The 65424-nt window shown below is 43.1% G+C and overlaps 1 protein-coding gene and 1 non-coding gene across 4 annotated transcripts; both read left to right on the top strand.

Moving 5' to 3' along the window:
• The first annotated feature begins 4816 nt into the window (after window positions 1-4816).
• Window positions 4817-37507, top strand: LOC117425172 (chromodomain-helicase-DNA-binding protein 4). 3 transcript variants are annotated; one of them, XM_058993540.1, is made up of 39 exons: window positions 4819-5361; window positions 8792-8907; window positions 9383-9661; window positions 10286-10404; window positions 10883-11160; window positions 11839-11963; window positions 12572-12707; window positions 13398-13567; window positions 13674-13904; window positions 14282-14485; window positions 15525-15736; window positions 16751-16882; window positions 17029-17128; window positions 18065-18256; window positions 18462-18662; window positions 18919-19056; window positions 19342-19463; window positions 20013-20186; window positions 21100-21241; window positions 21645-21776; window positions 22038-22155; window positions 23560-23684; window positions 24219-24453; window positions 25241-25413; window positions 26475-26661; window positions 27226-27312; window positions 27424-27512; window positions 28624-28757; window positions 28982-29126; window positions 29741-29909; window positions 30116-30213; window positions 30760-30943; window positions 33932-34006; window positions 34240-34416; window positions 34715-34823; window positions 35320-35452; window positions 35752-35947; window positions 36148-36311; window positions 36552-37507. In XM_058993540.1, the coding sequence occupies exons 1-39, from the start codon at window positions 5298-5300 to the stop codon at window positions 36564-36566; spliced, it is 5880 nt and encodes a 1959-aa protein (XP_058849523.1). In that variant the 5' UTR covers window positions 4819-5297; the 3' UTR covers window positions 36567-37507. The 3 variants fall into 3 exon arrangements, with proteins under 3 accessions (XP_058849524.1, XP_058849522.1, XP_058849523.1); XM_058993541.1 differs by lacking the exon at window positions 36552-37507 and having other exon boundaries at window positions 4817-5361; window positions 33935-34006; window positions 36148-36344; XM_058993539.1 differs by lacking the exon at window positions 36552-37507 and having other exon boundaries at window positions 4818-5361; window positions 36148-36344.
• On the top strand, window positions 30478-30612 carry LOC117425996 (small Cajal body-specific RNA 11). The gene has a single exon (XR_004548072.1). It is a non-coding gene; the product is annotated as a small Cajal body-specific RNA 11 (non-coding RNA).
• Window positions 37508-65424: the final 27917 nt, after the last annotated feature.

Genomic DNA, 65424 nt, shown 5'->3' with positions numbered 1-65424 from the left:
CACTGGAAGGCATCCCTCCCATGTCTGCAGCTAGGTAACCCAGCACCACAATGGTGAGGTCACGAACGGATGCCGGGTTGTGCTGTTGCTCCCAGTCCTCCCATCGTCTCCCATCTCGCATCTGCAGTGCGTGAATAACCATGGGGAGGTCACTGGCGAATTTCCCCTCGGGGTGCACCAGCCAGTCCCATATTTCCCGGGACGGTGGGGAACCCGGTGGCAGTGGGGGTAGAGGGGTGGCTACTGCCCCGTTGTGGCTGTCCTCCTCCCAGCCCGGCATGCAGGATGAGGGCTGCAGCTGTTGTTGTTGCTGCTGCTGCTTCTGCTGCTTCCTGCAGCTCTTTCTTCCCATCCTCGCTTTATTTTTTTTTTTATTTTTTTTTTTATTTTTTTTTTTTCACAAAACCCCCTCTCCTGGTCTGACGCTTGGAGGCGCTATTATCCCACGATGACACCACGTGTCACAAAGACGGCCAGAGTGGGTGGCGTCAGACCAGAGAGGAATACACAGACAGAGACGGTGGTAATGATGATGAGCTGAGTGCAATGGCTGCACTCAGCGTTTATTAACAAATAAAAAGGTTTTAAACGGTACACAAAACAGGACACGGCACTGGTAGCCAAAATAAACAGACATACAAAACGACTAACACTAAACAAACGGTGCACGGACAGACAGACAGACACGGTGAGTACAAACACTTTACGTTTACGATTAATGATTTTAACTCTCCTCTCTCTCTCACCCGTTCTCCTCTTCCGAACACCTAACCCCGAGTGCAAGAAATGTGCGTCTATATATACTATTGTGCTGGGATTCAATTACTAATTAATTATTCACTTGAATCCCAGCACGTGAATTAATTCTGTGCAACCCCGTGCTCACATATTATATTTAACCAGCACGTGAAGTGATTTGTGCTCTCCTCGTGCCTAAATACAAATCTACACTTTTTAAATACACGTGAAACACAGACCCGTTTATATCCCGTGTACCAATCTATACACCAACATTTACACACGCACGCATACACACAAATGCACACAGGGACGGGGCACATTGCCACAGGGATGCATCCTGGCAATTGAGTTGAAAACAAACAGTGGCACAGTGTGCAATTATTATTATTATTTATTTCTTAGCAGACGCCCTTATCTAGGGCGACTTACAATCGTAAGCAAATACATTTCAAGTGTTACAATACAAGTAATACAATAAGAGCAAGAAATACAATAACTTTTGTTCAAGCAAAGTACACGTGTGACAAACCACAATTCAATAATACAGCAGATAATAGTGGTAGTTACATCAGGATATGATTAAATAGTGATAGTTACATCAGGATATGATTAAATACAAAGTACTACAGGTTAAACACTTGGCAGATTACAGTATTCTGAAGTACAGGATTAAATGCAGTAAAATAGGGGGCAGATAAGAGCAAAATAAAGCACATTTACATGAAGGGTGATAGTGTCCCAGGATACAAACAGAGGAGTTCTACAGGTGCTGTTTGAAGAGGTGAGTCTTAAGGAGGCGCCGGAATGTGGTCAGGGACTGGGCAGTTCTGACATCTGTAGGAAGGTCATTCCACCACTGCGGAGCAAGGGTGGAGAAGGAGCGGGCTCTGGAGGCAGGGGAGCGTAGCGGAGGTAGAGCTAGTCTTCTAGTGCAGGCGGAGCGGAGAGGTCGAGTGGGGGTGTAGGGAGAGATGAGGGTCTGGAGGTAGCTGGGTGCAGTCTGGTCAAGGCCTCTGTAGGCTAGTACAAGAGTCTTGAACTGGATGTGAGCGGTGATCGGGAGCCAGTGGAGCGAGCGGAGTAGTGGAGTAGCGTGGGCGAAGCGAGGCAGAGAGAACACCAGGCGGGCAGCAGAGTTCTGGATGAGCTGGAGCTGACGGGTGGCGGACGCAGGGAGGCCAGCCAGGAGGGAGTTGCAGTAGTCTAGGCGGGAGAGTACCAGGGCCTGGACCAGGAGCTGGGTAGCATAGTTGGTGAGGAAGGGTCGGATTCTTCGGATGTTGCTCAGGAAGAATCGGCAAGTGCGTGCCAGAGTGGATATGTGCTGGGAATAAGAGAGGCAGGGGTCCAGGGTGACTCCAAGGTTCTTAGCTGAGGAAGAGGGAGAGAGTGTGGTAGATTCCAGAGGAACAGAGATAGAGAGATCAGAGGAGGGGGAGGAGGAGGGAATGAAAAGGAGGTCAGATTTAGAGAGGTTGAGTTTGAGGTGATGCAAGTGCATCCAGGAGGAAATAGCAGACAGACAGGTAGAGATACAGGAGGAGATGGTGGAGTCAGAGGTGGGGAAGGAGAGGAAAATCTGAGCATCATCAGCATAGAAATGGTATGAGAAACCATAGGATGCAATGAGGGGGCCCAGGGAGCGGGTGATGTACCTCTATTGCAATAAAATACAGCTAAATACACTAAGAGCCGGGAACACAACATACAGGAAACTGCACCATGGACACAGAACAACACCTTGAACCAGAGCAGTGTGGGGGAGCACACTGAGTAGTCATCTCCAAAACAAAAATCAGAAACTGCACCATGAACACAGAACAGCATCCTGAACCAGAGCAGTGTGGAGGAGCACACTGAGTAGTCATCTCCAAAACAGAAATCAGAAACTGCACCATGAACACAGAACAGCACCTTGAACCAGAGCAGTGTGGAGGAGCACACTGAGTAGTCATCTCCAAAACAGAAATCAGAAACTGCACCATGAACACAGAACAGCACCTTGAACCAGAGCAGTGTGGAGGAGCACACTGAGTAGTCATCTCCAAAACAGAAATCAGAAACTGCACCATGAACACAGAACAGCACCTTGAACCAGAGCAGTGTGGAGGAGCACACTGAGTAGTCATCTCCAAAACAGAAATCAGAAACTGCACCATGAACACAGAACAGCACCTTGAACCAGAGCAGTGTGGAGGAGCACACTGAGTAGTCGTAGTCATCTCCAAAACAAAAATCAGAAGCCCTGAATACTGAAGAAGGGAATGCCACAAGTGCATCTTTCAATGGTCCTCCGTAATACAGGACACATTGATTACATGTGTATAGAGGCACTGCACTGTACTGCAGTACTGTAGGCCAGTGGTGAAGTTCACAGCTTGCAAATGAGGGGTTTCTATGTGTGAAAATGCACAAAGTACTGTCATTAAAATGACATGCCTGACTATTATGGGATATGAACAGCGGCAGAGAGCGTATTATGGGATGTGCTATGTGTGATTAGTATGCCTATTATGGGATGTCACTGCAAGTGGGGGAGGGGGATGTGGGTGTAATATTATGGGATGTTGCTAAAGTTAGGCGGGGCTGGGCTTCATTAATATTATGGGATGTGAGAGGACTAAGGCCTGCGTCTTTTGTGTCTGTCTCTGCGTATCCCTGGCGACCCAGGAAGGGGGGTGGGGGGATATTATGGGATGTCACTTGATACTGGAGTGTCAGAGGTCAAGGTATTATGGGATAGGCTGGTTGCTTAGGTAACTCCTTTTGAGATCTGGGCTTTGCGAGTTTTAATATGGGGGAGGGGCAGTCATCGTGTTTCTAATGTATTGGGCATTTTATGAATATGTACCCCCATCTAATTAGATTCATTATAATACATTATGATTAAAATAAATAATAATAATTACCGAATAAAATATTTGTCAGTGATTGTCATGTGAAAGTGAAAGAAAGAAAAAAGAAAGAAAATGGTGATGAACCATGTTTAGTTTTAGTTTTTAGTTTTTTCTTCCAGAGCTATAACAAGACCTCCTATATAGTATAAGCAGGACATGCCTATGCTGTCCTATCCTATCCTATCCCATTCTATCCTGTTATAGTCCATTGTATGCTATAATATTCTGTTCTGTTCTGTTGTGTTCTATTGGGCACATAGAGTGACACATAAGTAGTGGCAAACAGCTTTTTTTTTGGGGGGGGGGGGATTACCTACCTAAAATATAAACAAACTGGACTATCATCATATAGGAGATTATGGTACAGCACAGGGGAGCAGGCAGAGGTAATGTACTACAGTATATGAAATATTCATTATACTAAGTGTTATTTTAAGATTCAATTGGTATTGGGTAGAGGAGCAGATAGCATTGGGATGTGCATTGTGTGTACCCAACAACAAACCTTTAGAGCTGCTCTTTATTGATTATTATGGAGTTATATAAATAATGCTGGTTATTATGGTCTGCCTGTGCATTTCCATGATAACCCACAATGGTGTTCACCTATACTATGGGTGCAGCCACACTGTAAAGGGATTGGCTACAGTGGTCTTCCTATCTCCATGGAAATGTCCTTATGGTTATTATGGTCTGGGTGTTATTGTAGCTTATGACTGTTATCATTTTAGGCTGCCAGACAGTTTCCTTGACAACCTATGGTAACAGTTGTCCACTGATTGGTCATTATGGGCTGCCCATAATCTCCATGGCAACTATAAAAAAAATGCAATCTTGGCAGCTGTAGATTATCTATATATTATGCTGCTAGCTCCCATGTCAACGGTACACCCCAAGAACACCTTATAGAAGTAATATTATGGGATATACACCAGTTACACATTACATACTGCACACCTTGTACACCACAGCTATATAACACAGGATCATTATGGTCTGTAGGTGTCTCGATGGTAACGTGCACATTTGACTCCACGTGACCACTGATATAGGTTAGTATTATGGGATGGGGAACCATGAATGTGAATTATTATGGTCTGTCGGGCCGACCTGTCTCCTTGGCAACGGCGGTTGCTAGGGCCGGAAGAGGAGGGGGGTATTATGGCCTGGCCGTTGTCAAGGCAACCCTGGGGATATTATGGGATGCTTGCTCCCTTTTTTTCATCCCCTTTTCTTTGTGTGTGGGTCTGGCGGGGGTGCTTGATCCTTCGGTGCTGAGAACGGAGAAGCCATTTTATAACGCTGTGAGGAGTTGTACTGTACAAATACAACGAGATTTGACCTGAATTTTGTACCGACCCAACGAAAATAAACACAGGACATAGACGGCGAACTGCGGCAACCGGCTGATAGGCCGCGGAACATACAAAACATTTGGATAATAGTATTTTTGTTAACAACAACTGTGGGATTTATTTTGTATTAGTTTGCTTAGAATAACATTTTTAGTAGGTATTCATGTGTATGTGTTGTTTTTTTTTTTTAAATTAAACAAGCCCTCTGTATAACCACGCTTCACTTGAACCTGCCTTCACGAACCGGCATATAGTGGAGTACGGACCGAGGCAGACAAAGGACACCCCTTGACAAAAATAGAAAATGTCGGGCAGCGAAGATGATATGCCAGAGTTTGGTGAAAACGAGGACCGCTCTGTGCTTCAAGGTAAAACACATTATTTTGTATATTAAGTGTAAAGTTACATTGCTAGGGGCAAAGTTAAATTTTTTACGCGGCATTTTGTCTTATCCGGCTTGCATGATCTGTCAACAATAATACATTTTCAAAGACGCCGGTCGCCTATTCTATGTATTATTTCTAAGTGGTTTGTTGAGAGTGTGTGCAGTTAAATATCCCTGCTGATGCGTGTCTACGTATGTATGATAGTCTTTTTAAAATTCTAAAACCCGCCATTGGATTTTGACTCGAAAGTTTGCAAAATACAACATTGTCGTCTATTTGTTGGACGAAAATTCACAAAATGTCTTGCAGGATTACTGCTCTAATGGTAAACTTCAGTATTTAATGTGTCTTTGGATTTTGGGTTATGGTCCAAAGCCGGTTGCGCGTGTGTGGCTAATTTAAACAAGGCCTAACACCGCTCCTACCGCCCGTCCACCTCTCGCTAAAATGAAAGTTTTGAAAATAAACTATTAACTGTGATTTTTAGCATGTTACGTGTTGGGTAAGTATGTTGAAATATTGTGGCTAGACTACAGTACTGTATACAGCAAATAAATAAGGCGTCTTATTGTAATTAAAATGAAACCAATGCCATATTGCCAATACCTGTAATTTTATTGTGTTTTAATATAAAAGCGATGTGAAGGGATTGTAAAGCGGTATGTCTACCCCGGCAGTATACTACAGTACTACATAGATCCAAGGTGTAGCCGGCACGATAAATAAATAATACAAACTGAAACACAGTCAAATGTAATGTTTTGATAAATATGAGGTAACTTACAACTCGATGTAGCCTTTTCCTAAATTTTTATTCGTGGTTAGGTTTTAAGGTTGGGCCTATCATCGGTGTACTGGAAATTGACACCGACATCCACCGCATACAATTAAGTGATCATGAATTGCTCCAGGTTAACAAACGCAGACTGTTGAGAATGTCTGTTTTTTTCTGTACAGTCGAATGCGGATTTTTACTCTCGTAGCGTAGCGGACTAAATAATACCGGAAGTGGTTCATTAAAAAAAAAAATAGAAAAGTTGTTATTGTTGGTCTCTTTGTAGTTTAGAGATTTATGGCCAGAGTTACATTTAAAACCCATTACATTTACAGTATCTAATGCATTCCTTTTTGTATTTCATCCTCGCTGCATTTTAACATTAAAATATGATGGCACGTTTAATATAATAATAGTATTTGCTGTAATCTACTTTTTATTATCGTCGATAAGTTTTACACGTATTTCAAAGCATCGAATGACATTCTGTCGTTATTCATAGGAAAACGCCCGGTAACAGATATATAACTTCTGCAAGTTCTGGTAATTTATTTATTTTTTGGGAGGGTGGGGGTGGGGGCGCGGGCGCGCCGCCATTACGATGTAATGTGATTCCAACATATATTGCATACATTTTAATGTAAAATGCGCACAATGTTTTGCATTTTAAAAACACACAATGACATTTTTATGATATTTTGTTTTAATTGACGTATGATTGGATATTTATTTGATTGAAGGGGAGGGAGGTTCACGTCATTGGCAGACAGATCGCAAGCGGCATTCTCTTTGTTATATAAAATGGCCTGCGGGTGACCACGTAAAAATGCTAACAAAGTTCAAACTGACTTTGACTCTTCCACACGAAAACAACTTCTGCTGCTGGAAGGGAGTTTTGTTTTGTTTTATTTTGTTTATTGAAATTATATATAATATTTATTTATTTTGAGAAACATTTTTTTCCCAAAATATGTAATCTTGTGCTTGATTGTGTCCCTGTGTGAACTGCCTCACCAGCCCTCCTAACCTTCCTTAAAGACCCCTAGCTTCCTACAGACAGATTGTGCAGTTCTATCCTGGTAACTCATGGATGACAGGTTCTGGTCCTAGGGAGGCTTCTCTGGTTGGTTGGTGTTTGTGCTGCACCAGCCGGTTATGCATAGAAACTGGGACCTGACAATGGTTAATTTACCATTCCAAGGGAAACAAGAAGAAACTACTGCTTGGGTTTGTGTGGATCGGTGTTCTCCACAGAGTCTGTGAAAAGCAGCGATCCTCGCAGTTATGTTTTCTAGGGGTGCACAATTTAAGATTTCCTTGGCTGAGAGCCGAAGATTACCCACCCAATAACGTCTGATGCTAATAAGGCATAGATACAGCAGTGCATGTATTGTAATTTACACTACTGAAACAAGGCATATATTTAAACCACTGTTAATTGCAGATGACAAATCTGCAGGTATTGTTAACTGCATTTATTTCTAAAAATGAATTCCAAGGATAATGGACTTGTAATTGGCTGCTTGCTTGATAGTGATTTTGTGCTGTATAAACTTACATTAAATAAAAATAGCATTGTGTATTGGTGCTGGGAAACACTCCTTATAGTAAAAAATAACATGATTTACAGTAACTCGCATTTAGAAGTTGTCAAACTGCATAATTTAATTCCAGTGTGAAGTTTAGTGTATAGCTAAGATTGTGCAATGTTAATTATATATACGTTGCTTAATTATGCTACTAAACTTAAATTCACGGCTTTAACAAAACAATGAGACGCAAATACCAAATTCCTGGTTTAAAATGCCGTGTACACTAATGCAGCTTTACAAAAATCACAATGTGATACAACTAAATCGTAACATAACTGCTCAGTTAGATTTAGTGCTACGTCTGTAATGAGTAGGTTTTTCATTAAAGCAACATTTCTACTTTGTCACAAAACCCTGTTTCTCTTCTCATCCACATGTGAAGCAGCACTAAGTAAACACTCGCTGTCAACACGGCTACACGGAACACAAAGAAACTGTCTTGCAGCTTCAGCCAAATTTGGGAAACGGCAACGTGTGTGTTGTATATAACTGCAAGGACAATTCCTGTCTCTGTATTCCTGCGTACGCGTGCCAAACCAAACATTGCGTTTGAAGCGGTGAGAAGTTAAAGCATACAGTAAATATCGGTGTGCATAATTGGCTAGAACAGCCAACGGCAGAGTTGTGTAATTTTACCTTTTATTATTTATTTATTTTATTTATTAGCAGATGCCCATATCCAGGGCGACTTGCAATTGTTACAAGATATCACATTATTTTTACATACAATTACCCATTTATACAGTTGGGTTTTTACTGGAGCAATCTAGGTAAAGTACCTTGCTCAAGGGTACAGCAGCAGTCTCACTCACCTGGGATTGAACCCACGACCCTCTGGTCAAGAGTCCAGAGCCCTAACCACTATGCCACACTGCTGCTCTTTTATCGGTGCTGATTCCGATTTGCTCCCGATTATCGGCACACCCCTAGTGTGTTCAGTTGTTCCATTTGGAATGGTAGATGCTTCCTGCTGAAGGAGAAGTGGGTGGGGCTGGAATGCTGACTGTTCTATTGAACCCTTCCCTCACTGTCTCCCCTCCCTCAGATAATGACGAGGATTTAGACGAGGACCTCTCCGAAAGTGACACCCCGAAACCCAAGAAGAAAAAGAAACCCAAGAAACAGAGCAAGACCCCCAAATCCAAACGAGGGAAAAAGGAGGTACGGGTTATTACATTTTTCGTCCCATTTGGATTACACAAGGGTTAGAGGCTTTTCATAAATATGCAGGTCAGATATCTGCATGGGTTTAGTGTTAATCCAGTATTCAGTGTGTTCCATGCTTGTGCACAGCAGTGTTGTGAGCACATGGTTCTGTACACAGCAACACTGCAGTGATTCAGGGCTGCTTTCCATGGTGGCCTTTCAGACTGGCTCAACGTTAATCCTTAACTTTAAACTTTCATGAAATGAAATGGAATCCAACATTCCTCGTCTACGTTCGATCTTGTTGGTAGCAACCGTTGTAAATCAGAATTCTTTTGGTTTTCAGTTAAGATTGGCTGGACTATCTGTAGTAGATGAAAATCAAAAGGCAAGCGATATATCTTACCGTTGCAAAACTCGAAATCAAGTATCTGCTGGTTTTATTGGCTAGAAAACTTTAGTTTTCCTCAGTGTTGCATGTTTCTTGCAGGATATGGACGCCAGCTCCCCCGAAGCGGGTGACTTCATGGTGGAGGATGACAAGGAGGCCCGATCGGAGAGCGAAGGGAGCGACTACACCCCTGGGAAGAAGAAGAAGAAGCAGCGACTTAGCGCTAGGAAGGAGAAGAAGGCGGGAGGAGGAGGAGGAGGAGGGCTGGGGGCAACGCTGGGGGGCAGCGGGAGCAGCAAGGCAAAGAGGAAGGAGCCCGAGCCGGAGCCGGAGGAGGAGGAAGAGGAGGAGGAGGAGGACGATGATGACGACTCAAAGGTCAGGTCACTTTCAACTCCCTACTAATGGGACTGGAACAAAATACTTGATACAATACCGATCCCCACATGCGGGCTGTGATAAGATCTGCATCGTCATGGTCCTCGTCAGGGTCGGGGTCAATTCGTAATTTAATTCCTGTTCATGTATTTCCCATTCCCTTGTAATCAATTCCAACATAGCATTGATCACAATTGCAATCAGCAGTGTTCTGTTAAAATGAGCTTCTCTGTGGCAACAAATTACTTAAGTTGAAGTTGCTGTCGGTCAAATAAAGGCAGCCGAACAATCGCAACAATTATTGTCTCTAAATATGGAATTGGGAATTGATATTAAAAAGGAATTGGAATTGAAAAACAGAAATTGAGCCCAACCTAGGTCCTGATGGCCTATTTGTATGATGCGTAATAAGATTAAATGATCATTTAAAAAAAATAAAATGGACAGGGAGAGTATGTATTTATACCAGTGTGTGTGATTATATATATATATATATATATATATATATATATATATATATATAAATATATTTTTATATTTCATTATAGAATTTATGCTTATAAATATATAACATTTTTTATATAGGATTTTGATAGTATCGGTCTAATTCTTTGTCTGTTTCAGGAGCCCAAGACCTCCGCTCAGCTCCTGCAGGACTGGGGGATGCAGGATATTGACCACGTCTTCTCTGAGGAGGACTATCGAACCCTCACCAACTACAAGGCCTTCAGCCAGTTTGTGAGGTGAGACCCCGCGCAGCGCAGCGTGCAGGAGCTCCTGCACCGCCCCGCTGTCACAGGCACACGCAAGCTGTGCACCGCCCCGCGGTCACAGGCACACACACACGCATGCTCCTCACCGCTCCTCGATCACAGACTCGCACGCACGCTCCTCGTCACACTCACACGCACGCCCCTCGGTCACAGACCCGCACGCGTGCTCCTCACTGCCCCTCGGTCACAGACCCGCACGCATGCTCCTCACTGCCCCTCGGTCACAGACCCGCACGCATGCTCCTCACTGCCCCTCGGTCACAGACCCACACGCATGCTCCTCACCGCCCCTCGGTCACAGACTCACACGCACGCTCCTCACTGCCCCTCGGTCACAGACCACACTGTGCACCGTCACATGCTCAACAACCACTCAATTCCTTAAATTCCTCTAGGCCGAAGCCAGCATATTTTGTAATCTCCCCCCCCCCCCCCCCCCTGTTCCCAGGCCTCTGATCGCTGCCAAGAACCCGAAGATCGCCGTGTCGAAGATGATGATGGTCCTGGGTGCGAAGTGGCGCGAGTTCAGTACCAACAACCCCCTGAGGGGGAGCTCCGGAGCATCAGCCGCTGCTGCAGCTGCTGCTGTGGCTGCAGTCGTGGAGAGCATGGTGGCCAATCAGGAGGGAGGGGTCGGGCCTTCTGCCCCCAGCTGCACAGAGCCCCCTGCAGCTCCGGCTGAGGCACTGCCGCCGGTTCGCAAAGCCAAGACCAAGGAGGGCAAAGGTGAGGCGCAGGGGCAGTACCCGACGGGCCAGTATTCCACGGGTTACATTTCATGTAGGACATTTTTTATAAACCAGTCTGTGGCCATATTCAGAAAGAACACTGTTCTTCAAGGATGGCCCATTGCATAGTGGTTTGATCCATTCCAGGTTTTACTATGAGTTTGACACACCTGAGCATGTTACCAATACCCTGGGGCTTTCAAGCTAGTAAAACCTGGAATGAGTGAAACTACTATGCAATAGGAGTTTTATTTATGTAGGTATGAAAAAAACAGCGAACGAGGGGCAGGGCTGGAGATGCAGTACTGAGTGGCCTGTTGATATGCAGTGCCTCTTAAACCTGTTTTACTGTGGGGGGGAAAAAAATACTTTTAAACAGCGCGTCTATAATAAACTGGACCTGACGTGCTGAATAAATGGACCGCTAAGGGTTAATAGCACTGCCTCTTTTAAAGAAGTGCAAGTCAATTGTATTGCCTCCTGCAAGTTTTATTACCTATTACCACCCCTTTTTTTCTCTCTTTTTCTTCTAATGTAGGCTGTCAAAGCTGTTTTAATAAATTATTTATTTATTATCATTTCTGTAGAGAGAATAGATTGGTTGTGGTGACTGGGGTTCTTTTTTTTAATGCCTACATCTTTCTTTCTTTTTTTCTTTCTTTCCCTCTCTCTCCAGGCCCAAACGCTCGGCGCAAGACCAAAACAGCCCCCAAAGCTCCCGAGAAGAAGAGCAAAGCCAAGAAGGTGGCTCCCCTGAAAATCAAACTGGGAGGGTTCGGGAGCAAGCGCAAGAGATCATCCGTGAGTGCTAGGGCTTCTTCAGTAGGAAAGGGCAAGGAGCTGTCTATAGAAAGAGAACTCCACTTAACACTGCAGAGCTGTAGAAAGGCCTGTAACCAACACTGCATAGTGTATCTGGAATCGGAAACCTAAGTTATAGGTCGCTTATAAGAAATCAGCCATCCCATTTACTGGATTTATCAGAATTCAATAATGCGCCATCCCTTCCATAGAACGCAACATCCAGTATGGCAGATGTGGAGGTGGTTGTTGGTTTTCGTTTTCTTAACAATTCAGATTTTATACATACAGTTTTTGCAGAGGTATTAAGCCATTAATCTGTTTCCATAGAGCTAATTTGTCTAAGCCCCCTGGTGGATGTCTGCTGCTACTGCACCTGCAGAAGAAAATGTTGCGTGTCGAATAATTACTGTGTAATTTGTCTGCAGAGATGGAAATATTAACATTTTTACCCATTCCAGGTTTTACTAAAAGCTCGATTAGCCCCAGTGTACAGGTAACAAGCACAGCTGTGTATTAAACTCCTAGTGAAACCAGGAATGGATTAAACTGCTGTGCAGTGGGAGTCTGGTTCTTGTCTGAGTGCTTTGTTCTCCTGCGTGTTTTAGAGCGAGGAGGATGATCTCGATGTGGACTCTGACTTCGATGACGGCAGCATGAACAGCTACTCCGTCTCGGATGGGTCCGCCAGCCGCAGCAGCAGGGGGCGCCGCAAAGCCAAGGCAACGCGCAAGAAAAAGAAAGGTAACACTGTTTGTCAGGTTGGGGTGCATTATGAATGGCACTGATTTTATAAAGGAGTGCCAACAAGGGTGGCTTTAAAACCCATTCTTATCTCTAACACTAGCAACATTATCACTGCCCCCCATTAAAGGGGAGCCAGCTGTGGCTTCTTAGACTGCAGAGCTGTTATTGCAAACTCTACAGAGCTGTATAGAAATGTATTCTTGGAGTGTAATATTGCCCTTTTAAAGCTGTGCTAACCAAGCCTTCTTTTGAAATCAGTTTCTTACCTCGTCATTGCATTAGCACCATTGTAACTGACCCCATTTTTAGTTTTGAACATCTTCTGGTCCTTCACTGGTATTTTATACAACCAAGTTTCTCTCTGTTCTAGCAGTGTTAGAACTCACACTAGCGCCACTGCACCCAGTCCTGGGGTTCAGATTTCCCCTCAATGGTCTGTTTGTGCAGTCAGACCTCTGTTTAGTAATGTACTCCTCCTCCTCCTATTGTTGCATGAACAACTCCTTCTGTTAGTAAAAACCTACAGACTCCTGTGTGAGAGACTCCATTAGTTCAGAGCAGGTTTTGCTGGTACCTGGTAATTTCAATATTATCACTAATTTGAGGGAAGTTCTGAAATCCAGGACTGTGTGCAAGACGTGTGTGTTTGTAACGTTGTGTGGTGGTCGTGATTCATGTGTGCTATAGGAGACGAGGATGCTGATGGCTACGAGACGGATCACCAGGATTACTGCGAGGTGTGCCAGCAAGGCGGAGAGATCATCCTGTGCGACACCTGTCCTCGAGCCTACCACATGGTGTGCCTGGACCCCGACATGGAGAAAGCTCCCGAGGGCAAGTGGAGCTGCCCTCACTGTGTGAGTAAATCCACCCCCCCCATGCACTTCGAGTTTCAATAATGCCAATGAAGGCACTAGCCAGATCACGTGCCTGCCTGACTCTGTCTCTTGTGTCCCTTCACAGGAGAAGGAAGGGGTGCAGTGGGAGGCGAAGGAGGATGTGTCGGAAGCAGAGGAGGATGTGGAAGAAGCCGCCGTGGAGGAGGACGATCACCACATGGAGTTCTGCAGGGTGTGCAAGGATGGGGGGGAGCTGCTGTGCTGTGACACCTGCCCCTCCTCCTACCACATTCACTGCCTCAACCCGCCCTTGCCAGAGATACCCAACGGGGAGTGGGTGTGTCCTCGCTGCACTGTGAGTATGAGGAGTGGCTGCCCTGCCCCCTATCTGCAGCTCAGCCAGGGTTCCATAAATCCCTTTTCTTGTCGGGGATCCCCCGACAACATTGGGTACAACTGTTTTAACCCCCTTTCCCTCAATGTGTCCCTAAAAGTGTGAAATGTCCCTCCTGTTATTTCAGTTTTGCTGTACAATGATACACACTGACTGCGTTTGCAGGAGTGTAGATTATGAAATGTACTGTGCAGCTACTGTCCCGTGATACAGTGAGAATAACCACAAAGTGCTTGACTGCAGTGTTCATGCAGATCGGCGAGTGCTGGTGGAAGGCGCCTTGCTGGTGTCATCAGGGTTGTCTGCCTCTAATCCCCCCTCGTTTTTGTTTTGTTCAGTGCCTCCCGATGAAGGGCAAGGTGCAGAAGATCCTAACCTGGCGCTGGGGGGAGCCCCCCTCCCCCACCTCGGTCCCCAGGCCTGTCAGCTCCGCCCCGGATGCACCCCACCCAAAGCCTCTGCAGGGGCGCCCCGAGAGGGAGTTCTTCGTCAAGTGGAGCAACATGTCCTACTGGCACAGCTCGTGGGTCTCTGAGCTGCAGGTGAGCGGAACAGCCAGCCTGGCCAACAATACAAGCTCAGGACTGTCTGAGGATTATTAAGGGTTAATGTTAGGATGTAGTGTGATTAACCCTTTGCAGTCCATTTATTAACTGCGCGTCCGGCACGCCAGGTCTAATTAATTTTCACACGCGCAGTTAATTTTAGACGCGCTGTTTAAGTGTTTTTTTTTCAGTCAAACGGGTTTAAATGGCCCTGCATATCAACAAAGCACTCACTAGGCATCTCCAGCCCCGCCCCACCCTTTCGTTTGCTATAGCGTTCACCTATGTAAGAAATAAATAATAATAATAATAATAATAATAGTCGTACATACCGATCGATCATCTCTGGATCACTCGTTTTATCACCAAACTCCTCAATAATGCGATCCAAGTCATCATTTTATTACTATAACATCTGAAAAAAGCTCTGCAAATGTCCATGATAGTCTCTGTGCGCTGACGCACTCAGCCAGCTTGTTTACTATGAACGCCCCGTTATCTGATACCTGATACCATGTATGACTATTCATGAGATACGCCTTTTTTTTTTTTTTTTTTTCGACTCGTCTCGGCTCCTGTCGCTCCCACTCGGCAATTGAATGGTTTTCTCGGCTTTTTCCGGAGAAAAAACGACTAAACACCCGTTTATTGCGTTGCTATAATGATGTCGGACCCAGTCCGAAAATGGACCGCAAAGGGTTAAACATGGTGCTGCTTGTAATGTAGCATGTACTGTAGATAGGAGGCACAAGGGTGATTTTCATCGATCAAATTGAGACTCGGAGATTAGTCAATTATTAATGGTCATGATTTTATTATCATTAATTGCTGCACCACTATTTAATAATGGAAGTTAATTTTTATTGGGTTGTTGTTTTAAAATAAAGATGGCACATGATTGGATCTCTATACAGAATAATGTATTGAAAAATAAATTGCTGTTAGTGGTATTGCTGTTAAACCTGAAATGTTGCTCCAGTTTTCTATGAAACGTGTGCTGTGTTTTCACTGACACTCCCCTGCGTGCTCTCCTCAGTTGGAGCTGCACTGCCAGGTGATGTTCAGGAATTACCAACGTAAGAACGACATGGACGAGCCTCCCCCCGTGGACTTCGGGTGCGAGGGGGACGAGGATAAGAGCACCAAGCGCAAGAACAAGGACCCCCTGTATGCAGAGATGGAGGAGCGCTTCTACCGCTTCGGCATCAAGCCTGAGTGGATGATGATCCACAGGGTGCTCAACCACAGGTGAGGGGCTGGGCCGGCACACAGAGACATTGCACGGGGACCGGGGCTGTGTGTACAAACGCTGGACATGCAGGAGTACTCAATACATGCACCAATCCATCCATCACTATAAAACAAATCCTGTGTTGCTGTTGACTGGGCTACTTTACCATTCAGAATAAAATTGCTGCTTTTCTTACTCTGTAGAGAACAGCGATCCACACAAACCCAAACCGCTATTTCATTGGGAGTGGTAAATTAGCCCAGTGAAGAGAGTTCCTTCCCAGTGGGTTGTGCAGCTGTAACTTACAATAGCTTGGGTTTCTGACCTTGGGGAGGAGATAGGTTGATGGCAGTTATTACTTTTAGATTTGTTCCATTCCCGAGTAAGTTTTTAAAAGACTGCTCAGGATCTTTCAGAGCGCACATTACCCTGCTGTTTTCCACGACACATTGCAGAGAAGCCCTATTCATGACATCACCATGCCGCTTTCAGTTTTTACCGTGCTGTATTTTTTCATATCGGCGCGGCTGACCAGGTCACCTGCTTGTATTAAATCAGACCAGAGGCACCTCTCGGAATTCCGTTCAACTGCAAAATCCATTCAAAACTGACAATGGGCCATATGCCTCAGCCACTTCACGGTATTCTCTTCATCGGCCTTTTCCCTCTTTAATGAAATTGATAGTGGACTAAATAAAGGCTGGTAATGATTAGAAAACAAACATGGCTGGATTTTTAACTTGTATATTAATAATAAAGCAGTATATAATAGATGTACAGGACTGTCTCTGCTTGGGTTATATCGGCACTCTGTCTCTACTTTGTCTTGCTCTGTTCGCTTGTACTCATGCTGATTTATTACACGCTGACACACACGTTCACTGTCCTGTAACCCTGGAATAAAACGTGACATGCATGTGCAGTGAAATTGCTGCATCGTGGCTGAGTCTTCTCCCTCTCTCTCTCCTCTCTCCTCTCTCCTCCCTCTCTCTCTCCTCTCTCCTCCCTCTCTCTCTCTCTCTCTCTCACAGCGTGGATAAGAAGAACAATGTGCACTACCTGATCAAGTGGAGGGATCTGGCCTACGACCAGGCTACCTGGGAGTCAGAGGACATAGAAATCCCGGAGTACGACTCCTTCAAGCAGAGTTACTGGCACCACAGGTGAGTGAACTTTGTCACCCCTACAAACAGGCACTAATATTGGATCCTTTATTGGTTTTCCTGAGTCTCAGTCCAGCCCTGTAGTGAGCAGTCGCTTTGTAGCAATACTGATGCTGCTTACTTTCTCTCTCCCTCTCCCCCTGCAGAGAGCTGATGATGGGGGAGGATGGGCGCCCCGGGAAGAAGGTGAAGCTCAAAGGGAAGCTGAAGAAGCTGGATCGACCCCCGGAGAACCCTGTAGTGGATGTGAGTAAACAGGGACACCCCCGACCTGCGCTGTCATCATCCATGCTGTTGAATACCATCTAGTGCTGCATTACAAATGCTAGGAAGGATCCCAGTGGCTCACCTGGTAGAAACACAGTCACGTGGTGTGCAGGTAGAGTCCTACAGTCAGGGGAGCACAGGGGTCCCAGAGTGTCTCCTCTGTTTAAAAGCATGACCATGTGGTATGCAGGGGGAGTCATGCAGCACAGGTGCATGTCCTGGCTGAGTGGAGTTGACTGTCTTCACTGAGAATTCCGGAGGGAGCGTTGCATTGGCTCTAGTGCTCCTGTGGGTTAGGCAGCAAAACCGGCAGGGGCTGTTTCTTCTCTTTTGCGCTACAGAGAACCCTGCTGGCCAGGCGCCCAGTAAGCTTAGAGCGGACACCTGCATGGCTGGCCTTTGTCCTCTAGAGGTTGGTAGCTTGCTGACATCTGCTCTTGAGTTCCTGGTTGTAGAAGAGGAAGCTGGCTCGGTCTTGGGATTGGAGGACTCCCACTGAACCTTCACTTTTCCTGAGCAGCTGTGTATTAGTGCCCAATTATTTTACCTCTGATTTTAGAATTTCCAGTATATATTCCGAATTGAGGTTCAGTGTAAACAAAATACTGTTGGTTTGTTTTTTAATGGCAGCTGCCAACCAGGGAGTGTCGTGGTGTAGGATCAAGAATATTTATTTTGTTTCAATGGCAACATTTGAATATAAGTAGATGCAGAAATCTTCATATGAACCTGCATAACACCTTGTTATAGACCTAGTGATACAATATGTGCATTAAATTATTATTCAGAACCTTTGTTATAACTGAAAACCTGCATGACAAAAAAGCACAGGCAGAAAGTGTGTGCGAGGTGACTATAAATACAACGGTAAAATCAAACGCATCCACAGGAATGAAACTATGATTTATCCCCCAGCCCACGATCAAGTTTGACCGACAGCCGGATTACCTGGACTCCACGGGGGGCACGCTGCACGGGTACCAGCTGGAGGGGCTCAACTGGCTGCGCTTCTCCTGGGCTCAGGGCACCGACACCATCCTGGCAGACGAGATGGGGCTGGGCAAGACCGTGCAGACCGCAGTGTTCCTGTCCTCTCTGTACAAGGAGGTGAGACACTACAGGCACTATGTGGAGGGGAGACACACTATATAGACACTACAGACTGCTAATCTAAATCATTAACATTCTGAGTAAGATCTACACTCTGCGACCATTAAAAGTGTAGTTACTGCTAGTAGCTTCCATTAGGGACAGGACTTGTTTGTGATAAGGCGTCTGTTTTATCTCTCTCTCTCCTCTTTCCTTATTCCAGGGTCACTCGAAGGGGCCCTTCCTGGTCAGCGCCCCGCTCTCCACCATTATAAACTGGGAGCGCGAGTTCGAGTTGTGGGCGCCTGAATTGTACGTAGTCACATACGTGGGAGACAAGGACAGCAGAGCCGTGATCCGCGAGAACGAGTTCTCCTTTGAGGACAACGCCATCCGTGGGGGCAAGAAGGCGTCCAGGATGAAGGTACTCGATACATCAGTACACTGCTCAATGTAATCAATACACTCATCGACCTTGATCAATACAGCAGTACACTGATCCATACATCAGTACACAGCTTGGTTTAATCAATCCATCATACATGCACCAATCCGTCAATCATCCATCACTATAAAACACTCAATAGCACTTGTTTAGAAATATTAGAGTTCTGTGACAAACGTTGCTGTTAGTAGTCCTCCTCTGTCTAAAAAAAAATAATCTTCTCTCTCTCGTGCAGAAAGAGGCGTCGGTGAAGTTTCACGTGCTCCTGACCTCGTATGAGCTGATCACCATCGACATGGCCATACTGGGGTCCATCAACTGGGCAGCACTGGTGGTGGACGAGGCCCACAGGCTCAAGAACAACCAGTCCAAGGTGAGTGGAGGGAGATGGGGTCTGAGCAGTATTCCAGAAGTGCGTGTATAGTGTTGGCTGTGCTGTAATCCTGTGGAGCATTGCTGCCGTCCTGTGGTGGTCTTGTGGAAGTACAGTAATAAATATGTAATGGTTTACTCCGACCACCTTTTGTAGACCAGTGCTGCCACCCAGTGGTAGCCAAGTAGAGTAACAGTTATGTGTTTGTTCCTGCATTGAAATGCTCTGAATGTTGTTGCATCACGGTGTAGGTCACTGACACTACGTTTTTGTTTCTTTCCTCAGTTTTTCCGCGTGCTGAATAACTACCCTCTGCAACACAAGCTGCTTCTCACAGGAACCCCCCTGCAGAATAACCTGGAAGAGCTCTTCCACCTGCTCAATTTCCTCACCCCAGAGAGGTTCAAGTGAGTCTGTCCGGACTGCAGAGCATGCTGCTGCTATAGGAAAGAGAACCACTCGCACTGTAGAGCTGTATAGAGGTCTATAGGAAAGAAAACCACTCGCACTGCAGAGCTGTGTAGAGGTCTATAGGAAAGAACTCCACTCAACACTGCAGAGGGCTCTTGTAATACAATGAGCCCATTTCATTAGCTGCCCCAGGGTTGTCCTTGTGTACAGTTACTTGGGACAGAGTGTTGAATTGATGTAATTTTGGAGGGTTTCAGACTTCAATTTAGTTTCTGCAGGTTTTCTCCTGTAAGTTGGTGAGATTGATTCATATTTACTGTTTCGTTTGCCTTCTCTCCTTGTCCCTGGCCTGGAGGAATTTGAGAGATTTGTTTTGTTCTTGTCTGTAATGTGGAGAGCTTCCCCTCTGAGTTGGTGAGATTGAGTCATGTTTTATTTTTCACCTGGATGGCTTCTGGTGGCATTTATTTCTCCTCATCGGTAACCTGGAGGAGCTTGTGATTTTTTAATTTTTTTTTTATATTGCTTTTCTCCCCGCTCCGCAGTAACCTGGAGGGCTTCCTGGAGGAGTTTGCTGACATTGCAAAGGAGGATCAGATCAAGAAGCTGCATGACATGCTGGGGCCTCACATGCTGAGGAGGCTGAAGGCCGACGTCTTCAAGAACATGCCGTCCAAGACAGAGCTGATCGTCAGGGTCGAGCTGAGCCCCATGCAGAAGTGAGGAGGGAGGGAGCGATTGTGTGTGTGTGTGTGTGTGTGTGTGTGTGTGTGTGTGTGTGTGTGTGTGCAACCGCTTTATTGTGCCTACACTGAAAAAATCAAAACTGCATCAAATCTGGAATTAGTTTCTAATGTGAACAGAACAAAGCTGCATTAACTAACTACTCTTGGATTTCACTACCAGATTGAACTCCTGGATTGATTGTGCTGAAGTGTGAAAACTGTATACCTGTGTGGGAGACTGAGGTCTGTGTGGGAGGGTGGCTGGTGTGTCTCTGAAGGCTGAAGATTTTAAATTTGCAGACCATGTCCCACAATCATGTTTAAAGTTTTTCACTAAAATGTAATGATTCCTAACTGGTGAACGCTTACAACATCCTTCCAGCCTTGTCTGAAACAAAGAGGGGATTGTAGGTGCTCCAGTCTGTCTCATTCCCTCGGGTAGTTTTAGATGCAGGCAGGCACACAAGCTTCCTCCCGGCTTGAAGCTTTGTCAATCGAGGGATAGAAATGAGACTCCCATTGCATAGCAGTTTAATTAATTCAGTCCTGGTAGTAAAACCTGGATCGGGGCAGAAACTGTTGTACAACTTATTGCCATCCCTGCACTCCTGAGCTAAACAAACAGCCTCCTGCTCCCCACAGGACTAGGGTTGGTATCAAACTGGACATGACTGAGGAACACGGATCTATTTTAATGAACTAAACCAGATTCTGCTCAACAGTGAATGTTGAAATAAAATGCAGGTCTCTGTATTTTAGGGTGGTGGCTGGATTAATACAGACTTGAACAGTGGCACTATGTAGACCCACCTCTTTAGATCATTCCAATGAGAATCCCCAGCATAGCTTCTCAATGCTGAAGACAGACTCTTCACTCTGGTTTGGTTTGTTTTCTCTCTGACTTCAGGAAGTACTACAAGTTCATCCTGACCAGGAATTTCGATGCTCTGAACACCAGGGGTGGGGGCAACCAGGTCTCCCTGCTCAATGTGGTGATGGACCTCAAGAAGTGCTGCAACCACCCCTACCTCTTCCCAGTCGCAGCAATGGTACGCTCTGTCACCTGGAGAAACTGCACTCGCTGGGCTGTACCAGCTCCCCTTTTAGAGGGGGGCATCAGTCCGTAAAACACTTGATGTACCAAATTAAGAAATACTAAAGAAAAACTAGATATAATGCCAAACATTTCGACTAGAATTATTTTCAATGTCAAGACTTTGAGTTGAAGTGTTTGTTCTTGGTATTAAATATCTCAATTCTGTAAGTGTGTTTCATTTTAGTTATTTTAATATATTTAAAGTTGGAAGATTATATTATTGTAAGCTGCCTTTTTAGTTTTCAAAATATTGTTCAGATCACAAATGGGCAGCATGCAAAGACCATCACTGATACAAAGACTAGTGCAGCTGTTGTAGCTGCAGTATTGATCGGCGTCTCTTGCGCCCCCCGCAGGAAGCCCCGAAGATGCCAAATGGGATGTACGATGGCAGCACGCTCACCAAGGCTGCCGGGAAGCTGTTCCTGCTGCAGAAGATGCTACGCAAACTGAAGGACGGCGGACACAGAGTGCTGATCTTCTCACAGGTGAACAGAGACACACACCACACACAGATTCACACAGAAGCATTTTTAGTTTATGTCTTGAAGACTTGTCTTGCCATAGTATTTAGCTATTTGTTTTATTTATGATTGCTAGTAAACTACAAACTGCACAGTTTTTATATTTTGGGTGATTTTTTCTGTGCATCGAATTCACAAAGAAGGTTCATCTTGTGGCCCGGTGGCTGGCTTGTTTTCTCACCGGCTCGTGGAATTAAGTGAAACTCGTCTCCTCTGTTTCCTCAGATGACGAAAATGCTGGACTTACTGGAGGATTTCCTGGAGCACGAGGGGTACAAGTATGAGCGCATCGATGGAGGAATCACCGGAGGCATGCGGCAGGAGGCCATCGACAGGTTCAATGGTGAGTGTAGCAGGGGGTGGGGTTCTGTTTCGAAGTGTTCGGTGGCTCTAACCAAGTTGATGGTGTGTAATTCTCGTGCCCTCTCTTTCTGTGTATCTTATACCAGGAATGCAAGAGAAAGTGCACTGAACTTGATTAGAGTTAGCCACCGAACACGTAGAGGCATAGTCATTCTTGACTTTAAATTTACATCTGTGTTCCTAACCTGGGTTGGACACAGCAGGCCTTCTCTTAATAAAATAGGATCCTTTCATTTTGCTAAATTGGCACAAGTTACCCTTCTCAACTTGTCGTGAAAGTGACATCACACCTGCACACTGGTGTGTGTTTTTAGACGTCTTCACGGGTCTGAGGACCAGAGACCAAATTTTCACACAGCACTCGGGTTGGGTCCAGATTTGTTTACTCAGTAATACACAAACTGTTGTTTTTTTTAATTTTTTTAGAGGCTCTCCTTTTGGTTTCTAAAAATCATTGTTTATAATTCCTGTTGCGTGGATTGGCTTCCTCCAGTAGCACATAACATAGCTTGCAGAGCGCAGCAGCAGACACGTGACCCATATTGAAGGTGTTTTAGATCATTTTTCAGTTGGAGTAATGGATTTGCTTATGAAGGACGTTAAAGGAAGAACTAATTCCAAGAGCAAAAGCTCACAGAAAAATGCAAGTGTGAGAATCATTTGTTGTGGACAAAGAAAACAAGTTTTGCAAAACACAAACTGTGCATCTCAATTCCATTTGCTTGTGTTAAATTTATAATAGAATCAGGCATTTACAAGATCGTACTTCAGTTCTTTTGACTTTCACATAATAAGTTTGTGTAAAAGAAAGAAATTTATTTAATTTTAGTCCTCTGTGTAGGTTCATAACGGAATAAACAGATTGTAGTTCAGCCAGATTTCCAGGTTGACTAAAAAAAGCACTGCTTTAATACTGTATGTAGCCAGTGCATATACTAAGCTGTGGAAAGGAAAAGCGTTCCACTGTTTTTTACATCGGGTCGGGTAAATAATTGTCTGTTTGTCGTCGTGTTGATTGATTTTGGACCTGTGAAGACCTAGTGTGTTCACACTCGAACATACATCTGGACATTCATAAATGTGAACCACCCCTTTTAATATCAGAACTTTAATATAACACAGATGCCCTCCGTGTTCTAGATTTCTGCAAGCAGTAGTAATACTAAACTACTTCCCAACTAAAACAACTGGTTCACTTTCAAAATGTGAATCTGGATGGTTTTTTGTTATGGTGCACAGAATGTGTACCCCCTTTCTTCATAGAATTTCCCAATATGACATTGATATGGTCTCGCATGATGAAATGTTCTTCTTCCTCTTTGCTTGTGTGCTCCCCTGTTGGATTGATTTCCTGCGCTGAATGTTTGTTGCGGTGTGTCTGCAGCCCCGGGCGCACCTCAGTTCTGCTTCCTGCTGTCGACCCGCGCCGGAGGGTTGGGGATCAATCTTGCCACCGCTGACACTGTGGTGATCTACGACTCTGACTGGAACCCGCACAACGATATCCAGGTACCCACGCTGCACAGCTCTGCGTGTTCATCTGGACACAGTACATACAGCGTGAGCGGTCAGTCTCTCCTCCACCAGTGACGGGTCTGATATAAACTGTGGAGTAGACACTCGCCAGGGGAGGAAACAAGTTGGATCCATCACTAAGACCCATGCTGGACTCCGTTTAGACACCAGCAGACTTTGTTTAATGTTTTGATGGGTTGTGTTTTAAAGGGCAGAGGAGTTGCATAGAAATCTCCTTTTAAGCAACATGGAACGGGGGGAGGAACTTGTAAACTTTTTTCAATTTTGTATTTAATACATCATTCAAAACACTGATTGAATACTGTGTTAAATTCATGTAAAATAAGAAAGTTGACTTGGTTTTTTATAGTTTAAACAGCCATAGAGATCAATCTATCTCTGAACATGCATCCTATATGTGTGTGTGTGTGTGTATATGTATGTATATATATATATATATATATATATATATATATAAAAAATAAATAAATCAATTACTCGGTATAATCTCTCTCGCGCTCTCTCTAGGCGTTCAGTCGCGCTCACCGTATCGGGCAGAACAGGAAGGTGATGATTTACCGCTTTGTGACGAAGGCCTCGGTGGAGGAACGCATCACACAGGTAGCCAAGAAGAAGATGATGCTGACCCACCTGGTGGTGCGGCCCGGCCTGGGCTCCAAGACTGGCTCCATGTCCAAGCAGGAGCTCGACGACATCCTGAAGTTCGGCACGGAGGAGCTGTTCAAGGACGAGTTTGGGGAGGGTAGGCTGCAAGGGGGGGCTGCGGGAGGCCTGTCTTTCTCTGAGTGATGTATGGATGTCGTTTGAGTGGTGTGGAAACTTAATATACCTCAAGTTTTCACGTTTTGGTGAACATAAATATATTCTGGACTGCAGGGGACTGTGATGTCACAGTGCTGAGAGAATAAATGTTCTCATTAGGATGGAGGTCCTGTCTGTTATTGAGCAGCTAAGAACTTTTATTTTCATTTCAATTACACGTTATTACAATGCCTGAACAGCAAGTATCAAAGTATAGAAACATTTTTACATTTTTGAAGTTTAAGGATTCCTAAAGTTCTGCAATGTCAGTTGTACTGAATTGTATTTAGATTTTCAGAGTTTAGTATATGGTACATTTAATTACAGAATGTCATTACCTTAACTGTAGGTGTTAAATTTTACTGAATTGCATTAATTTAATGATTTGTAAAGCTTTGCAATTTTGTATGTTTTAATGTGATTTAGAATAGGTTACTAGCTATATCATCTGTAGGTACTTGTGTGTGTTGGAGTTACAGTAATTGTTAATACCTCTGAGTAGCCATGCAAATCGTTTATGCAAACTAGTATTGGTCCCAAATAGTTTGGATAACTGACTCTTCACTGTACAGTACACACCAACACAGTACGTGCATATCTGCGCTCTGTTCAGCAATAAGAGACTGCAGGCTGTAAGCCGTGTATTTGTATTGGTCTATGCAGTTGTAATTTTGGAGGGGTGTGTGTGGTCAGCCCAGCTCACAGACCGTGTTTCCGATGCTGTGCAGGAGAGAACAAGGAGGGCGAGGACAGCAGTGTGATCCACTATGATGACAAAGCCATCGACCGGCTGCTAGACCGTAACCAGGACGCCACGGACGACACAGAGATCCAGAGCATGAACGAGTACCTGAGCTCCTTCAAGGTGGCACAATACGTGGTGAAGGATGAGGAGGAGGCGGTGAGTACAGCTGGAGATGCAGAACGATACACACACGGGGAGGGGGGGTTAGTTTTGGAAATTAATTTGGAAAGAATTAGCTATGAATACTCGGAATAGAGCCTTCTCTTATTTTAGAGATATTGGTTTTGATTGAAATAGTATACGTGAGCTACCCAAATATGTGTGTTGTTTTTTTAAAATATTTATTTAAACTTTAATTGAACGTTGCATAGCCACTAAATGGTACCACAGCTTGTCTGTGTATCTATTGACTGATATCTAGGATTTGTTTATTGATTTGTGAAACCATGAAATATTAATATTAAAACCGAGCAATCCATGGAAGGCAAGATGGGGAAACGGCACCACTCAACTATTCAAAGTCACAGCCCCATTGGAACCCATTAGGAGCAACAGCGCTTGTAATGTCGCTGAGAGTGCAGGTCTCAATGACAAAGCAGTTGAAACTTAAAACACAGCGGAACATACATAAACAGATGAAATACATCAGCAGTTTTTATTTAGACTTCATGACAGGGGGCAGCAGTGTGGAGTAGTGGTTAGGGCTCTGGACTCTTGACCGGAGGGTTGTGGGTTCAATCCCCAGTGGGGGACACTGCTGTTGTACCCTTGAGCAATGTACTTTACCTAAATTGCTCCAGTAAAAACCCAACTGTATAAATGGGTAATTGTATGTAAAATAATGTGATATCTGTATAATGTGAAATAATGTATAATGTGATATCTTGTAACAATTGTAAGTCGCCCTGGATAAGGGCGTCTGCTAAGAAATAAATAATAATAATAATAATGACGGAAAAGGATTTGGTCTTTTCCCTTCAGCCCAGACTATTACATTTTATTTAACCATGTATTTGTCAGTATAATTTGGGAGAAACCTGAAAACCTAAGACTCGATCCATTACCAGTGTAGCCACAGATAAGGATCGATGGTGTCAAACAAACAATCCCCATTTTACAAGTTAACAATGTGTACTGGAGAGGTGTGGTCTACAGTAAGAGTAATGCTGCAGCCCTGCTCTGAGCTCCCCTCTCCCCTGTCCCTGCCCGGTGTGTAGGAGGAGGAGGAGGTTCAGCGTGAGATCATTAAGCAGGAGGAGAGTGTGGACCCAGATTACTGGGAGAAGCTGCTGAGGCATCACTATGAGCAGCAGCAGCAGGACCTGGCCAGGAACCTGGGTAAAGGCAAGAGGGTGAGGAAGCAGGTCAACTACAACGATGGCTCCCAAGAGGACAGAGGTAAAGGTAGAGAACACACCGGCATTGCCCGGCTTTTATTATTCTTATTATTGTTTGTAGTAGAACGTGAGTTACAAACACCAAGCCAAAAGAAGCTGAATGATGAACAACCAATCACTACGTTAACTCCGGTTTTCCTGGACGTTTTTAAATCTGTGTTTTTTGCTACAGTTTCAACGGTAAGATAAATTGAGCTTTTTTTCCATGTATTGTAGTTTTTTAAAAGCCTTTTAAACCCATTAACTATTGATTTTAGTCCACTAAATCCAGTACATTTTGTGTTTTGTGCAAAAGTATTTTTAAACTTTTGATGTAGTTGGACCTGATCACTGGAGCAGTTGCTTTCACATGGTACATACAGAGAGAGCTCACCAGACTTCCAGGGTGCAGTTGTCTCTTAGCTCCCCCTCCTTTCCCATTCATCACAACTTCTTGCAAAATACAGAAATGGGGCTCACCTCTTTCACGCTCTCTCTCGCACTCTCTCTCTCTCTCTCTCTCTCTCTGTCTGTCTGTCTCTGTGACTGGACTAACAAACAGTTTTATATTCCCTTGCAATCTGACCAATAGACTGGCAGGACGACCAGTCAGATAACCAATCGGATTACTCTGTGGCGTCGGAGGAAGGTGATGAGGACTTTGACGAGCGAACAGAAAGTAAGAACCGTGTTTTGAATTCAATGTATTTATTATATACTTTGTATGTGGTAGTCTGTTACTGTTTGTCTCGCGTTGAGCCACTTCAAACCTCCTCCTCTCTCTCTCCAGACGCTCGTCGGCCGAGCAGGAAGGGTCTCCGGAATGACAAGGACAAGCCGCTGCCGCCCCTGCTGGCTCGAGTGGGGGGCAACATCGAGGTGAGGCGCCGGGGCACGGGGTTCTCATTCCTTCCTTCTGGGGCCGCACATCGCCATAGCGAATGTATACCATTCAAAATGAATACTATCTGTGGTACCGTTTCTCAAGCTTTCAGATCTCTATCTTTACGGTTTGAAACGATTAAATTTTTTTTACGTATACTACACTGGAACTGCAAAATAGTGAGCCAGTATTGAGCATTTTATTTAAATCACCCTTATCCTGGACACAAGGGCTAACAGCAGATACAGATTTGAGCTGTCCTCAAGGGAACCTGACACTGCTCAGGACCCTGTACCAGCTCTGTGTGCTGCATGTGTATGAAACATAAAGCAAATCTCACACTGGAAACATGCTATTCGAAATGGTGTAGGGACCAGATCCCCTCTGAACTACAGTACTGTTCAAACTGCACTGTGAGTGTGGAGAGCGCTGCCCCCCGATTCTCATTGCAGTGTACGGAGGGGGTCAGTCTGTCTGCCCTGCTTGTCCCCCTGTGTGGAGAGAGCTGGCTTGGGGCTGCAGTGTGGACACAGAGAAACTCCGTCCACACAAGGAGGCCTGTCCACAGAACTGGACATGTCCTTAAAGGCAGGACGGCACAACTTTTGAATTAATAAAAAAAGAAGAAAAACTAATCTACCGGCTGTTGTTCAAGTATTGGAAAGGTAGCTCCAGGGATGGAAGTAAGACTCCCATTGCATAGCTTTTTTTTTTTTTTTTTTTACTAGGAGTTTAATAAAACACACCTGAGCTTGTTAGCTATACACTGGGTCTAATAAAGCTTGCAGTAAAACCTGGAATGGTTGAAACTGCTGTGCAATAAGAGTCTTATATCCATCCACAAACTCAGTTGTACGACTGCTGTTTCTCCACTGTGTCAAAAATCTAGACCACCAGAATACATATAGCCGAGTATCCAGACAATAACTAGACTTTGTTTTGTTCTTTTTCCACGCATGTTTTTAGATGTTAATTTGATGCACAGATTTCTGTCAGTGTTGTTGTTGTGAAGCAGGCGCAAAGCTATTGGGAGTTTATCCAGAAGTCAGCCAGCCAGGGCAGCCCTCCTGTGTGTGACCTCCTCTTGACTCTGTCTGTCTGTCTCAGGTATTGGGATTCAATGCTCGGCAGCGCAAGGCCTTCCTGAACGCCATCATGCGCTATGGCATGCCCCCACAGGACGCCTTCACCACGCAGTGGCTCGTACGGGACCTCCGCGGCAAATCTGAGAAAGAGTTCAAGTGAGTACAGGGGTGCATCTCTTTGCCTCTTTTCACTGCCACTCCCTCTCGTGCCGATTTTGTACGTGTCCCTGTTCATCTCTCTCTCTCTCTCTCTCTCTCTCTCTCTCTCTCTCTCTCTCTCTCTCTCTCTCTCTCTCTCTCTCTCTCTCTCTCTCTCTCTCTCTCTCTCTCTCTCTCTCTCTCTCTCTCTCTCTCTCTCTCTCTCTCTCTCTCTCTCTCAGAGCGTACGTGTCCCTGTTCATGCGTCACCTGTGTGAGCCGGGTGCGGACGGAGCGGAGACCTTTGCGGATGGGGTCCCGCGGGAGGGGCTGTCCCGCCAGCACGTGCTGACCAGGATCGGGGTCATGTCCCTCATCCGCAAGAAGGTGTGTAAAATAAACGCACTTAAATGCACAGGCAAAACTATAAGCACTGCCGTTCAAATTCCACATGTCTGTGTATGGAGGTCTGTCTGCCCTGCTTGTGTCCTCCTGTCTGGAGAGAGAGCTGGCTTGGGGTTGCAGTGTGGACACAGAGAAATCCCGTCCACACAAGGAGGCTTGTCCACAGAACTGGACATGTCCTTAAAGGCAGGACGGCACAACTTTTCAATCAATAATAAAAATAAATAACTAGACATGCATTTTTATGCATGTGACTAGGAAAGATAACTCGGGCCAACTGGTGGCGCTGTGCTTTTAAAGCATGCAGAGCTAGGCGGTAGTTTTCGGGTTTCTCAGCATTCTGTAGTGTGTAAACACTTATTTAGCATGCATATCTCTCTTTTGATAGCATGCATTTTCAGTTCACAACAATGTTTTTCAACATGTGAGTCGTGCTTTATGTAGTTATTGTTTAACAGGGTGTCGGATACTAGAATACTTTAAAATAATAATTCCAGTACGGTGCTAAATATCATAATTAACACCTTGCAGTTTTGTTGTTTCTTTGTAAAGCTACTGTCAGACTGTGCATGGATTTTGACTTGGTTGTTCTCCAGGTTCAGGAGTTCGAGCACGTGAACGGTCAGTGGAGCATGCCTGAGCTCATGGAAGCCGAGGAGAACAAGAAGATCCTGAGACCAGACTCCCCCACCCCCAAAACACCGACCCCCAGCACCCCTGGAGACACACAGCCCAACACACCGGCCACCACAGCCTCCAGCACAGGTAAGAAAGGGACCCTGCATCCTACCCCTTCGTCCACCTCCAGAGATACACAGCCCAACACACTGGCCTCCAGCACCGGACCCTACACCATGTACCCTATACCCAATACAGCTTGCAGTGCAGGTAGAGACAGAGACCCTGAACCCTACTCCCTAGCCTCTTCCACACAGCACCTCGTTCAACACGTTCATATCTCTTTTCAACAGAGGAGTCTATGAAAACGGATGAAGTGGGGAAGGAGAAAGAGAAGGAAGGGGAGACGGAGGGCAAGGAGTCTCCTGCCAAGCTGGAGGAGCAGGCTGAGGTAAGAGAGCTACGAGAGGCACTGCATTGCCCCTCCTGGAGAGAGAGCACTCTTTGATATCACAGGGTCCCCACATGCGGCTATGTGACTAGGACAACAATGCCCCCATTGCATCAGCGTTGAACCGCAGCGGTGGTTAAGATGTATACACAATGGTTTTTGCATGTAGTCTGTGGTACAAAAAAAAAAACAGTGCTGTTCAAACTCCACTGAGTGTGGCGAGCCCCTGATTCTCATTGCAGTGTACAGAGGGTGTCGGTCAATCTGTCTGCCCTGCTTGTGTCCCCCTGTCTGGAGAGAGGTGGCTCGGGGCTGCAGGGTAGACACAGAGAAACCCCGTCCACACAAGGAGGCCTGTCCACAGAATTGGACATGTCCTTAAAGGCAGGACGGCACAACTGTACATGTCTGTCCATACTAATGTGTGTCTGAAACGTGGTTACTCAAACCGATAGTCATGTTGGTTTTTGCTTCTGAATGAATTCCCCTTTTAACAAGCCCCTACCCTGCTGCTTGCTGTGTCTAATCTGTCTGTTTTTGTTCCAGGAGTCTAAAGCCCCAGAAGGGGAACTAAAGGCCACAGAACAATCTCAGAAACCTTTGACCGAAGAGAGTAAGGATGGAGAGAAGGACAAAGAAATAAAGGAGAAGAAAGCCGAAGAGGGGGAGATCGTCAAAGGTGAAGGTTCGGAGGGCAAGGAGAAGGCAGAGGAGCCGATGGAGACTGACGGTAAGGGTGAGGCTCGGCTCCTGAAACCGAACTACAGGTGCAGTCATTCTGATTTCCCCCGACAATGCGATTCTGTGTGTGGTTTCCTAGTTATGTAAAGTAAATTTTTGTGTGGTGTTGTGTGTGGTGGTGTTGGTTTTTTTTTTTTTTTTTAGAAAACAAATATGGTAGACCTACTAAAACCATTCCACAAATATTTGCTTATTTCAGTAATGGCCAATAAAACAAAACTCGGGGTAGCCTACAGTTTGACATGTAAAAACAATTTGATTTATATTTTCCCAGGACATTTGGCAGCTTTAACTTAAAATAAACATGACAAGATAGGTTTGTACTTTCTGTTTTATAAGCCACTTTTGCACAATTTAAGAAAATATTCTGTGGTAAAGATAATCCTTATGCAGCAGTATTTTCTTTGATGCGGTAGCCAAACCGAACATGCAACGCAATTGTTGTTTGTTTTTACACATTGCAGACAAATACAAAAAAAATAATCATTTGGATATAATTTTGGGATCTTGCACAGTTTACAGTTTGCTTCTATCATGTGTACATCCAAAGTTATTAACCATTAGTTGACAGTCCAGCTTTTATTTGAAATACAAACCAGTATGTTTACATGCCTGCATGTAAACGTAGTTAGAGTGCGCGCGCAAATGCTTAACGGAAAGGGCAAAAATCAGAGGAAAATACATAAATAATCCAATCCACAAGACAATTCATTAACTTCTTTTTTTTTTTTTTTTTCATTATTTAGTAAACATTTAACTTGCAAACACTGGTGTGTTGAAATAAATTCAGGTCGCTTCGGAAAAAGGCTTCAGTAGGCTATAATAGAGTAATCATACATGTTTCTTTCATTTAGGCTTATAGCCGATTGGTTACGCACAGTATTAGGCCTACTCTTTTGCAATACTGTTTTCTTAATGTCCCGATGGATCTCCATTTCTCTGTATTGCAGCAGGGATCACCTTTTTGATGTGATCAATGTACTGACGGTGAGACGTGTCAGCCAGGATTGCTTGATTCCTTCTACTAATTTGTTCTTTCTTGAGTGCTTCCACTCGCTCCATATAAATGTCTTCATAGCATTCCGCACCATTTCAATAGGATTTAGATCAGAGGGTCTGGAATATTAGGTTGGCAAATTAGACGCATTTAAACAATGCCTCTTTGAATATTGCAAATAACGGTTAGTCCACATAATTTGTTTACAGTTGTATAGCCTTGCACTGTAACCCAAACGTCTATGAATACGTGTTAACTGCTAATTTACATTGTAATTTTGGCCTACAGTTTGAAAGAGGAAATTAGGCTAGTATACTTCATGTAGCCATGCCCAACGTGAATGAGTCAAATCCGCCGCTATAGCATGCTTTGTTTTGAACGAGTTGACTTCAATACATAAATGCACATTTCAATAGGCTACTGCAAGCCGCTTTCTCTGCTTGTGTTGTGACCCAGTTGATCCCCTCTGCCAGCATGCGTTTCATCAGCAGTGCATATAACAAAGTGAAGACATTTCATATCGCGTACGATTTCCTTGCCTTGTGAAAAACGATGCTTTGTCAAATTCTCGCGAATAAAACATTAAACACAAACTATACCGCAAATGAATAGGAATCACAGAGCTGATTTCGAGAATGTGCCAGTTTTAAAGCGGACGGGCAATATAGCCTATAACCTATCAGAAGATTAGAAAAGAGAAATCTCACGGTGTCATAAGGCAATTCAGTCCTGTTTTCTTTAGAAATTGGCAGGCATTTTTATGAAAGTGCATGTGTTTGTTCGATTTGTCCAATCCTTGTTCTTAAAGCTCCATGTTTATTGGATCTCGATATTGAAAAGTAAACAAACGACACATTGATTAGGCTAAAAAATGAATCTTTATTGTCACTATGCAAAAGTGATAAGTAGCCTAGCCTACTGTAGACAGATGGGCTGAGTGAATGCTGTAAGTGTTGCTGTTGGTTTTTAAACAAATTAGCTACCCAATTGACGTGTTTCTCACATTTCCACGTTAAGCGTATGACACTGACTGTAAAGAGATATTCAGGGTAAAAAGAACAGTTAAATATCAAAAGAAAATAACACGTTGATTAATTAATCCCTTAGTCTTTCTTCTTCCACTGTGGTGATAAGTAGGCTACGCTATACCTTTTATAAATGGTTTCTCATGTAGAAAAGATGTGAACATGAGGACCACAGATTTCACAAGTGTAGCCTAAAGTGCGGAGATGAACAGCCTACGCTAACATTAATCAGAATGTCGTCTTTACTTTTTACATTTAGATTTTAGTTTAGTTTCTTATTTTTTTGTTAACACAGATTTTCCATGAGCATAGTCCCTACATTCCAGATGTGACGCGGAAAAGATTTTGATAATATTAGACTATAGGCTATTCAAAAAGTCGAGTAGCCTACCGCTGGTAAAAAAAACAAAACAAAGTTTTAAAATGCATCGATTTTACTTTGGCCATATAGATTAGCCTGCTAGTTGATGTTACACTGAAGAGGTGCATTTTATATTTATTTTGCACCCTTGCGCCATCTGGCGGTTGACTAGCGTAAAAGGTGGTTTTAAGCCGTGGTATGTTTACGACGTTGTACCGCGTCTGTATCGTGATGTCAGGCAACCACAATCTGCCTCCCACTGTAACTCTTCCCATTATCTACCAGCTGCTATTTTTATACTCAGACAGGTGCTTTCACACTTGTTGATCAGCACTAATCTTGACTAGCTGATGTTGTTTTGGTGAGGTAATCCAGGATTAGTGCTGATCAGGGCTGTAAACCAGTCCCTAAACTGAGGTGTAAAACGAAGCGTTAAGCAGCAGTCAGCGTGTTTCAGCTAATGCCTTCATCAGTGTCTCTGGTTCTACCTTGGTAACAGTAGCTCCAGGGTACTTTTTTTTTTTTTTTTTTTTTTTTTTTTTTTTTATTACTGTTGGGATGTGTTTTAGGGATCTGTTTTGCTTGTTTTGTCAGCAGTGGAGGAGAAGGAGGAAAAGCAGCTCCCTGTTGAAAAGATGGACACCAGCCCTGCTGTGGACATGAAGAAAGGTGAGGCCCGTTTTGTGTCTGTCTCCTCAGTAAAAGCACAGTTCCCTGCAGTGGGTGAGGCAGCAGGCTTCACTCAAGAGCATTCGGTATTTCATTGCCGATCGTACACGACATTTTATTGATCCGCAGCACATTAGCCAATGTTTTGAAACCATGCAGAAATTGGAAGGAATAAAGTGTCTGCATATTTATTTGAAAAAACTTATTTTTATTTGTATTGATGTCCTTTCCAGAGCAAAAGGATGAGAAGCTGGAGGCAGTGAAGCCGGAGGCTGAGAAGGGAGCAGGGGGAGCGTTGGCAGCGGAATCAAAGCTGCAGAACGGAGAGCTGGTGAAGGAACCGAGCGAGGAGAAGAAGAGAGCCATGAAGCAGCGGTTCATGTTCAACATCGCTGATGGGGGCTTCACAGGTAAAACAGTGTGCCACTCTCCTCCCCCACATAAACACACACCGCCGCACTGGAACACCAGCCCAGAAACACACTGCACATACATGCACCACACTGCCTCCCACAGAGCTGTAAGTACCAGCTCAAACACACCACTGCTTGGCAGGTCTGTAAGTAGAATTTGTCAGTGTGTCTGTTTCATTCCCACACCATTATGAAGAAGCATTTAAATTTTCAGAAATGCAAACCCTCCTTTTCAGTGAAGCCACTTTGTATTTTCTGGGTGTTTTTTAATCAGGGTTGTTCATCTATTTTTCAGAACTGCACTCGCTGTGGCAAAACGAAGAGCGCGCCGCCACCGTCACCAAAAAGACCTATGAGATCTGGCACCGTCGCCATGACTACTGGCTGCTCGCTGGCATCATCAAGTATCCTTCATAGCGTAAAGCCATTGCAGTGTTCTACTCGGTGTACTCCCTCTGTCTTGGGTGCCATTTTGATAAGGATTTTGGGTTATTTTATTTCACATTTTAGAATAAGTAAATGGTTTAACTATTAAGAGAAGTGTGAGCTGCGATGGCATTGGAGAGAAAACAAATGTCTGTGGCCCAAAAACCTGAGCACCTGTGCCCTGTAGTACGGCAGGATGGGAGTGAGCAGTAGGCAGGTTCTTCTGGTCCTGTATTATATGGTTGCTGTCCTTTTAACTCCACAGTATGGGGGCAGGAGGGTAAAGAACCCCATTGCCAGAGCTGGGCTCGCAGGCTGCTCTGGGGCTGCACCCTGCATTAGTATTGAGTTTACTCTCTCATGGTTATGCTCTCTGCCCTGTCCCCTCCTATGCTGATGCTGTAGGGCTGTAGAACTGCATTGCCAGTGTTGGGCAGACTTGTAGTGGTGTTGTTTCCTGACCCCTCCCCTCAGTCATGGCTACGCTCGCTGGCAGGACATTCAGAACGACCCCAAGTACGGGATCCTGAACGAGCCCTTCAAGGGAGAGATGAACCGGGGCAACTTCCTGGAGATCAAAAACAAGTTCTTGGCACGCAGGTTCAAGGTGAGGACGGAGGCTTGCACTCTCCCCTCCATCGCCATCCTCAACCTCATCCTGTATACTACACTCCCCCTTCCATCCCCATCCCCATCCTCAGTCTCGTCCTGTGTACTACACTCTCCCCTCCATCGCCATCCTTAATCTCGTCCTGTGTACCTCCTCTCTCGCTCTTGCGCTCGCTCTCTCTCTCTCTCTCTCTCTCTCTCTTCACCCCCATCTCCATCCTCAGTCTCGTCCTGTAAACTGCGCCTCTATCTTCGTAGGAGCTGACAGTTGTAACCCCTCTCCTCTCTCCACTCTAGCTGTTGGAGCAGGCCCTTGTGATTGAGGAGCAGCTGCGGCGCGCTGCCTACCTCAACATGTCCGAGGACCCTTCCCACCCCTCCATGGCTCTCAACACCAGGTTTGCGGAGGTCGAGTGCCTGGCAGAGTCCCACCAGCACCTGTCCAAAGAGTCCATGGCAGGGAACAAGCCGGCCAATGCAGTCCTGCACAAAGGTAACGCATCAGTGTTCTTGAAACTTGGAGACAGTCAGGCAGACATGCAATGAATCCATGGCTTCCCATGTTAACTGCTTCATAATGTATTCATGTGCTGCTCTGTTCTACCAGTATTCTGAATAACACCAGGTGTCTTAAGTGGTTTAAATGTATTCATATGTTTAGTGGATCTTTTATTATTTCTCCCTGTTGCGCAGTTCTTAAGCAGTTGGAGGAGTTACTAAGCGACATGAAGGCTGATGTGACCCGTCTCCCGGCAACCATCGCCAGGATTCCGCCGGTTGCCGTGAGGCTGCAGATGTCCGAGAGGAATATACTCAGCCGATTGGCCAGCCGGGGACCCGAGCCACAACCACAGCAGGTAAAATTCAAAGAATAGTGAATAAAAACGCTGCTGCCAGAGAATAGCCAGCTGTGTGCTGTGTGCTGCTCAAATAGTGACACATGGTTACAAGAGCATTTTTGTGAAGGGAGCGGAGTAGACCTTGAACACTGAAGACTGAGAGGGGGTAATGGTGCGTTCATGAGATTGACGCATTCTGGGGCTACATCATCTGGGTCAGGCTCATGTTTAATGGACTATGTGTCTTTCACTCCGCAGGTGGCACAGCAGTAGAAACGGTGCCCCCTTCTGGATTAACAAGGGAATTCCAACCAACTGCAATCCCTCCCACAACATTCCTTCAATCCTGATTGGCACGCAGCTGCTGAATTCATACCCCCTGCTTACTGAGACCACACCTCTCTCGAACTTCTCTGACCAGAAAAAAAATGATTTTGGTTTATTTTCTTGTTGTGTGTTTTTGTTTTGTTTGTTTTTTTGGACTTTCACTTTTAAATACAAAGACAGACACAGAACAACTTTTTTCTTTTTATAAAAACTATACAAAGAAAAAAACGTGGTTTTAGAATGAATGAAAAACAAAGGACGACAAGGACTTGAATAACTTCTGTACATATTATTGTTTAGTACACAACAGGTGGCAATATGGGGGGTAGGGGGAGAACCTTAAACGAAAATAAAAATACTTGAAGTCAAACGTTTCTCAAGGTTTTATTTATTTTTTTGGTTTTTTTTTTCCTTTTTGAAGAGTTACTGTCTGTTACAGTCAGTCCCGGTCTATCTGTAGCGATTGGTGTTCCACCCTGCTCCTGAAATCGAGGCTTTGGTTTGTTTGCTGGTTTCTTGCTTTCTTTTTGAATTTGCATTGCAGTCTAGTGCTGGCGCGCAGAGTCTAGACTCCGCTATCAGTGTAGATACAGCCTGTTTCAAGTGGAAAACAATACCTGTTAAACTCCATATTTAGTTCCAGTTCAGATCAAAAAGCTGGAACCATGAGGGTGCTTGAGGAGCAGAGCTGGAACCCACTGATCTACAGAGAGAGAGAACGAGGGAGAGAAAGAGAGGTGCTCTCTGAGGGCTAAAGAGAAAAAGAATCTTGACTTTTCAGCGCACACTTGGCTACCTCTGTTGTGCTTTTAGAAATAAATAATAAGCAAAAATGGATTGTGTACTACTTGTATATTTAAAAATAAAAAAATAAATGAAAACACAAATGTGTGTTTTATTCCAAATGTTGCTCTGCAATACAATCCAATCCCATCTTGGACTGCATTCAGACACAGTTTAGTTTTCATTAAAGCTTTACAGATGTCTTCAATTCGCTTTTTCTAAATGCACTCTAGTCTGTAAATATTACAGTGTGGTAGTGGTCATTTTATCATTTATAATGGGATTTGATTTTGCATTTTAAATCAGAATCTTGAAACTGGAATCAAATGTAGCGTAATCTAAACAACGTGAAAAAGAAAATCTGTCATTAAACATGCCATTGCGCAATTAGACGGGGCCCAGTCCTGTGGAACAGGCAGGGCGTTGTAAAAGCACTAAAAGAAGACCAACATATTCACTAATGATTCAAAGACTTTTTCTGAATCTACATCAGTCCTGTAGCAATCTCTTTAATGAGGGAAAGCATGTGCTTTTTTCCCCAACAGGACTAGGCAAGTATAATTTGCAGATCCGGTAAGACATGGATATGCTGCAGGGTCTGTAGCTCTGCTATGCTCACAATGATCTGAGCGCCCTGCACTTTCCTCTTCATGCACCAGCATCTTTAGCACTGATTCCCAAGGCTGTAGAATCCATTCTCTTACCCCCTGAGAAACTGCTGCCATCTCCTCACTTCTACATACAGCATCACACCCCTGCTCACAATGTAAAGCAGGGCTCAGGGATGGTACAGTTTTAGCTCCCTCTGGTGGTCAGTCCAGGTCCAGCGAGGTCGTACTAATATGCTGATGGAGGTACCCTTGCAGCTCGCCCTTCTAAGACCCCACAACCAAGATACTCTACACAGTGGCGGAGGAAGAGGAAGATGGGTCCCCCTCCCCATAAGCATCAAACATACCAAATCAAGTGTTCAATATTTAACTATATTTATTTAATTGTCAGGATGTTAGCATGTATGAAACAGTATGTAATAAGAACGTTTTCTACTCGTTTTCTACTATTTTGCGTACAGCTTTACATCCTACACTACACTATTTTTTAATCATAAACTATCAGGATTAATCACCAGTCCTACCAGGATCCCCCAATTCTGCGATCACGAATTATTACAGAATTCACAATTCTGCACAGACAGTTGCAGAAATTGTCTCGCATTATTATTTTTAAATCATAAATACAGGCATGTTGATTTGCTGTAGTTTATTTTGGTGCCCGCAGCAGCACAGGACAGCTTCCGTCTAAACTACAGGATGAATCGCGCACGCAGAATATAACTGCAAATGTGTGTGCTGAATAGTACCCCAAAACCTTCGATGAAGACGTATAACATCTGCAAATGTAAATGCGACCGATACTATCATTGTTAATAAATAAATTAATAAATGGATGAATAAACCTTCGAACCCCTCCGTGTCCCTCTGAGCTCGTGGGTCCGCGTGCAGTTGCATCTGCTGCACCTGCTATTGCTCCGCCACAATATAAAAGGCGGTAAGCAGCAAAAAGGGATCAAAACTATTTTAAAAAAGTACCAATTGTTAAAACCCCAAAACACCTTCTTTGTTACACAATACTAAAATTAAATAAATAAATAAAATAAATAAATAAAATAAACCCTGCATCAGATCTGTAGAGAAACAGGAGGGAGAGAGAGCAGCCTTAAGAACAAACACCACCACAACCACACAGATTGTCTTCAGTTTAGCTTAACCTTCTGTAAATGTATCTTTCTAAAGCGACACATTCGGCTCCCAGGAACGGTCTTTAATCCCGCAGTATCCGCTTCACTGCAGTTTTAACCGCCTCCCAGCTGTGTTTGTTTCGCTGTTCCAGCCCTTCACTCACTCCTTTCAGCGTGGACGGAATCAGCTCCCAGAAATGGTCTTTAAAGCTCCTGCAGCTCCCTGGATGTTTCTGGTGCTCATCCGTCTGCTGCGTCGATCTGATCCTTTTGTTTCTCCCTTTTTATTTCGGAACCGTCTCTTTTTTATGCGTGCGTGCTGGGTTACCACAACGACCTGCAGCTACGGTGAATTAAAATCATCAGCGATTCAAGAAATCCACGTGCTCAAATACATACAAGTGTTTAACCAAAGCTAATGACGTGCTTAATCAAATCAGAAATAAATAGTTGCTCAAATAATAACTGTTAAACAAAAACAATATAAGTATATGTGATTAATTCAAAGAATAACACAATAGTGAAACAGAAACGTGCAATTAATTACATAATGAGGATCTCGTTGCTCTGCAACAATAAAAAAACAAATGTTAGCTTGCAAGGTTCAGGGGGCGTGGAGCTGGGGGCCTCTGATCTTCTAATCTTCTAATTTTCTAATCTCCCGTTAATTAGCATCTATTTACTATTTAAGACCTGATCACCTGCACCTTTTCTGTCTAGTGTTTCGTTTTTGTAGCAAACGCTCAGACGCCGTCGTTTCGTGCTTCACCGCTAATATCTAAACTTCGTTGCCTCGCTCACTGCAGGTTGTTTCCTGCACATCACTGCCAAGATATTACACCGTGTAACAAATGTATTTATTTTTTGGTTCCTGGGTAGTAAGTGTTATTTCCTAATTGCTTATGCCTCAAAAGTATAGAAAATGGCTATTATTCCCCACAAACATTGCTTTTGTGACCAGGACAGTGATATTTTGAAATTTACCTATTTTCCAGACCATTCCAGATAGATTCAGTGCTGAGTAAACTTGGAGTAACTTCTAGAACTTTCTAGAACTTTCCAGTAATATAAATAGTAGTATAAATACAGGGGCCTTAAGCCCACCAGTTCAGTTTAGTTCCAGCTGCCTAAGTGGATACATACCTGCATTTTTCTGAGATGGCATCAAGATCATAGGAGACTTCAAAATGGTGGCATTCCTGACAGGTCTCCAAGGCGGTTTTATCAAGTTTCCCTGCTATATTTGCCTTTGGGACAGCAGGGACACCAAGGCGCACTACCACAGGCGGGACTGGCCACAGCGGACCGAGTTCTCTGTGGGGAGGAACAACGTCAAGTGGGAGCCACTGGTGGACCCCCGGAAGGTGCTGATGCCACCACTGCACATCAAATTGGGCCTTATGAAACAATTTGTCAGAGCTCTAGATAAGGAGTCGGCAGCCTTCAAGTACCTTCAAGACTTCTTCCCTAAGCTGTCTGAGGCAAAGGTCAAAGCCGGTGTCTTCGTCGGACCACAGATAAAGAAGATCCTGGAGTGCAATGAATTCCCCAAGAAGCTCACTAGTAAGGAGAAAGCGGCTTGGAACAGCTTTGTCGCAGTGGTTCGGGGCTTCCTGGGCAATCACAAGGCCGAAAACTATGTGGAGCTGGTTGAGACTCTGGTGAAGAACTACGGCACAATGGGCTGTAGGATGTCCCTCAAAGTCCATATCCTTGATGCTCATCTTGATAAATTCAAGGAGAACATGGGAGCGTACTCGGAGGAGCAAGGCGAGCGCTTCTACCAGGACATACTGGACTTTGAACGCCGCTACCAAGGACAGTATAACGAGAACATGATGGGAGACTACATTTGGGGGCTGATTCATGAAAGTGATTTACAGTATAATCGTAAATCTCGAAAAACTACTCACTTCTAAATCTTTTGTAGTCATTTTTGTATTACTTTAGTATAAATACATGTTAATTTGGATTCATATGTTTTTTTCTGACTTTATGTGAACGAAAAGACACAAATTCACCCGTTTTCTCATTGGAAATAGGTAAATTTCAAAATATCACTGTCCTGGTCACAAAAGCAAAGTGTGGAGAATAATAGCCATTTTCTATACTTTTGAGGCATAAGCAATTAGGAAATAACACTTACTACCCAGGAACAAAAATTGTGTTACATAGTGTTATCAATCATTTTCTTACCCGCTCAGGTGATCTTTCTTTTCATTCAGCCTCTCTTTTCGGTTCCAAGAGCTCCAACGTTACTCTTTCCTGTTCCATCCAGTCTCCACCTCGGCATCATAGCTGTCCAAAGCGCAGCTTCATTACTCAACTTTGCAACCTTATCAGAAAGTCTGGTCCTCCGTTAAACTTTCAAGCTCCTTCGACATGACATCGACATTCCCGTTGTCTGCGATTGCCTTACTTTAGCTCTATTTAATTCTACCACGAAGTTTTGTCTGTGGAATCTTTCTTTACTCCTCGCCTGCAATCAGACGCCCCTCCCCGCTCCCACAGAGCCAGCACAATTACCGTTTCATCAGAAGATCCTGCCCTGGACCTCCATCAGCTACGTTCAACCTTTTAAAAAATGTATCCAGCCCATTCTAAACTCCATTTTCAACCAGTGGCGGCTCGTGACTTGACTGGTCACAACATTCTCCAACGACACTATTGTACTGTAACTTTTCCACCAGCGCCTCACAGACTATGGTTACCACGGCAACGCCCTCATTGAGTGACTGCGGGGAGTGGTAAGTTGTCATGGTGACCAGGCAGCTTCATCAGGCTCTGCGTGCTCTGCGCCTCAGCACTGCAATCTTCCGGCTTCCTGTTGCTGCGCTTTCACAACTGGCGGAGACGAATTCAACGCGCCGAACCATAACATCTAAATACTGCGTTAACTTATTTATATTTATGACTAACTGTCCTAAACATGTCTAGAATATTTATTATTCAAATCTAAAGGAATAAGCAAATGTTGTTCTACATAGGATTTAATCGTAATAACTTCATAGATTCTACCCTGCTTCACTCAAGTCAATGGTTTAATTCCAATCATAACCTCTGGATGGCAGTATAATACCACAAGTTCTCTCTCTATACATTAAACCAGTTTGGTATCGCTGCGAAGCTCGGACACTACAGCTTTTCTATCTATTACCGCAGTTCTCTCTCTGATGGATTCTCGGGAGCTCCCCTCCTGCCTCATCCTTTGTCTATCTATATCAAATGACATTCTTCAATTCAACTCTTACCCCCCCCCCCCCCCACCCGCCCCTTTGAGGACATGGTCATGAAGCCACGCACTTGTCGGCTTTCTGAGATGCTCCGAATCTACTGTCACATTAACTTCCAGCTTCCCTGCACCAGGCTTCCATCCCAGCGACCTCTTCCTGTTCCCGGATTCATGCTTCCTCATCTGGCTCCTCTCCTTCAAACCGACAAACTTCACCAAGGCACTTTATTCAACCTTCAAGTTACCGTGAGCTGCCAGTCAGAAACGGAAACCTACAACTATCATCATTTCAGTCAAGTGTCCTATCCTACGATTAGACAATACACGGACTGCTCCCGACCAAATCAATAGATTTTTCGACAGCCTCAGAGCAACGGATTCTTCATCCTCTTAGGTTCTACAGCGGCCTCAGCTCTATGCATTCTTCATCTCTGGCTTCATCTAAATCACTATAACTCAAAGACCAATATCCACCGCATTCAGCAGATCTCTGCGCTCTATAGCAGATCATCACACTACCGATGGCAATCCACCATTCACTATTACAGATCCCTGCTTCAGCAGATCTCTCTCTCTCTCTACAGCAGACCACCGCTCATTATTGACAGCACTTCTTTGTTTACTTCCTCACATCTCTGCACCGTTCAGCAGATCCCGTCCTCTACTGTTAATTGCTCCTCACTGCAGCAGATCTCTGCTCCCTCTTCAGATCTACTCACTATTATAGCATGCAAGTTGCTTTAGTTTACAGTCTAAATCTGTACCTGCACTACTCCAGATCTTCCAACGCTTCCGCTTTCCTCTAATACGCAGATCGTGGAAGCATTCCACAGTCAAGGCTAATGCTAATCCCCATCTAATCAAAAATACGAGGTGCTTGACTTTCTCAGCAATCTATTCATATGTCCACACATCCTCTCAAATATTACAGCATTACTACATGGTGAGAGATGCGGTGTGAGACTGGAAATCTGTCTTGTTTATGAGTTAAGGAGTTCCACTACTAGGAGAATAACTGGAGTTGTGAAACCCAGTCTCTCAATGTGAGTTCACCTTTACCATTTCAAGCAGACATGATAGTAGCAGACCGCAGATCGATCCCGTATTAACTGACACATAGAATAGTCAACATCTCATCTCTGTCCTCCATTCCAGAAAATGGAGCACAAAGCGTGCTGAGCTTCCCCAGCAGTCGATTTACACACGTTCGTTCAGTTCCAGCTGCTACCTCAACTGTCAGTTCCAGCTCCCCTTCGGCCTCCACTTTTAGTATTCAAGTTCCGTCGACTGGTCCCGTCTGCTGCGACTGAATCATACTCTCAGTAACCTCCTTCAATCTGCTCAGCATTTCATATCTGCAGCCCTCTCCCTCCTTCGAAAGCTTCATATTGTACAGCTTGGTCAGTGTTTTAAACGTTCAGTGCCGGAATCGGATTCATCCTATTCCTTCAATCAAACCAGATCATGGCTTTCATCATCCAGCTAGGGATTTTCTCTCTTCCCACCATTCTCTCCATACCAGTAGTTCGTCTGACTCTTCGCGGAATCTTCAAAAGTTCCCCCCCTGCTGCACCTTCCTGCCTGCCCATATCAACAGACATTCTCCATTCACTCATCTCTACTCTTCGGAAAGTTTGCTCGTCCCCTTACGAAGATCTCCTCATGGAGACCATCTGCCTAACAGCTGATTCTTAAGAGCCTTACCTTCTGACTCACCTTCCCGCTGTCCGCATCAATGAACATTCTCAGTTTGCTCATTCTACTCTTCGGAAACGCCACTTCTCCCCATACAAGGATCTACCTATGGAGATCATCTGCATCTGAGCCCTCTTCGGTGTGTAATGAAGCACAGTGAAAGCATGGGAAAGCATAGGCAAGCATTGTAAAGCACAGAGAGGTATGCTAAAGCATATTAAACATGGCAAGCCAGGGTAAACTATGATGGACCATTCAACCATACCAGTGTTCTTACTGCAAGCTTTGTTTATCTTTTAAAACACTCTGGTTTTTACCTCTGAAGTAATGTCAGGGTTTACCAAAAATTATTAGTGTTTTTATCAGAGACAATAAATCAACATACTGAAAAATAAGCGACACATTAAACTAAAACAATAAAGTTAACTGAGAGACAAGCAATCTGTTTATGAAGCTTTTACACATGCTTTAATAAAAAGAGAGCGCAGAATGACTGTTAATGAGTTTGTCAGAGCCCTGTGCTTTGCTGGACAGCCACTGTTTGTTGCAGACTGCAGAGAGGTATGTATTGGTGACTTCGTGCAACTGTACTGTCCATCAGCTAAAACACTGCCTAACACTGCCAATCTTAATCGTAAATATTTGACAGAAAATGGTGATGCTTTGGTATACTTATGGAACGCATTAATGGAAATGTCCAGTGTGATTTTTGACTCGTCTCGCCATGGCTTGCACCACCCAGTTCTGTCAATTTTTTTTTAATTTTTATGATTTCAACGTGAATAAACCTGGCTTGTTTTGTGCTCATGTCACGTTCATACCTTCTGTAGATACTATTTCCGTCAGCACAGCGATTGCCCAAACGTTTTGTAAAGTGCCAGCTAACTTGAGAAAATGTGGCCAAGGATATTAAACTTAATCAGAAACCAGAACTGCTACGCATCATATTCCACGTGTATACTGAGATTTTTTCCTTCCGATTTTTACCGATGTTTCCATTAAAAACTATTTATTACTGATTTTATCCCTATTTTAATATATGCAAAATAAACTCCCCGATTTTTAACTTAAAGATAAAAACCGAAAATGCAGAAGATAATATACACCAAGGAAACGAAACCAAAATAATTAATTTAGACCATGGTAATTAATATTCAAATCAAATTCCACGTTCACACCATAAGGAACTAAAGTTTTCAAAGAATAAAACCAAAAGGCCTCTCTACGCAACAAAAGATCGTCCAAATCCCCACCCCTCCTAGATAAATTAACTTTTTCAATCCCCCAATAACGTAAAGAGGAGATAGGGTGTTGAGCTTCAATGGAATGTGCAGCAACAGGATAAATAGTGTTTCTGCATTGAATCGAGCTTCGGTGTTCAGCTATTCTAAATTTCATGGAACGCTTAGTTTTAATTACCCCTTTTAATTTCTCTGCGCATTTGGAATATTTTGTAATTAGCATAACCGGATTAGTATTCATTTTAGATTTGTCTTTAAGAAAAATTTCATCTCGAGATTTTGAAGAGATCTTAGTGACGACAGTATTAAGATATTTGTTTTTATAACCTATATTTTTAAATCTGACCCTCATATCTGAAAGATTTTTTTCAAAATCAGACTCGCGTTTAGAGTTTCGCCTAATTCTGCAGAACTGACTGTAAGGTAGACTGTTCTTTAGGTGTAGTGGGTGAAAGCTATTTGCTTGTAACAATGTTTTACAATCAGTAGGTTTTCTGTACAAGTTGGTATACAGATAGTCCCCATCTTTAATGATCCAGAGATCCAAGAAATGAATCCGCTCATAATCATGTTGCATGGTAAATGTGAGGTGTTCATTGCAATAATTTTAAAAAAGATGAAATTGCTGAAGCTGATGGATATTTCCTTTCCATAGAACAAAAATATAATCAGTTTATCTCTTCCACACTGCAATATGTTGAATAAACTGATTTCTGGATTCAGAATAAATCATTCCTCCAGATATCCAACATATAAATTAGCGTAATTTGGGGCTAAAGAGGCACCCATGGCTGTGCCTTTAAATATACTTAAAAAATAATGCATTTATGTTTGTGTGTATAACGTACCAAATATATATTTTTTTAAAACATGTACCTCCATAAAATAACTTTTCATAACAAAGATAAACTTGAACAAATGTTACACACACACACAGACTCGCTGCGGGTATAGACTCACTGACTTCTACACTTTCGAGTTTTGTTGATTTCTTTGTTTGATCTATTGTCTGTGGGCTCCCTTCATATGTTCAGGATACTGGAGATATGATTAATATAGTTGATTCTTTAAGGGTTCATTTTGATGAGATTATTTTACACGAATATTCCACATGATGGTAGCATGCAGGCGCTTGAGCATTTCCTCAAAAGGAGAGATTTGGATATTTTACCTTCTAATTCACGTATCCTAGTGCTGACTGCGTTGGTATTATCAAAAAATTATTTTGCTTTTCAATCTGATTTTTTCCCTCCAAATTAAAAATCTTGGCAAAAACGGTGCACATGTCATGAAAAAATAACTTACTTGTGTCATGCATGGCCGTAACTAGCTATGAGGACACAAGGTCGTGTCCTTGGTTGTTTTTTTTTTTTTTTCAAAAATCCCAAATAAATTCCTAATTTAAAGGATTGTGTCTGTTTCTTTTTTACTTCAACTTATTTTATTTGCCAGGTTCATTAATGTGAGTAAGAGCTTCATGCGGTGCCTGGAGTCTTCACTTCAGTATATAGGTTACACAACTGATTAAAGATGCCCTGGTGATAATTGCTTCTTTGTGCATTATTTGCTATATCAAAACTGTATTAATGACATGTGCTGCTAATAAGTTCTTAAGTAATGTTAAAGAAACCTTCACTTCAGAATAGGGTTGCAAAACACTTTATTAATGACCTATATGCTTCTAATAAGCTCTTAATTAATGACAATGAAACCTTCACTTCAGAATAGGGTTGCAAAACCCTTTATTAATGACCTATATGCTTCTAATAAGCCCTTTACTGGAAACAAAGTCCAGCTCTGGGATGGAGTGCTATCCATGCATGGTCCACTTTGTTTTGCTGCTTTATTACCAAGGTATTAATCATATACCAGTAGCTAGTAGGACCTAATATGGCCAAGAACGGCCTTCACTTCAGTATAAGGCATGCAAATCCTTTATTAATGTCCAGTAACCTGTTAGTAAGGCATGTTTGAGAATAAGCATAACAAGTACCTAACAAACTCTTATTAGGAGGCTATACATGATGTATTATGTGCTAATTAGTCACAAATAAGTATATAATGAATGCCTAATATGTAGTGCTTAAAATAGTGTTACCCAAGTTTTATTCGTTTATGTGACCTCTCTTGTATTTCCAACTCCTACTTCATAATCCGGCTGCGTACCTCAAAGACAGATCAACTCCGGCGCGGTCAGTTCATTCAGCTCTCAAGGATTGAATCTTCTATCTCCCCTTTCTCAGCAATGTCAAGATATCTCTCCATCAGGAAACCCTCCCCCCCCGGACCCTTTATTCATCGATTCTTCTCACTCCATTATCACTCATCACTGGTTCTCAGCCCACCTCTCCACCCTCCTCTCCAGAACAGGCCTCCCTCCTCAGCTGTATTCTCCCCACTCATTTCGTATAGGTGCAGCTACTTCCGCCGCAAGGGCCAGCATCAACCACAGCCTGATCAAGACCATGGGGCGCTGGTCCTCTTCTGCAGTGGATTCTTATGTTCATTCATCTCCCTCCGATATAGTTGTAGCCCATTTTAAAATCGCTAGTATGCCCGGAGTGGGGGCTACCTGACCGCCGGGGCCACCAAAGGTTTTCCCCTAATTGGCCTCAAGGGGTTTTTTCCTCTCCACTGAGTGGCAGGTATACACATAATCACATCCTACTAATATATCCACTAACCTCCCTCTGTTTGTCTCGTTTGTCCTTCTGGTCTTGTGTCTATGTTATGCGTTGGCATGGCTGTCTTTGTTTCTCTCACTGTGTGGGAGATTTCGTGAGGTGCCGGGGGTCCATCCTTTGGGGGGCAAGTGAGTTTCACTTCCCCGACCTCAGGGTTAGGCATCCGCCTCCCTTACCTTCAGGGGGGTTCTCACCATGTGAGTCAGAGCGGACCCCCGGCCATACCCTGTCCTGTCGCAGCTCCTGCGCTTATCTTGCCTCACATGAGGCTCTGTTCAATTCTGCCCTTCTTTCGGGACGTGACCCTTGTGATCGAGTCCCATACTAACCTATATGCTTTGTCCTTATTTCAGGTCCCAGGCAGTGTGACGTCTCGGCCAATCAGGGGTTTAACGAGCGCCTCTTACAGAAGTCTCAGATGCTGGGTACCCCTCTCGCTCATCTCCTTTCGTGTCCCAGTCATCCAGGACCGACTTCCCCTCGAGGGGCGGCTCTCCGAGTCATTACCCTTGTATGTGTTTTCGGTATGCTGGGTCCTCTGCCCCTGGGATGCGTCGGCATCGTCGGCATCGTCGGCATCGCCGCCCTCAGTCAGCGACAACTTTTCTATCCTGTCTCCGGTATGCTGGGCCCTTAGCCCCTGGGATGTGTCGGCATCGCCGCCCTCAGTCAGCGACCATCTTTCTATCCTACTGACTTCTCCTTCTGCTGCGTCTGCCTTTTCCTTCACCCCAGCTCACGCCCGTGAAAAAAAAAATATATATATATATGAATGACCTTTGCTGCTGCAGCAGTGTTTCCCACTCCTCCTGTTGTAGTGCGACTCATGTGTGACGTATGCAACCGTTGCCATCTTCACACAAACTGCAACCATGGCAACAGGCGTGACCCAGGTAACGAGATTGAAACAGCGTGCATTGAGAAAAGCACGAAAAATATGAAGCAATCTACGCTGGTGTAACAGGGCGAGGTGCCCTGTATATTGTTTTGTTTATTTATTTTTAGATCGGGGTCTCCCCCTCCGCCCCTGTGCAGATTGTTTTGTGTTTGTTTATTTTTATGTCGACGATTAAAAAAAAAAAAAAGAAAACCTCCCCAGCACTGTCACCTGTCAAGATTTGGTTTGATGTCCAACTAAATATGTCCAGACGTGGCAAAGAAGGTCTGCATGATTTAAAAGCAGAGTTGTTTGTGCTTTGCCATGATGAAAACGGCCAGGAATATTTCACTTTAAAATTGAATAAACAAACCAAGAATCACAAGAATTATAATGAATCAAATAAAGAAAAACTCAGAGGTTTCATTTACTCCATCCCCAGAAATCCTCTCTGCCCCGTACTAAGTTTGAAAAACTATATTAGAAAAATCCCTGAAGCCGGTGCCCCGAGTTTTTATTTACAGCCTAGACGTCCTTAGTGAAGCAGGGCTTGAAACATGGAAAATAATGTCTGTCACTGATCACAGGTGTGAGGGAAACCTTAAAATTACTGGGCTTCAAGTTATTGCAAACAGTGAGGCCACACTCTGTCCTTCACTTCCTCAGACAACGACAAGGACACCAATGATCAAACACCATTTTGCTCGAAATCAGTTGCTTAAAATCAACTGATTTAGTTGACCCATTTTATAAGTGCAATAAGGTACTTAAAGCTTATAACGCACCCGGGGCGTGGTGATATAAGATTGTCTGCATCATCTCAGTTGAGGCTGTGTGCTTGGATGTGGGCGTGTGTGTGAGAGCAAGCTACTACCTCACAGCCTGCTTGCTTGCTGAGTGCTGGTGTGTGAGGTGACAGGCGGTGTCATATTTCTGTCTTTGCTGATCCCTCTCTTCTGGCAGAGGGCAGTGTGCCAGGTAATGGTGTTCTCAATGTGGAACACCAGGTTAGTTTTAATTATATTTACCCCTGTGCTGGTGAAGTCTGCTACGAGGGTCTCAGGGAGTCTTTCAGCACTGTGTTTTTGTTCATTTTCCTGGCCTTTGCAGTGGGGCTCTGCTCTGGGTATATGATCTCACAGCAGTGCTCTCCCACTGCAACGAGCTGGCCTGGCCCCGCCCCAAGGCTGTTGCCGTGGGATACAGCTGTGGTGTCTGGAGGGAGGCCCACTCTGGTGTCGGTTTACAGTAACTCTAAAGAAAACAAAGCTGAATATTTTTGTAATATTTATTAAAACATGAGAGTGAAAATTACTAGACACAACTAACCATTTCAAATCACAGTAATCAGGTTTTATTATCAACATACAAGTAAAATTATACAGAGAAATTCACTACTTATAGAATTTATGAATTACAGCAACTGTGCTGATTTTAACATTGTAACACTACATAGCACCTCCAACCCCCAGCCACAGCCCAGACATGCCTTGACAAGCAGCCCCTTCTTATCAGCAACTCCTCACCTAACAAAGAACATATGCCACCTGTCCCAACAGCTCTCAGATCAAAGAAAGGGGAAAAGATGGAGAAATACACAGAGAAAGAGGAGAGAGAGAACCCCAGACAGACACACACACAAGCATGGAAATAAGACTCCTGTGTATTGAACTAATTCAGTTATCAGCAAGAAATAGTTAGTCAATTAAATCATTATTAAAAGTAAATTGCAAATAATAAAATTGTCAGAAATACCAGCTCTTACACGCCACTCTGCATTTTGAATGGTGCCAGCTGGGGCTTTAATATACCGTAAATAAATTGAAGACTTATTTTTTTGTGTATTTTAGAAAAAAATTCTTACCTCACTGTCTGTCTTTCTTTTCGACCTCTCTCATTCGGTGTATACTGCTTTCTTTCTTTACCTTACTTTTCTGTTTTCTTCTTACTCCTGACAATATTTCAGTTTTCTGTTAATATTCAATTTTTTTGAGTTGTTTCTTCTTTTAAATCAATCTGTCTTTAGTTCTCTCCTTCTTGTTATTTTAGTGATGTATTTCACCATTTATTCCTTTGAAAATAATAAAAGATTTATAAATGTAGCTCATCTTTAGAGCTTTAGAGTGTCTTCACTGTTGAACTCTATCTATCTATCTATCTATCTATCTATCTATCTCTATTTATCTATCTATTGTAGCGCATGCATTAAAATAGCAGGTTAATTGCTCTATATAATGAGTGGGATTATATAGATCAATAACTAAGATTGTTATTTTAGAGAAATAATAAATTGCTATTTTAAATACATGTGTGATTGTGTTAAATAGTGTCTATAATTATTGTAGAATTATTGCTGTGTAAATATTAGAAAGTATGGAATCTGCTGCAATTCATTGTGTTGAATGTGCTTACTGCTAACTCAGTCCTTGGATGGCCTGACCAGAGGCCATGTTTTTAGACAGGGACTGAGCAGAGAGGAAGTGGGTGGTCTGGCAGCAAGCACATGGCATGAGGGTTTGTTCTGTGTGGCGTGGTGTTTCTTAGTTGTAGTAAGTGTGGAAGTATAAAGGAATGTGTTTGTTTGGAACATAAGAAGAAAACAAACGACTGGAAAACCTTTTAACCAGTGTTATTGTGGATATAAGTTCAAGGAGAACTACTATAAAAGGCAGCATATCTATGGAATGAAGACATTGAACATGAGTTTGGTGTGTAACTTTATTTAATTTAAAAGCACCTTGTTTAAAAGGACTCTTTGCTCCAGTAATCACTGTTTCTTGGAACACCAGTAAACTTTCTCAGCTGATACTAATTGGTCGCCTGTGAAAAGAAAACAATAGAGAAATTAATTACTGAAGAACCCAAGATTGAAAAGTAAAGAAAGTAATTAATAATACACACCTGAAGAAAGAGTGAAAACCTTGGAAAAGCTTGTGTTAATTCCTCCCAGGAAAAGAAATTGCAACAACCAAAGTTCATCAGTTATGTTACGCCACCTTTGATCACTCACGGAAGTTAGGGTTATATATTAGAGAAGCAAGTTCTCCAATATACTTTAGTTAGGGAGCCAGTTACAGTGTCGTGAAAAAGTATTTGCCCCGTCTGATTTTCTACATTTTTGCACATTTTGATCGCGCTCAGCATTTAATAATTAAACAGAACAGAAAGTAAAAGGTTTTAAACACAAAACAGGACACGGCACTTGCGCCAAAATAAATAGACAAACAAAAACGGACTAACACTACAAACGGTGCACGGACAGACACACAAACAAACACGGTGAGTCTATAAACACTTATTATTTACGTTGTTTTTCTTTTACTCCTCTCTCTCCCGTTCTCCACTCTCGAACACCCCCCCCCCCCCCCCCGAGTGAAAGAAATGTGCATCTATATATACTGTTGTGCTGGGATTCAATTACTAATTAATTATTCACTTGAATCCCAGCATGTGAATTAATTCTGTGCAACCCCGTGCTCACATACTATACTTTAAATGCACGTGCAGTGATGTGCAATCCCGTGCCTAAATACAAATATACAATTTAAATCACATGTGAAACACAGACCCGTTTATATTCCGTGTACCAATATCTATACACCAACATTAACACACGCAACATACAACACATAACACACACATGCACACAGGGGAGGGGCACATTGCCACACCCTCCTAGTTAACTCAACCCAATTAAAGGGATAATTGGGGTCAGCTGTTTGAGTACTTTGGTTAACAACCAGGCCTGATTTGGGCCAGCCCTGCCCAATATAAATCTGACTAACTTGTCAGCACACAGGTTCTAGAGGCACATCATGCCACGAACAAAAGAAATTCCTGAAGACCTCCGGAAAAAGTTGTTGATGCCTATCAGTCTGGAAAGGGTTAGAAAGCCATTTCTAAGGCTCTGGGGCTCCACCGAACCACAGTCGGAGCCATATTGTCCAAATGGAGAAAGTTTGGGACAGTAGTGAATCTTCCCAGGAGTGGCTAAGGTCAGTGTTCATGAATCCACCATCAGAAAGACACTGGGCAAAAATGGGATTCATGGCAGAGTAGCAAGGCGGAAACCATTGCTCACTAAGAAGAACACGAATGCTCGTCTCAGGTTTGCCAAAAAGCACCTGGATGATCCTCAAGAGTTCTGGAACAATGTTCTATGGACAGATGAGTCAAAAGTGGAACTTTTTGGCCGACATGGGCCCTGTTATGTCTGGCGAAACCCAAACACTGCATTCCACAGTAAGAACCTCATACCAACTGTCAAGCATGGTGGTGGTAGTGTCATGGTTTGGGGATGCTTTGCTGCATCAGGACCTGGATGCCTTGCCATTATTGAAGGAACCATGAATTCTGCTCTGTATCACAGAATTCTACAGGAGAATGTCAGGCCATCCGTCCGTGAGCTGAAGCTGAAGCGCAGCTGGGTCATGCAGCAAGACAATGATCTGAAACACACAAGCAAGTCTACATCAGAATTGTTGAAGAACAAGAAATTTTACGTTTTGGAATGGCCTAGTCAAAGTCCAGACCTAAACACCATTGAGATTTTGTGTCAGGAACTGAAACGAGCAGTTCATGCTCGAAAACCAATAAATGTCACTGAGTTGAAGCAGTTCTAGCTGCATGGAGGAGTGGGCCAAAATTCCTCCACGGCGCTGTGAGAGACTAATCAATAACTACAGGAAGCGTTTGGTTGCAGTTATTGCTGCTAAAGGTGGCGTAACCAGTTATTGAGTCTAAGAGGGCGATTACTTTTACACACAGGGGCATTGGGTGTTGCATAACTTTCTTTAATAAATAAATGAAATATGTATCAAATTGTTGTGTTATTTGTTCACTAAGGGTCCCTTTTATCTAATATTAGGTTTTGGTTGAAGATCTGATAACATTCAGTGTCAAAAATATGCAAAAATGCAGAAAATCAGACAGGGGGCAAATACTTTTTCACGGCACTGTATGTATGTGTGTATATATATATATATATATATATATATATATATATATATATATATATATATATACACACACACACACACACACACATTCTAATTATTAAGAAATTTAACAATTCATATTCATTACAGTATATCAATCCTTTGTGATATCCTCTGAAAATAACATCAGATTTATTATTTTATTTTTATTTAATACATGTACATATTTAAAAATATAATTGTTTTTTTTATAAAAACACATAGAAAAAACATTTCACAAAGAGTCCTTTGTTTGGTCGTGCAGTTAAGATAGAGGGATACAATCAGCTCTGACTCATAACATTGGAATGAAAACTTTCAGTTTCATGAAAATGAAACTGAACACGTTGCACACTGAGGAAGGAAACCATTCATTACATACCATTGGTTGAGACCCGACACATCCGGTCTGTTAACAGACTTTTAAACTATAGTGACTATAGCAGTTATTATTTGCATCTAAGCAGAAACTGAAGTTTTCACAGGTACGTAAAGACAATCTCTCCCTTTCACTCACTCTCAGACTTACCACAAAGTACTCACAATCTATATGCAATAGCACTGCGTACTGCATTCAAAAGGGTTAGTTATCTTTATTTTAGTCTCTGCTGCAGCTGCTGTATTTGTAACCTATCTGCGGTTAGACAATATAAGGAATGGATTCTTAAACAACTTCCCTTCTTGTCTAGTGGAACTTCTCCTTGTTGAAGGTGGTGTTACTTGGGATTGGAAATCAATTTTCTTACCTCCTCTAGCTTCAGTAGCATTTTCCAAACTTTAATGACAAATCTGCACAACTATCATTACATTTCTGAGGTTATAATGCTGGATCACTACTTAAGTAACCATTAAGACAAATAAATAAGCTGCTTTCTTAAAATGTACCTGTCCATTTTCAGCTTTACAGGAAACTTAAACTTCATTATTTGAGATGTAAAGTTGTTTTTTTTCTTTCCCTACTACTCCAATGCTAACTACTTGCATTCAACTAAATGAAAGCTTGAGTTTTCTTTGTTCAGACGAGGACGACCAGCAGGAGCCATAATGAGTACTACATCAAGGAAGTACAGCACCTTTGTTTCTGAGCCAATGCTCAACAAATCAGTTCGTGCCGTGCCTGGTGTGGGGGACATTCTGGGTAGAAGACTGGAGATAAAGCAGCATTCCCAGGTAGGGAAGCACATAGACCAACGTCTATTAACAAGTTCAAGTGCAACACAAGGAAGCACAGAATTTGAGTTGAATCTGTGCTTGAGGGATACCAGATATTTAACGTCGTAGCATACCAGGGCTGTGGGGGATTCATAGAGCCTATAAACTATTGCCAGTTCTCACAGGCCTTTAAAACAACCCCTAACCAATTTGAACTCATGACTGTGTTGCTCAACACTTTACTTGATTGGAAGCTTATTCTGATTATCCCAAAGCCACGCCCCAGAGCCCTGGTCAAGAGTTCCAGTCCCAAAATAAAGATTGCAAGCCTGGGTCACAAAATCCAGTTCCACCCAAACTCCGTACTCACAGTTTTGCAGCAGCCTTTCTGACTGCACTGTAAACACAGCCACGCCCTGGGGATTGAAGCAAAGTCTTCACTGCAACGCTCTCAAAAAGCTGTTTGAGAGGGACTTTTATTTGCAGTTTTCAGCATAGTTTTGTTAAAAGAAAAACACACAGCTAAGCTGGATGCAGGAGCTCTTCAGTTAACACTGGGTTGTATATTTGATGTTTTGTAACATCAATGCTTTGCCAAGGTTCAAAGTATGTGTCGGTGCAGATGCTTTGTGAATATAGCCCTGCATTTATTTGATTGTTTTCTTGTAATCGAATCCAGCCAGAGTGAACTTTTCAATAGCATGACGATATAACTAAGATGTATATCGATACCTTTGATGCAGTAGTGATTTTAGGGTGTTTGTTTCTGTTGTCACACAAAAATAGTGGTGTGCTCCTTAGGTAACGACTTAAATCCGAATAGGGAGATTCTTTTTGTTGACATAACAGTAATGTTTTCCTGATTTTATCTACTGAGTAAATTCGCTATAGTACTAGAACATTACACCTAAAAAATGACATCTAATTTAAGATTGCTATATATTACAATTGGAATATCACCTTTAAACGTGTAAACTCCTGCTAATAAGTTTACTACTAATAATCGTTTCGAAAAAACATCAAATATAAACTGAAATGGAGCAGCTCACGAGTCTGTTTTATCATCAGTTTGTTTCTGAATTGCATTGCAACCGCATCCCAACTCAATTCCATTCAATTCCTTTGCTAATCTTGAACACACATTGCTAATCTTGCACTCACATTGATAATCTTTAACACACATTGCTAATCTTGCACACACATTGCTAATCTTGCACACACATTGCTTGTACATGGATTGTTCTTCACATCCTTGCAGTGCCGACACAAGGTATTCTCTTGTATAAGAGCGTGTTAAATGATAGGGTTGACAATGCACCTAAGTATTGCATGCTTGATTCTCATGATGCAGTCATACACGTTTTTAAGGATGCTTCTCCCCCCTCTACAGGCAAAGTTCAAGTGAGAATTGCAGTTTCAAATAACAATATATTGCCGACCTACATGTTATAACTAGGCTTGCTACTTTTCGATTGTAAATCGGTAAAGATTGTTAAACGTTGAATTCCCCAAAAATATGAGTTCGACTGAAATAAATGTATATAGGACAAACATCGGTAAAACCACTCACTATTTTTTATTTTCTTACCAAAAATAATAATTTAAGAAGTCATCTCATTTTTATACTTGCCTTCTGTCCCATCTCCGTTCTGCTCTGAATGGCTAGGGGTCGCTGTCAGTCAAATCAGTGATTCCTTAATAAGGTAGTGTAGTTTCACTGTCAGTCATTTCATCCTGTCCTGACAGATCTCGTTGGCTGAAGCAGCGCTAGAATGCTCTCATTCGTTTAAATGACTGTCAATCATTAGCCTGACTGTGCACTTACAGCGCCTGTCATTCAAAGCGCCTACTTTGAAATTAGTGGGTTGAAGTGTAGGTAAGCGTTTGCTATTATAGGTATATACGGTGACAGTTATTAGTTTGATTTGAAAATGGGCTGCATGAGGAAAACACTTAATGAGTATTGTGCACAATACCCTGATCGACGGCTGAAGTCTCCGCGGCAGGACGAAGCGGGCCAGTCTGCCTTCCAGTGAGTCCAGCTGTGATTAAGGAGAGGGACGGAGCTCGGAATAAGTGCAAGTTAGTTCTGTTCAACTCTCTAATGTTTTGTTCTGTGCATATTGTTTTTTCTTGTAAATGTAAGCTATAAAAGTCTGTGTAATACACTTTATATGCTGTGTTTTCTACAGTTTATTTGAGACATTTTTTTTAAAATTTGTGTAGGATCTATATCTATACAAGATATTGCTTCGCTGTGACCAAACGTTATTTCAGTTAGAGTGTTGGTAACCATGGTTTTGTTGCATGTCGAATATGATACAGAGGTTTCTCTAAATGAGACCTTTCACAATGGCATAAAAAGTCTTTTTTTTAAGCATAAAGGTCGATTTCACCCATGCTCTGCTTGAATTGAAAAATAAAGATGGAAAAAAAACGGTAAATTTTTTAAAAAATAAACTTTGATATTAATCGTCGATTTGGCAAAAAAAATAAAAATCGAATAGTAGCAAGCCTAGTTATAATATAATGTGAAAAGACCTTGCTTATCTTTTTTCAGGCAACCAACCTGTTGGGAGTTTACCTGCAGAATGGAAAGAATAAAGAGAAGTTCATCACCTGGATGAAGGACACCTGCGGTGCCAACAAGAGTCAGGCTGAGAGATGCTATAATGCCATGTCAGAATGGAGTGATGCCAATTTGTAAAACCAGACGAGGTACTAACCTGGTAAATCTAGTTCTTCGATGAATAAATGTGTGTATTTTATTTAATACTGAATCTAAACATAAAACATTCTTCTAGAATCTACTCAATCTTGATACACTACCAGTGAAACAAACCCCCAGCATCCATTACACCCCCCCTTTTCATCTCTATCCAGGACTATCTATCTCCACGGCTCAGAACGATTGATAGTACTTTATAGGGATGTGCCGAGCAACGGGTACAAACAAATACTCGTAATGAGTTTGAACTACACCTCAGTCCCCTGTTCCACAGGAAATTCCTCCATACATCCACTTTGAAAATGGCATTTCATAAGGATATACTTTCCAAAAACACATGCTGCTTTTTAGTTCATATCAGGCTACAATCCCCAAATAACCCATTTTCCAAGTTATTAATATGTCTGTGTGAAATGTCTGTGAAACTAATTTTATTTATTTATTTATTATTTATTTATTAAAGAAAAAAAGTGAATGCCCTATAAAGGTGTTTTTGTGTTGATATTTCAGTTATTTTTTGGGCTCTGTATGGGATTGCAATTGTCTTTTCTAACACATCATCTAATTTAATGCTGTGCATGCTTTCAATGCATTTTGTTTAAAAGAAAGGCAACTGTATATTCCATCCGCTCTGTTAGTGAACAATGCTTTTATCTTAAAGGGAAGATTTTTCACATTTCTTGCTGTTTTTTGTTTTCTGATGTACATACAGCGAATACATCTATTATTATTATTTATTTCTTAGCAGACACCCTTATCCAGGACGACTTACAATTGTTACAAGATATCACATTATTTAACATTATACAGATATCACATTATTTTTTACATACAGTTACCCATTTATACAGTTGGGTTTTTACGGGAGCAATCTAGGTAAAGTAGCAGTGTCCCCCACCTGGGATTGAACCCATAACCCTCCGGTCAAGAGTCCAGAGCCCTAACCACTACTCCACACTGCTGCGCTGTTATTGTGTGTGTCTCGTGAGCATGTTATCCTGCACTCAAAGAATCTACTGTATTTACTTTTAAAGAAGAGCAATAATGTATCATCCTGTAAGGTAAGATATATTTGAGTTGCTTGTGATGTTAAAAAAAAAATGCTTTTCTTTTTTTTCTTGTGCCGCGGTATCATTAAATTCAGTCTTCTTTTCATGGTTTTAGTTAAACCAAAATAATTTTTTTGTGGGGGTGTTCTTTTCCTTGTTGTTTTATTTGAGATCAGGTGTATGATTTAATGGTGTATTGCACTTATAATACTGGTACAGGGTTCCACACAGACATCACTGAAGCTACGTGCCAGTAAAATAACTAATAGCTCTGCTTTTAATTTACTTTGCATTTTATTTTGTACACCCAAGCTATTGTCTGATTGATGTAATCATACTGTACTTGGCTGATCTCATCATACTTTACCATGTACTGTACACAATCACTCCCCATCACATAATAACTAAAAAAATAATTTATAACACATCTTGCAGATTTACAATCTGGTCAAAGTGGTCTCCATTTCAAATGTGTACGTTAAATCACCACCCCATCACACACATCCCATAGAATTTGATAATAAAAAACAAAACAATAAGGAATGAAAATGACACATGAAACAATCAAAACCGTTGTTAAATAAGCACTGTGGTCACTCTCTGCATGAAAATCTGGCAAGAGATGCACCTCCAAGTACAGGGACGAGTAAAGGGTCCTCTGCACACCACTACTTTATTCCTTCCTCTTCATGTGTCTCTATGTGTCTATGGAGTAGTGGTTAGGGATCTGGACTCCTGACCGGAAGTTTGTGGGTTCATTCCCAGGTAGGGGACACTGCTGCTGTACCTTTGAGCAAGGTACTTTACCTAGATTGCTCCAGTAAAAACCCAACTGTATAAATGGGTAATTGTATGTAAAAATAATGTAATTGTATGTAAAAAATAATGTGATATTTTGTAACAATTGTAAGTCGCCCTGGATAAGGGCGTCTGCTAAGAAATAAATAATAATATGTATATATCCTCTCTTGAACAGGACTCCACTGTAAAACAGCTGCTCAAGCTGTGTTGACCAGAAGAAAGCATTATCAAGAATTATCTTTGCTGATCCATGTAAACCTGTATTAATCGAGCAATCAATCATTAATATTAGACGAAGGTTACTTTTATTATTTTGCTATTTATTATTGCTCTGTTCTCTTCTGTTTTCCAGAGTGTGAATATCATCTCTTTTCTGCAGCACTCCACTCTGAATGCCAGCTCAACACTTTTTGCTTGACAATTGTGAGGATTAATATATTTGGTCAATCAGTAATATATCTCTGTTCTGTTGATAGCTTTTGTTTTACTGCCTATTTAGATGTATTTTCTATGTTCTATATTTGTATTGTACTGTTTGTAACATTTTAAAACCTGTTACCAGTTTTCCCTTTTCTTTAGCTCTTATTAAATGTTAACATTTCAACCATGCTTCAGTTCTATGAGAAAACAGAATTCCACATAGTATATCTAAGAAGGGGAGGTTGTTCAACCTGTGCCATAGGAGGTGACAGATCAGATCAGCACAGTTTCCTGTGTCACATGCTGTGACAGGATGTGAACAGTGCAGTGTAAACAAGTGTGTGACTGGATGGCTAAGTGGTGACATCAGGCCAGAAGCAGGAAAGAAAACAACCTCAAAATACTGCGGTGCAAACAAAAACAACTCCGCCGTCATATTTATAAATAAATAAACCATAACAATAACGACAATAATAATAATAACTACAACACAACAAATACACAATAATAAATTGCACAGGGGCGGAGGGGTACCCCATTCTATAAATAAATAAATAAATAAATGTACATAAATGCTCCTCGCCCTGGTACAAAGTGTAACGCCCCTTTCAGCCTAATAGTAGTGTACTTGGCTGGGCCGGTGTAATGCGGTGCTTCTTACCTCTCCAAGTCTGGGGTGAAAGTCCTGAGTTCGGTTTCCAAGGGGTTTGAAGATCCCTTACAGTGGCCCAGTCAAAGTCCTGATATCAATCCCATTGAGAATCTGTTACTATTATTATTATTATTATTTATTTCTTAGCAGACGCCCTTATCCAGGGCACCTTACAATCGTAAGCAAATACATTTCAAGTGTTACAATACAAGTAATACAATAAGAGCAAGAAATACAATAACTTTTGTTCAAGTGTGACAAACCACAATTCAATAATACAGCAGATAATAGTGATAGTTACATCAGGATATGATTAAATAGTGATAGTTACATCAGGATGTGATTAAATACAAAGTACTACAGGTTAAACACTTGGCAGATTACAGTATTCTGAAGTATAGGATTAAATGCAGTAAAATAGGGGGCAGATAAGAGCAGAATAAAGCACATTTACATGAAGGGTGATAGTGACCCAGGATACAAACAGAGGAGTTCTACAGGTGCTGTTTGAAAAGGTGAGTCTTAAGGAGGCACCGGAATGTGGTCAGGGACTGGGCAGTCCTGACATCTGTAGGAAGGTCATTCCACCACTGCGGAGCAAGGGTGGAGAAGGAGCGGGCTCTGGAGACAGGGGAGCGTAGCGGAGGTAGAGCTAGTCTTCTAGTGCAGGCGGAGCGGAGAGGTCGAGTGGGGGTGTAGGGAGAGATGAGGGTCTGGAGGTAGCTGGGTGCAGTCTGGTCAAGGCATCTGTAGGCTAGTACAAGAGTCTTGAACTGGATGCGAGCGGTGATCGGGAGCCAGTGGAGCGAGCGGAGTAGTGGAGTAGCGTGGGCAAAGCGAGGCAGAGAGAACACCAACAGGACAGTCGGGGTAGACAGAGAGGGGAGGGAGGAGAGTAGAAAGTCGAGTTCATCCAGAAAGTGAGTGAGAGGCCCAGGGGGGCGGTACAGAACAATGAGCAGGAGTTGACAGGGAAAGGTTAGTTGGACTGCATGAAATTCAAAGGTATTGACAGAGAGTGAGATGAGATCGGAGGGGACAGAAAAGAGTAAAGAGGGAGAGAGGAGAAGACCCGTCCCACCTCCCCGTCCAGTGAGACGCGGGGTATGGGACAGGACGTAGAGAGAGGACAGGGCAGCGGGAGTAACAGTGTTATCAGGGGACAGCCAGGTTTCAGTGAGAGCAAGGAAATCGAGCGAGAGGTGGGAGGCAATGGCAGAGATGAATCTGTGGCACTATTTGAAAATTGCGGTCCACAAGAGTTGTCCAACCAACCTGAACAACCTGGAGCAAATCTGCCAAGAAGAATGGGCCAAAATCACTCTGACACTGTGTGCAAAGCTGGTACATACTTATCTCAAAAGACTTAAAGCTGTTATTGCAGCGAAAGGTGGCTCTACCAAATATTAATGTGTGGGGGTTGAATACTTATGCAAGCAAGATATTTCAGTTTTTTATTTTTCTTAAAAATATTTCCCAACATAAAACCAATGTCGCCTTACAATAATTGATTTTGAGTTTCAGTGTTTTAAAATAAAATATCAAACAGAACGAAATTTCAATGTACCATTTGTAATTCAGTAATATGAGAGAATTGGTCAGGGGTCTGAATACTTTTGCAAGGCACTGTATATATATATTGTAATAAAGCTGCACGTCACTCGGTTCTAGCCCCTTTACAAATAGACCCAACACACTGGAATGGATTTTTTACAGTGCTGGTGCACTTAATTTTTAATGAACACAAACCAAAACAAACACAAAACAACACTTAGCTCCTTCGGAGCGCTAACTAACACTCAGGAACACCCTGACTATCAAGTGGGACGGCTAAGCCGTTTCCCCACAACACAAAACACTCAGAAATTCTATACTTGCCGACTGCTTGGAAGCAGAGCACACCTTCCTGCCTCCTTCTATACAGCAGCCTTGTGCAGACTGACTGCACCTCTTATATACCCTGCACCTGGTCCTAATTTACAATCACTACCAGGTGCAGGGGATCATTAACAATAAACCAATTAACAAATTAAATTAAACAATTAACCAAACTAAAGGTTTTTCCCTCTGGGAGATGTAGTCCCATTCCCCCAAGACTACACTACCTTACACTTCCTCCCCCTTGTCTTTACAAGACACCGGCCATTTAACGGCCATCTCCTCCCCCCCCACCCTTAAAAGCCCACCCACCCTCAAGTCCCAAGTCTTTGGTTTTCAGCCTCTTCCACAGGCGTGCTTGAGGGTGGGTCGGTCCTTCCTCCGGCACACTCAGGAAGGGACCACGCACCAGCCAGAAGGGACCAGGACGGCTTGTCCTGGGTGACCGAAACGCAGGCCTTTGACCGGGAGTGAGCTGTGACAGGCAGAAGTGGGTCGCTCGGGACCGGCGCAGCGACGTCTGGGACCCTGAGGGGAACAAAGTGGAAGGAAGGGGGAGCGCACGCGACGTCTGACGCCCACGGCGTGACGTCTCAGGTTCCGGGAGGAGCGGAGCTGGGGACCGTGCACCCAATTGTGCCTGGCAGAGCTGCGACCTGGGCATAAGGTCGAGTGGAGGGAGGTCGGGGCATTCCGGACTGGTGTCCATGTAGCTGGAGCACGGGACCGCACTTGAAAGTGGCGGAGTGTCTCCCTCGGCCTGTTGCTGAGGCTCTGTTGGAGGTGGGTTGCTCACCTCCTCCCCCTTGACTGCATCCGGTGGTTCCTGTGACAGCTCCACCCCCTCTGGCTCTCGGGATGGTAGCTCCACCCCCTCTAGGGCTACAGCCAGCGGTGCCTCTCTTGCCTGCTCCCACTTTTGGAGCAGCAGCACCAGCCTGTTTGGCTCCGGATCCGGCAGCTCCAGCCCCTCTGGCTCTCGAGACTGCAGCTCCACCCCTTCTGGCTCTCGGGACAGCTGCTCCACCCTCTCTGGCTCTCGGGACGGCTGCTCTACCTCCCATTTCTGGAGCAGCAGGTCCAGTTCTGTAGGCTCCCGCTCCGGCAAGCCTAACTCCACTCTCCACCTCTCGTTCTGCTCCACTTGAGCAGCGGTGTTTCTTTTGATCTTGGCAACCAACTCCTCAATGGTTTCCATTCCTAGGGTCATAGGGGCGCCCACACTTTCTGACACCACGTTGTAATAAAGCTGCACGTCACTCGGTTCTAGCCCCTTTACAAATAGACCCAACACACTGGAATGGATTTTTTACAGTGCTGGTGCACTTAATTTTTAATGAACACAAACCAAAACAAACACAAAACAACACTTAGCTCCTTCGGAGCGCTAACTAACACTCAGGAACACCCTGACTATCAAGTGGGACGGCTAAGCCGTTTCCCCACAACACAAAACACTCAGAAATTCTATACTTGCCGACTGCTTGGAAGCAGAGCACACCTTCCTGCCTCCTTCTATACAGCAGCCTTGTGCAGACTGACTGCACCTCTTATATACCCTGCACTTGGTCCTAATTTACAATCACTACCAGGTGCAGGGGATCATTAACAATAAACCAATTAACAAATTAAATTAAACAATTAACCAAACTAAAGGTTTTTCCCTCTGGGAGATGTAGTCCCATTCCCCCAGGACTACACTACCTTACAATATATATATATATATATATATATATATATATATATATATATATATATATATATATATATATATATATATATATATAAATGCTGTCTTCAATAATAAAGAGACCACACATATCACATTTTAGTAAACCAAACGTGTTTACTATAGGTTTAGGGGTTTTAAATAAAAATCAAATAATGTAACTCATTATTATAATACTTGTAAGTGCTGTGTCACACAAATAGAGTTACTTGGTGGCCAAGTAAACAGTAGAGACACATACAACTGCAGGACTAAAGTACAGCATAGATAATGCAGGGATAATATTATTAATATATAATAATTATAATACAATTATATGTCACTGAAATAACGACGTGGTTGATAGGAAGCCTATATTATAAAATAACAGTAGTACGTATAGAATACAGACAATGAAATAACTACACGGTAACATGCAATTTTAAACTATACCACTGGCCAGTAGTACTAATCTCCGTAGGGGAGATAAATTAACTAACACCCGGGTAGACAGATAACTAAATAACACAACACATTAAGAACCAATAAATAAATAAACGTTGGGCCCCGAGCAGTGCTTGGGTGCGTAGTGGGGTAAAAAAAAACAAAACAAAAGAAAATTCCCATCAGGCAGTTTACTGACCACTACCTCCTTCCCAGTAAAAAAAAAATCCTTCTGTACTCACTAGCAGCCGTCTCAGGTGTATTCAAAGGCACAGTCCGTCCAGAAGAGATGCAGGATGGAATAGAGGGATCTCGGCAGTTTTCTTTTTTCTTCCTCTAACCGGGGTGCTATCACTTTGCTGGTCGCCTCGAGCGCTAACCGATACAGTTGGTTCTTCACAGACGACGTGACAACAAAAATAAATACTATATACACCAGGGGCGTAGCTAGGAATAGAAATTTGGGTGGGCCCCAACTTCGGGTGGACGGGCAAGTACCAAAGGTTTGACGTCACAGGAAAGCGTTTACGTTACAAAAACACTTTGAATACATCAAATATCTCCCCGGGGTTTGAGCAGCACAACGTAGCCAAGACTGAAAATGTATGGTGCCGAGTGAAGCAAGGCGAAAATGTTTTGCAGTTTATAACAGTAGTTGCACGTATACAGTACAAATACAAAACACATAAGCATACAACATCCAGAAACAAACACACAATAACTGCAAAAACTGTTTCATTTGACAA

This window comes from Acipenser ruthenus, chromosome 20 (genome assembly GCF_902713425.1).
Source record: "Acipenser ruthenus chromosome 20, fAciRut3.2 maternal haplotype, whole genome shotgun sequence".
NCBI lineage: Eukaryota > Metazoa > Chordata > Actinopteri > Acipenseriformes > Acipenseridae > Acipenser > Acipenser ruthenus.
The sequence above is the reverse complement of the archived record's forward strand: the minus strand, read 5'-3'. Positions and strand labels throughout refer to the sequence as shown.

Excerpts from the sequence above, each read along its gene's own strand:
- LOC117425172 (XM_058993539.1), top strand. The coding sequence starts at position 5,298 with ATGTCGGGCAGCGAAGATGATATGCCAGAGTTTGGTGAAAACGAGGAC. Across the intron at positions 9,662-10,285 it reads ACGATGATGACGACTCAAAG|GAGCCCAAGACCTCCGCTCA; the intron begins GTCAGGTCACTT and ends TGTCTGTTTCAG. Across the intron at positions 13,905-14,281 it reads GGGTGTGTCCTCGCTGCACT|TGCCTCCCGATGAAGGGCAA; the intron begins GTGAGTATGAGG and ends TGTTTTGTTCAG.